This window comes from Spinacia oleracea, chromosome 2 (genome assembly GCF_020520425.1).
Source record: "Spinacia oleracea cultivar Varoflay chromosome 2, BTI_SOV_V1, whole genome shotgun sequence".
Classification (NCBI taxonomy): Eukaryota; Viridiplantae; Streptophyta; class Magnoliopsida; order Caryophyllales; family Amaranthaceae; genus Spinacia; species Spinacia oleracea.
The window spans coordinates 110,010,011-110,081,261 of record NC_079488.1 but is presented as its reverse complement, the minus strand read 5'-3'; the positions used below and the strand labels follow the sequence as shown (position 1 = coordinate 110,081,261).

Below are 71,251 nucleotides of genomic sequence, written 5' to 3'. Positions count from 1 at the left end.
GTAGTTTGATTCATTGATTTGTAATTTTTTTTTGGTACTTGATTATGATCCAATTGGGCTCTGGACTTCTGGATTTACTGTTCAATTCGAAGATTTGAAGATGATGTTCAACTGCCCAGTTGAATTGTGAAATTGCTTGTTCTTCAAATTGGCCGCAAAAGCTATTCAGTACATTAAATTTCAGCTCTAATTTGATTGATGTATGAAGTTTAAATGTATAAGATTAAGATTTTAAGGAAACTGTTGATCATTTTGACCATTTGTTGGCACTTCCAGCATTTTGACCTGCTAATGACTCGACCTTAAAGTCTTAAACGACGGGATGGGCATGGGTCTTGGACCCGACCCAAACATGTTTGGATCCGGCACAATTTTTAAGGGTCAATATTCTTTGCCTAGTCACCATCCAAATCAGGCCCATAAAGTCATTCAATTATTAAAATAAAAATATATTAATTTAACTCGTTTGTAGGCAGATTTCTGACTTCGAATGATCAAATTATTGACCTCAGTTGTTTTGTTGTACAGTTTTTGGGAATTTTTGGTAGGCATGTTTGATATGCGCATAAGTCAAGTCGCAAGTTTTTGGGTCAGCCCGACATTATTGTAAGACCTACTTATTAATATAATCTCTTCGTTTATGCGTTAAAAAAAAAAGAACAATTTATGGACAAAAAAAGGTTGAAATAAATGAAATCTCAAAAACCATATAGGACCTATTTTGGATTAAGACTAGTCAGATTAATAATGGATCTGAATTTCTCAGACCCAATGTATTTAGGGTGAATCTGGGTCCACATAAAAAAATGGATTTGGGTCTATGCCGCCCCAAACCCGCCCGATATCCATCCATATCGAGTATCGACCCGACCAAATTTGAAGAGATCTTAACCAAAATTTGATATGTATTTAAATTAATAAGACCCAATACGGAGGTCAACTGACCCAACTAGATGGTCTCAAGCTTTTATTACTTTGAAGTCAAACTCTTGGCTTCAATTGTTCTATTAATAAACAACTACTACGTTTAAATTAATGCTTATAAGTTTTGTAGTGTATCGTTAAGTCAAACTGTCAAGGTCAATTACGGTAATTCAGTTTTGAGGTAAATTATCAAGCAAGAAAAGTAGAAAGTTGTGTTGGAACATTTTAAAAGGATTGTGTATTCAATAGATAATGCCACATTTGGATATAAAGGTAAAAGATTAGAGATAGTGCAATCAACATTTGCTACTCAGAGTAGTTTAGGTGTGTCACTTGTTGAGTTATTGATAGATGATACGATAAGATAAGGTGATTATGATTATTTAGTATTTACGGACTATAAGATTAAAAATATTATTTTGTTGTAATTTATAACTTTGAAAATGTGCGGTAAATTCAAACTGGAAATGGATTGACATTATATAGTATGACCAACAGACCAATGAGATACTTCATCCGCTTCAAAATAGTTGCAACACTTTGTTTTTTGAACTATTCATATAATCTATTTTATTTATTTTTTATGATCTATACTTTAGGAAAAAACATATTTATGTGAGAATTTGAGATTTTGTTAGATTCGTTTTAATGTATATTTTGAGTAAGTCAATTTTTTTTATTATAATTTTTACTTATCGGTAATTAGATATATTAATTATTAAAGATATGCATTTGCAAGCGTGAAAAACAAAGTGTTGCAACTAAAAAGAATCGGATGAAATATAAGATTGTCTCACTCATACACACAAACACTAATACACTAAAATTATACATACGCACACAAGTAGGTTGGACCCATTGCAAAACTATTGTATATCCCACCTGAAAATTAGTCCATCTAATCACCAATTTGACCAGTTAAACTTAAACCCTTGAAAATAAGCACCCTTCATCTAACACATGTCAAATTATTTACTTGGCCTCCACTCCAAGCTATTGAATTTTCTTTTCCTCCCTCATTTTTTTCCCTTGTTGTTGGCCCCACACCACTTCCCTCCTATATGGCTATATATACTAACCTGACACCACTCCAAGTCTCAAACTAGAATTCAAGTCACAACCTCAAACTTCATAACCTTCCTCAATTACTCAATTAGTAACCCTTCCAAAATTCCAAAAATCTCACCTTTCCAAATAAATCTTTGTCAAAAAAAAACAGAGACCTAGAAAGAGATGGAACAGAGGACAGAGAAAATGATGAAAGAGAAACAAACGGAGGAAAATGAATCAACCTCAACTTGCAACTACTTCAAACCCAAAATCAAAAGTGTGATTCCAACCAAAAAGAAACTTGTTAAGCGTATGATTTTTGAAGAATTTCTTCATTTCTTCACTTCTTGATTCTCTCCATATGTAAACTATAAGAACACCAATCAGATCTTTCCTGCTGAATTTAGTCTTGTTTCATACCAACTTCCCCCCCTCCTTTTTTTTTATGGGGGTTTGAATTGTAATGTTTTGTTGTGGATTTTATTTTCAGGAGACCCAATTTTTTTTATGGCTGGTAAAGTATTGATTGTAATTTGTAGATATTAGACTCATGAATTGACTGTTTGATTTGTCAATTTTATTTGGTTATTGCTGAAAAAAATTGATGATCGAATTGGGTTTCGATTGTGGAATTTTACTAGTGTTGGAGATTGCCCTCTTATATATGAAGATGCAAGTCTCTATACTTTCCTTAGTACAAGGAAAGTTTGTTATATTTGTTAGTAGCTTGTATATATACAACACTCTATTTTGTATTCATTAGTTAGTTGAGAAATAATAAAAACAACACATTTTATTTAGCTCTCTATCTTCCTCACGTAGTCAAGCCTTCTTCAATGGCTTCCCTACCCTTTCTCCATGATTCTCTTCCACCTTAGATCATGAAATCTAACATGGTATCAGAGCGGGAATCGATCCCTAGCTTTTTTAGTTCCGCACAAAATTCTTGATTTTCCCCTATTTCTAGGGTTCATATCTTTGACTCGCAAAATAGAGCGATTTGCCCCAATTCAATTTTTCTGGGTTTCTCAATTGCTTTGCTAATTTCCTTTGCAATTTCATGTTTGCAAGAATATGAATATACGTGATAGATTCTTGATGTTCCAAAATCTGGGTACTACTGGAATTAACCGCAAGTTTTGTTTCCTACTTCCTCGTGATCTTCCTTGTCGGCGTTTTCTGTGGTGGTATAGCTCATCTTGCTGCCCTTCAATTCGAAGCTCAAATTAATTGGGTTTCTTGAAGATTGTTCTGCATTTTTTTTTCGGTGTTTGATCGAAGTATTGATCGGGTTTTGATCGAAGGATCTCCTTTTCCTTTCTGTTGTTGACGACGAACGAATCAGGTTTCTTCGTCGATCTCGAAGCTCGTCAGTTTCTCAACTTCTTGTGTCAGTCGGCGTTGGTTATACCGGCATTGTTCTTGTCAAGAAAACGGCAAAGATTTGGTAATGATAATGTTCCTCTGTCTCATTCTGCAAAATTCGCAAGTTCAATTTCATATGATTTGTTAGTGTGGGTAATGTATGCTTCAGTTGAGGTTTACCCAAATTTCTCTGGTTATGAGTTTCGATTTATGGGTCTGCTAAATGGGTTGATAAATGTTGGTGAATTGTGATTCTTGAGTTCGTTTCCATGATTTCTTGGCTTCCTCTGTTTCAAATTTACAAACTATTTCTTCTCTGGGAAAAACCCAAAACCATTTCTTCAAAGAATATGTGTGTTTTTAGAGATGAGGCGCATTCGAATTCTGGGGATTACACTGATTTTGTGAGGAACTTTGGGATGTTTCTTGTTAAGAAAGTTGAACTGATGGTGTTCGACGAATTGTGGCTGAGAAGGAAAGTCAGTTCTTCTGATGATATGAGGAGATAGGATGGAGAGATTGCAGAGGTGTCTTCAAAGGGTTCTTAATATTTGTTCGAGGTGCGTTAATGGCAAGCACCGAGAGCTATTGTTTCTTGCTCTAACTCCTGTGGTTGAGGACATTTTTGGGATGTATTGCTTCGCCCTAATTCAATCAATTAGATTGGTTTCTTGTGGTATTGGTGATTCATGTGGGTTTGATAACTTTCCCACTCTCGGCTTAACACTATTCAAGAATATTTTTTACTTTGATTTTAGTCCAATTTATGTGGGATGTGGGCTTATCTGTCCGCACATAGTGAATTGCTTTGTCCTATTTGGTGTGATTAATTCATGGGGTTTCCTCTGGCTCTTTATCTCACAACATGGGGCAGGGTATGTGAACCTTGCTGCCATATCCACTACAACAATGCTGATGATATTTCCACCACTTAAGTGGTATCTTGATCCCTTCTCATATATAATGGCACCTGCATTTGCTTTCTACACCTACATTTCCTGGATTTTGCTGTCATTAGTTAGCCTTAGCACCTGTTACTTGGTGTTGGGCTCCCATCATTCCACTTGAAGTCATTTCCACTTCATAAACAAGAATGGGGTGTGATGATTTTATTGGCGTATCTCTCAAGTCTGCAGACTGCAGTGAACTGTGCAGCTACAACAAATAGGGGTAGTCATCCCATATGCAGTAAGTTGTTGGGTTTGTGTGAGCAGCAAGAGGAATTGCTGTCAGAATTATTTGGCATGATTTGTTGCCAGTATTCAGTATTGGTTTGAAGTTTTCTTTTGAATGTTGGCATGATTCAATTTTTTTTTTTGTTCTGTGGCCCAACAGAGGTTGAGGTTTGTTCTGTGGCCCAACAGAGGTTGAGGTCTTTTTTGTTCTGAATTGTTTCTCTAAACCCCTATTTTTTTGTTCTAAGCCTAGATCAGTTAGATTGATTCTCTTTCTGATTGTTTCTCTGAACCTGAATTGTTTCTCTGAATTGTTTCTCTGAACCTGAATTGTTTCTCTGAAGTTGATTTGACTGTTTCTCAATTCAACTATATTGTTCTGAACTATTTCTCTGAACCCTTTGTTTTTCTCTGAACCTTTACTAATATTCTCTCACTTGATAACCAAACCTATGGTCCTTCGTGTGATCATATCTTTTCCCTACACCATTCTAAACACAAATTCCTAATACACATACTTTCCAGAATCCTTTTCACCTCAATTTCTTGGCTCATTTCATTAGAGTAGTTGGTTCCATATTCTGGCAGTCTTGATGGGACATTTCAGCAAGTTGTTGGTTAACCTGGTGAACTTTTTGGTGCTAGAAGGAGGGGAGTTGGTGTTTCTGCCTTAGCTTGCGTTACACTCCTAGTGTTCTACAATTCACCAATCATTGTTATCTACATTCTGCTTGGCAATGGAGTCATATGGAGTGCATATTCCTTGATCAGATTTGATATCTACATTCTGCTTGGCAATGGCATTGGAGCCCTAACTCACTGTAATGCTACCTTGTATGCTAGCTATGTTACTATAGCACTACACCACAGAAGAGCAGGATCATACTCCAATTAGGGTAGCTTATCTCTCTGGTCACTACGATCTGTTGTGGTTCGGCAGCTTGTTATCGTTTTCAGCTTGCAATGGTTCCACTTCTTTACTTCAGTTCAACATTTTAGTTCAAACTGGAAATGTTTTTCCAACCATTTCCAGTTTGAGGGGGGATGTTGGAGATTGCCCTCTTATATATGAAGATGCAAGTCTCTATACTTTCCTTAGTACAAGGAAAGTTTGTTATATTTGTTAGTAGCTTGTATATATACAACACTCTATTTTGTATTCATTAGTTAGTTGAGAAATAATAAAAACAACACATTTTATTTAGCTCTCTATCTTCCTCACGTAGTCAAGCCTTCTTCAATGGCTTCCCTACCCTTTCTCCATGATTCTCTTCCACCTTAGATCATGAAATCTAACAACTAGTCCGTTTTTAATTTGAATGATGGAAGATTGATGTTGAATTAATCAGTTAGCCAGTTGAATTCTGAAACAGGGGAAGTTTTCAGTGATTATGCTAAGAATGTAAAAATGGGTTTGTTAGAGTGATGTGACCATTACAATTACAGGACTTAGCCCACTGATAAGCCCAACACCACAAACAGTCCACTCACAATGTCAAAAAATAATACTCCGTAGCATAATCCGACCGTCCAATCCAAAATTTAGGATCTGAAATGGTTCAAAATTCGGGTATGGTTTGTATTTTAGGATATCCGACTATCTATTACATTATATTAAAACAGACGCTGTGAATGTCACGTGTCACTTCGTTGTGCAATTTTTTTCCGTCAAAACATTCTTTTAGTAAACTAAGTAGGGCTGCAAATGAGCCGATACGTTCGCGAACAACTCGCGAACAAGCTCGGTCAAAACTCGGTCAAAGCTCGTTTATTAAGTAATGAACGAGCTTGAACAAAATTCCTAGGCTCGATAAGTAAACGAGCTAAGCTCGAACAACATCACGTTCAACTCGTTAATGTTCACGAGCACTCGTTTATAGCTCATTAATTACTTGTTTATAAGCTCGTTTATGAGCCCGTTTATGACTCGTTCAAGCTCGAAAAGATGATTTTATTATGAAATAAAATATAAGTTTTCTTAATAATTATTACCCTTAAATATCAACAAATATATTATTTGAAGAAAGTGAACAAATCATATAGTATAATATCCCCTAATCCCGTACAATATTTCATTCAAAATCATATATTTTGTCAATTTTCTCCATGATTATATAATTTACCCCAATTTGAGGATTTGATTGATCGATCAATTCCCAACTTTCAGATGAAGAATTTCTTGCCTCTCCTTGTTTCCAATTTCATTCCATTATTATTGCTTCCCTTCAAATTTCAATGCGTAGTATAAATGCACCTTCAAATTCATTACCCTCCCTCAAGCAAAACCAGAGATTTGTTTTAAGGGCAAGACAATTGGTTGCTTGGTTGTTTATTTTACTTCAGTTTGAACTCTTAGTGTATTGTTTTGAGTCTTGACCCTTATAACGAGTAGCTAATTATAAATATTCCTTTAATTTGGTAATTGTTTGCATGCTCTATAAAAATAAAAATTGCAAGTTAATTTTTTCAAAGCTCGTTTATTAAGCTCGAGCTCAAACTTGAGCTCGAGCTCGAGCTAAACGAGCGAGCTCGAGCCGAGCTCGAGAAAGTAAGAAGCTTAACGAACAAAGCTCGAACAACAAATTGCATAGCTCGGTAAAGCTCGAGTCAAGCTCGAACATTTAAAATCCTTATCAAGCTTGGCTCGAACAAGGTAAAACTCGGCTCGATTTGGCTCATTTGCAGCCCTAAAACTAAGATAAAAATGAAATAAAAATATAATTCAATTACCATAAATGTTATTACATAATATTTGGAGGAAAGCCGAATCAATATTATGTTTTCCTTTATAATATGATTTTATTTATGTATTATTATAATTTTTAATCTGATAATAAATTTAAATAATATCGATGAATTAACTTTTAACGTTAGTCCATTTCTGATGTTAATATAATACCACGTACATGGTAAGTACGAATGTTAATTAAAATAAGGCTGCGTTCTATTCACCTGATTTCCACTTATTTTTCCTGAACTTATCTTATCTGAACTTATCTGAACTTAACTGAACTTATCTGAACTTATTTGAACTTATTAGAACTTATCAAAACTTATTTTAGTTATAAATTGTACTTGGTCAACCCTTATTTTCCTGAACTTATCTTATCTGAACTTAACTGAACTTATCTGAACTTATCTGAACTTATTTTTCCTGAAATAAATGGAAATAAGGTGAACAAAACAAGGCCTAATAATACATGGTCAATTACTAATATTAGAAGTAATTGTACTCAATTCAAACTATGTTGCATTTGACTAACTCAATTATGCTCAGGTATTTTCGAAAATGTCTCGGGTAAATCATTCGGATTTGGTTAACTTTGTTATATCGTTCTACAAGTATACGACTATATCATTTTTATTTTCACTTTTCTTAATATCGCAAGTCTTTAATTTGATTACTATTAAAATAATAAATTATTATAATAGTAACCGTGTATTGCACGGGGCCTGATCCAGTAATAAGTGGAGTAATTTGAAAGTGATGCATGATCGAGTCAGCTGAATTTGAAAGTCAAGAAAAGCAGCGCAGCCAGACTTGTTATATTATTTGAAAAAGATAATGGAGTTCCCTAATATAATTTAATTAATTTGAGATTCGAGGGATCATAATTATGTATTTCTAATAGAGATCGATCGAGAGGAGGCAGCAAAGAAGAAGAAGAAGAAGAAGAAGAAGATGAGTATGAGTACTGCAGCGGGAAAAGAGAAAGATAAAGAGAAGGTGGTGGTATGTGTAACAGGTGCATCTGGTTATATTGGTTCATGGCTTGTTAAAACCTTACTTCATCATGGTTACACCGTTCATGCCACGGTTCGTCACCTAAGTATGTACCCCTCCCTTCCATCTCTTTGCCACACACATACCACTTCTTTTGTATTATATCGTATACCTCTTGTACTGTCGTGTAACTTAGGGGTGTTAATGAGCTGGGCCGAGATCGAGTTTGTGGGCTCGAGCTCTAGTTCGAAACACGAGAATCGAGCTCGGTTTGGCTCCAAGCTAGGTAGACTCGTTCAATCGTTCAAGGTTGATCGTCAAATGTTTGATTAAGAAACATATTTATCAAAATTTTCATGTTTTATATGGTTAAAATAAATATCTATTAAAAATTAATTTATGCAATATAAATAAAATACATGTATTAAAAAGGTGATGATAAAAGTCCAAAGTTGCGATAATATTTAGTTGTCGTAATCCTAATTTTTGGATTCTAAATGGTGTATATGAGCGCCACATAGGGCATGCCTGCTTCATCAAAATATTTTTACTATGAAAATTTGTAAATGAGATAGTCGACACAAAGAAATAAACAAATATTTTAAGTACAAATTATAAATATTTTTTTTGAAATAAAAAATTACATTATTCAATTTGTAAATTAGAATATTATTAGGAATTTCCTACCCTTTTTTCTTGTAAGATGTATAGTTGTATAATACTACATCCGTTTTAGAAAGTTCTTTACACTTTGGAAAATGTGTCCAAATTATAAAAACTTTGACCGTAAATTCTCACCATTATATACATCAAAACGTTACATGTAAGATCATGTTAGATTGGTCTCGAGATGTATTTTCAGAATATCAAACTTTTATAATTTTTTCACATACGAAATTGGATATATTAGTAGTTAAATATTGCAGTGGAGTTCGTGCAAATAGTAACGGTAAAGATCTTTTTGAAACGAAAGTAGTAGTTTTGATAAGTTCAAATAAGTTCAGATAAAATAAGTTCAGGAAAAATAAGTGGAAATCAGGTGAATAGAACGCAGCCTAAGTCACAAGTTCAAAACCCTTTTCAGTCTCCCGCATTTATGATGTCTTTGTGCTCATTCGAAAAAATAAAGTAAAATATGGGTAAATAATAATATTTGGATGTGAGTTGGTTTAAGACAAATGCATTGAATTTGTATGTAGATGATCCAGAAAAGGTAGAGCATCTGATGAGATTAGAGGGAGCAAAAGAGAGGCTTAAATTATTCAAAGCGGATCTAATTGAAGAAGGTTCCTTTGATTCAGCAATTTCTGGATGTCATGGTGTTTTCCATACTGCTTCTCCTGTTAATTTCAACGTCAAAGATCCACAGGTTCCACATTCATTATTAATTTATTACCTACCTAAGCTAATTCGATCACCAATTTATTTATTTTTATTAACTGAAAATGTTATCCGTCAAACCAAAATGAATCCTAACGAGGCATTCTACAAATACGCATGCTTAATGATTAATATGGATATACAGTGGTAGAGACACGAGGTTTAAGTAGGGTCATGTGACTCTACTTACCCAAAAAAAAAAAAAACTACTTTTAGTTAAGTTTTTTTTTTTTTTTTTAAAAAAACACTTAATTTCAGTTAATTTGTCATTATTTTTAAGTAATGACTTCACTATCTATATTTTCTGAATCGCCACTGTGCATATAGGCTGAACTACTTGATCCAGCAATAAAGGGAACACTGAATGTTCTGAATTCATGTAAAAGGGTTGCTTCTGTAACAAGAGTTGTATTAACATCCTCCACCGCGGCAGTTCTATTCACTGGTGTACCTCTAGCGGCCGACGTGGTGGTTGATGAAACTTGGTTTTCTAAACCACAATTCTGGAACCTATACCCTCACATGGTATGTACGTACGAAGCTAGTACTGTGTATTATGTTCCTCTATTACTCTTTACGCTTTCCGTTTTAATTCGTTGCTGAAATTTCTTTACGCTCTACTTTATTTCATTTTTGGCATATAATTTTACATTTATCCCCTCATTTGGCCCACCACAAGATCCACAATAAACTTGACCATCATGAGCCGGCCTGAAAAGACGAGTTTGGGAAGAATGTTAAGCCCATTTTGGGCCCAACCCGACCCAACGAGTATGAATTTTGGTCATGGCTCGGCTGGAACCTGTTTTGTACTTCCTTTTGATCAGGCCGGTCTAGTCCACACTATACAGGTTGTAAATGAAGCATTTTATTATGAAAATCCACCAAAATTTACGCATTCATATATAATACTATAATACATACGGAGTAGTATGAAGTATCAATTTTTCAGCCACTTATATAGTTGGACAATTTATAACCCTCACCATCACATGCTAAACAAAATTTCTCTAGGGTCTGATTTCAGTTTTTTGTTTTTATATAAAACTAAAAACCAAGATATGAAAATCACAAAAAGTAGTTTTCAATTTTTTGTTGTCAGTTTTTAAAATCAACATGATAATTATAGGTATGATAATGATTTGTTAGTTCATTAATCAATTTAAATCATCTAACTTTTAAAAATTAAAATCAAAAACTGAAAATTAGCAGTAATACCGAACGGGCCATAATTAACGTGCAAATAGTAAGCGTAAAGATCATTCAGTAACAGAGGTATTATACATACTCTCGAGATTTATTAAATTATTTTGTTTTAATTTTTGAAGATGTGGTATGTGATGTCAAAAACTTTGGCTGAAGAAGCGGCGTGGAAGTTTGCTAAAGAGCATGACCTTGACTTGATCTCAGTGAACCCAAGCATGGTCATAGGTCCTATGTTGCCTGCCAAGCTTAATGAAACCGTAGCTCTAATTCTCAATTTGATAAATGGTTAGTAACACTAATTACCTAAATGTTACGTACTGTAGTACTCCTATATATTTAACCCTTGAAAAAAGACTTGCATGATAAAGGTCGCAAGTTGCGACAATATTTAGTTGTCGCAATCTTACGTGTCGCAGTTTAATTGGTACATATAGGCGACACGTAGGCTATGAGTCATAATAATATTTTTACCATCAATGCAATATTTTTACTATGAAAATATGTAAATAAGGTAGTCGATATATATAAATAAGGAAACAAATTAGAATATTAAGATTTTCCTAGCTTTTTTTTGAAACGTTTAAAGTAGGATATATAAATTAAATATTTTAGTTTCCAATTTAATCATGACACATAAGCATGCCATGTCATCATTGTGACACGGCTTAAAGGTCGCATGTTGCGACCTTTATCATTTTCGTTAATTGTTATTAATTGTTAATTGTTAGGTGCACAAACATATCCAAACTTGTCATTACCATGGGTGCACATCCAAGATGTCGCGGAAGCTCACATCCGTGCATTTGAGGCCCCTTCGGCTAATGGAAGGTATTGCTTAGTCGAAAGTGTGGTGCATTATTCAGAGATTGTCAAGTTGTTACACGAGCTCTATCCTACTCTTCAACTTCCTAATAAGTGAGTTATATTAATTACGTTGTTGGATTTTAATTAATCAATACATTTTTCAATCATAATATATGCATGTCGTCTCACTCTCTTGTAATTAACGTACGTTTTTTGTTTTTGATTAGGTGTGTAGATGAAGGACCATCCATGGAAACATACCAATTCTCCAAAGCTAAAGCTGAAAGCCTTCGCATTCACTTTATTCCTCTAAAAGACAGTATTAAGGATACGGTTGAAAACCTAAAAGAGAAGAAATTAATTAGTATTCCTAATTAAATAATGCTACTTTTTTTTTTTTTTTTTTTTTTTTGAGGGAAATTAAATAATGCTACTTAATTTGAACATTTTGAATATTTTCATTTATATTGTAACATGTCTTTAATATTCAGTCAAATATCGTGCAAGTAATTATTTTAATCAATTAAATTTATATGCGCAGTAAATGTTTTACATTTTTTCATTGAAACATTAAATCTCTCACTCTGTTTCGATGTCATGTTTTAGACAAAAGTGAAAATATTATCAATTAATATAATTTACATTGTTTAAATAAATAAATAAATAAAATATTTTTCAACACTAATTAATTGTTTAAATCGCATACCTCCGAACATACTCCGTATAGAATAAAAATGGACGATTTGAATTTCTGGAAGGCCTTTCATCCTAAGTATATTCGGATACTCGATACTCCCTCCTTACTTATCGAGATTGTAAATAAATATTATAATCCAATTACTAACTTAACCATCAAAGGAGATACTCGAATCACTCTCAAGAATAATTAACATGCTTATTTCCGGTTTTTTACCGGCCTAAAGATAAGAGATCAGATAATTTCCTACACTGTTCCCACTCCATACCCGAAACATCAATATTGTTACTCCAATTTGGACAATACCAAGTCAAGAAATAGTAGTGTGACAAGAATCCGCATATAAAACAGTTGACAAAATACCATAAACCAAAAGAAACAAAAAGATTTTGTTAATGGAACAATTAGACCCCACTTTCAACTAATATCACCATTAATGTCTCAAAAGGTACATAATCAAAATCATTACAAAATCCACCGCGGTAAACCCCGCAATCTTCATAACCGTTACTCAACGGATTTCTACCCGGCAATTCCATTTCAAATAATTCTCATGAAAAAAAAAATTAACATAATTTTCTTTTTTAAAAAGGTGTTACTTTTCTTCTTTTTACCTTTTTATATATATAGTTGTAATATCACTCAACATTTGATAATAAACCCTCTCAAATTCAAATCCCAAAGTTTTAAAAATGGGTGCTTGCATTAGCAAATGCAAAACCAAGAAAAACTCCAAGAAAAAACAATCAAAACAAGAAGAATGCAACAAATGCCAATGCAATGAGAAAAATAACAATGTTTGTACAAAAACTCCTTTAGTAGTACAAGATAAGCTAATTATTTCACAAAAAAACATTTCTTCTTCTTGTTCTCCTCCTAAAACATCCTTAATTTCTCCATTATCTCCTATAAACTCTTCATCATCCACAAAGTCGTCTTGTGCCATGAATTCTTATTATCCTACTACTACAACCACGAGCACGAGCTCGACTATGAGCTCGTGTTCTTTACTCTCCTCGGCATCCTCTTTTACGTCAGCCTCCTCCTCGGCCCCGAGCTCGAAGCTAGACCCATCTTTCACAAATGACTTCCTTTGGTCTTGTGTTAAGGAAAATCCTCAATTACTTAATGGTAATGGTGATTATCTTCCAATAATTAAGGTTGCAAATCCTAGAAGGAACTCTCTACCTATAAGGTGTCAAACTAATGGTAAAAAGCCCAATAGGCCCATTAAGGATTTCTCCGGGCCGATGCAAAGTCTACAAAGGGTTGTTGTAAGATCGGCCCCACAAAAGAGGCCTCGTTGTAACTCACCAAGTAATTTGACCCGACAAAAGAGCTTTCGTCGAGAGCCCGAGGTTGAACCCGCCCGGCCCGTTTCGAGAAGTGGTAGGGACTTAAGGCCTATGTCACCTTCCTCTAGTAAAAGGTTTATTGGAGAAGGACATAATAATCTAGGGAGAAATTTGACATCATCTATGAGAAGAGAGAATTGTTATGTTAGGCCTCCTAGTCCAAGTAATAAAGGGTATAATGGTAATTCGAGGCGTAACGGCCGATGCAACAATTTGTTGGTAAAAAAAGAAGATGAAGATATGATTAATGGGGTTAATTCAAAAATTAAGGAAATGAAAATGGGAGGTTTAGTTTCTAGCCAAGATATGGATATGATGCCCATTGAAGATGCTGAAAATCCACATATTGCTTTGGATTGTTTTATTTTCCTGTAAATATAAATAATTTGTACTTAAAATAAATAAATTAATGTATTGTTAGGTTTGGGTGTGTAATTAGGGATTGATTGTTGTATTTTTTTGTATTTGTGTGACATGATTTTCTCCCTGTTTTTTTTGTAGGACCAATCAAGTTACTGGTCTTTGTAAAATTATTACTTAACTTTCATGAAAGTTTTCAGAGTGCATTTTTTTTACGGGAGTGTGAAGTGTTTATTGTCAAGTTTTAGTCAAGCTCTATAATTATTTGAGTCTAGTTTAGTACGTATTGGTGCATTGTAGTGCCATAAAATGAGTTCGTTGATAAAGCATTATGCAGAGTCATCACAATGGAAATTAATCGATCATTCCCAGCTCATGTCTCAAAAAGATGTATATTCTAGTGATATGCGTGAGAAATATCCTTCAATATTCTACATAGTTATTGTATATTAGATGGATCAAAGATGCATTATATAATTCAATTTTTTATGTACTTCCTATTTGATATACGGAGTATTTAGATTACTTTGATTTGAGATGGCTTTTTATTAATAATTGTAGTATAGAAAAATGAGACTTAAAGGTTAATTCATTGTAAATTTGTAATCAATTAATAAGTTTGTGAAAAATAAATCGATCTAGATAAGGTCATATAAGTTAAGTGGGAAAAATAACGGATATCTAAGTAAAATTTATAACTACGATAAGTTATGATAAGTGCAGTTCGGTCAAATAAGTGAAAATTAGGTGAATAAATCGCATCATATATAATTGCATAATGAACTCCTACAAAAAGTCGTTCAATCATGTATCAATGTATGTGTAGTATGTACACTTTGTATAAACTAAATTTAGTACGGAGTATAGGAGATAACCTCTAGGCTCATTTTGTTTCATACATAGTACATCAAAATGGGATTGTTTTATTCAATCTGTCCTCCATTAAGTCCAAGGTGTTATTTGATTAATGGATCGAAATCAATATTGAGTAGAACTAAATAAAAAGGAAAGGAGTATTTACTAAAATGGATATTAAATTAATTGATCCTTTTCACATGCTTGAATAGAAAAAACTATTTACTAAAATGGAAGAAAATCAGAGCAATTCCCACAAGATTGTTGTTTCTAGTTAATTATTATGCATTTTGTGTGATTTTATACCTAATGTGTGAAATATATTATACCTAAAATGTATAAAATCCTATAAGACCGTACTTACTTTTTTTTTATTTAAATGATTTATTTCCTTTATGCGAGGAGAAAACGATTTATTTCCTAATAAGACAAAATTATTTTATTTTGATTTTTTTGGGGGTAAAAAAAATCCAAAAAACAATGATATAAACATGACTCCGTATTCAAGTGTTTAGTCGATATTAAACACATAAAATTTACCAATTAAGCTAGCTGACATTAATTACGATAAAGATATAACTGTAACCGGCTTGCTTTTAGTTAGACATTAAAATTCAAACCAAACCACTTTGTTTAGGTAAACAAAGCATCATTTTAGCTAGGCTTATATATATACTTGGATATCATCTTGTCCTACATAGACTTGCGTGTAAACCCTTTTAAGATCTTTTTCATCATTATATATATCCTCCAATTATGTTATATTTTCCCAATCCAAATCACCCCTAGTTTGTCCCTATAAATACCTCCAATTATTCAACACTTTTCACTCACTTAATTCCCTTGTGTTATTATTATTGTTTTATTTATTATTATTTCACTCATTTTAATAAAGCAAGCAAAAAATGGATTTAGGTGTGTCCATCCTTGCAAACACTTTTACCACACCATGGGATCTCCAAACCAAAAAGAAAAACACAAACCTTTCTAACAACAATGTCCCAAAAAGCTTCATTTGGTCACTTAATGACGACATTGGCGAACCTAAAGAAAAACTCGACGCCCCGATAATAGACCTTCAAGGGTTCATTATCGGGGACGAAACGGCCACCAAAAACGCGGCCCAGGTGATAAAAAACGCGTGCTCGAATCACGGGTTTTTCCAAGTAATCAACCATGGTATTGACCCGAAACTCTTAAACGAAGCATATAGCAATATGGATCAATTTTTTAAGCTACCAAATACACAAAAGGCTAAGGCCGCGAAAGTGTCTGGTACGTTATGGGGATTGTCTGTGGCTCATGCTGATCGTTTGTCGACGAATTTGCCATGGAAAGAGACGTTGTCTTTCCCTTACCGTGCAAAGAACGACGACGACGACGACGACGACGAGGAGTCAGTTGTAGATTACTTCACATCGGTGATGGGCAACGAGTTTGAGCCTATGGGGTAAGCTAGTTATATATACATACAATTAACATTACCTCATTGATAATACGGTGATCTAATCTTGGTTTGAAGTACATTATGATGAAAATCATGTTGATTTTGTGTTAGGGATTCAGTTAGCCTGAAACAATGTCTAAGTGAAATGGTAAAAGCACTCTATTGTCCTTTTATAAAGTGATATTAATTCATCGGTAAATAGTCATACAACATTTACAAGCTAAGAGAAATATAGATCTAACAGCTGATACATACTACATTCGTTTTAAAATGATATTTACACTTTCTGTTTTGATCCATTTCATAATGTTTTCTTTACGCTTTGCTTTATTTTATTTTTTGACTTAAAAATTTACTACCTTATTTCTTACCCCATAATGTTTATAATTTATTTTTTTTTATAATTACATCCACCTATTTTTTACACATTTCTCTTATTTTATTACGAATTATATTCAACTAACTTTTCTAATTTTGTCTTAATATTTGTGCAAATAACCGTAAAGATTTTTTTGAAACGGAGTTAGTAACAAGTTAAATAGAATATATAAAGGTTTATTTGTACCAAAACTACAATTAATGTATCTTGCACTGTAGAAAATCTTCCGTGTATAACGTTTAAATATGCGGCCTTTTTGTATAGTACAAACTTTTATATAGAGGGTCTAACGATTTGTTGTGGCCGTGTCTAAGTGTCTCCTATTTTAACTCATGCATATCTTGAAAACAAGATCTGTTATGAATTTATGATATTTTGCGAATGAGAGATAATCGGTAAAGATATATCCTTTGGGAGTAATTCGATCCAATTCTTATAAAAAAAAAATGTATGATGATATATTAATTGTCGGACTACATGTTAATATGTTATGTCACCTACCTCTTACTCAACTAAGTACTCCATAAGTGTCAGACAATTGGATATGAGACTAAATAGTTTAATTAATTGCTTCGACTTTTTTTTAATCATTAATTTCAAAGCGATCCACCCATCACGACACAAGACTATGCATTAAATTTTTACCTTTTAATCGTGTTATTCTTATTCCGAAGGTGCGGCCCAAACTTGTACATTATTTAACAGTGACATTATTAAGTTCTTATTTTTAACCTAACATTTATTTGATTTAATATTTTATGTATTTGTTAAAGTAGATTTTTTTCATAGGTGTCGTATGTCTTTTTATTAATAATTGACTTTACTATAAATAACTAACAACAATTATTCTGAAACCCACATTTGCAACATTTTACAGGATGGTTTACCAGAAATACTGTGAAGAAATGCACAAGCTATCACTTCTAATAACAGAACTATTAGCTACAAGTTTAGGAGTAAAACGGTCGTACTACCGCGATTTCTACGAAGATGCACACTCGATCATGCGACTGAACTACTACCCGCCTTGCGACGAGCCAAATCTAGTCCTAGGAACCGGGCCGCATTGCGACCCGACATCCTTAACAGTGTTGTATCAAGATGAAGTTGAAGGACTTGAAGTTTTTGTCAATAACAAATGGCATGCAATTGAGCCTAGACGTGATGCACTCGTTATTAACATTGGAGATACCTTGATGGTACGGTTCCTTATCACTTCTCGTAGACTCCTAGGTTACATGATTTTATGTTGTTGTGTTTTTACTAGGACATGTCACATTGAAATAGACATTTATTTGTCCACGATATGACATGTTTTTGTCCCTAAACTAAGGGAAGATCGCAAAGACCACGATACTGTCCCAAACAATCATATAAAGACATGGAAAATGATCTAGGAAATATATTCTACTAATGCCGTATCATATAATTAACCGAGTTCACAAAAATGTACGGTTGTGGTTTAATTGGTATATACTCCGGCCGTATGTAATTAGTTTTTGGTGTCACCTTCTATGACTTTAACATACTTTTGGTTGCGTTCTATTCACCTGATTTTCACTTATTTTTCATGAACTTATCTTATCTGAACTTAACCGAACTTATCTGAACTTATTAGAACTTAACAAAACTTATTTTAGTTATAAATTGTACTTGGCCAACCCTTATTTTTCCTGAACTTATCTTATCTGAACTTAACTGAACTTATCTAAATTTAGATGCGTTCTATTCACCTGATTTCCACTTATTTTTCCTGAACTTATCTTATCTGAACTTATCTGAACTTATCTCAACTTATCTGAACTTATTAGAACTTATCAAAACTTATTTTAGTTATGAATTGTACTTGGTCAACCCTTATTTTTCCTTATCTGAACTTATTTTTCCTGAAATAATTAAAAATAAGGTAAACAAAATTTCTGAAATAAGTGGAAATAAGGTGGATAGAACATGACAGCTAGTTGACACCCAATTTACTACGAGTATATATTATTATGTGCATCAATGCATCATATATATTGGCACATAACACGAATTTGAAATCTCATGAGGCGCACCACATAAATACGTATTATATTCACACAATGTATGCATACATTTTATCTGACTTTGTGAAGTACGGATTGTATTTATTGCAAAAATAATGCAAAAATAACAAATTACAAAAAGTTAAATGGAAGTAGTTTGAGGGATATACTTCGTATACAACATTTTATGCATATCATGATATCATTTGTCAAGAACAAAATATATGCATTTCTCTTGCTAAATACATTGGGATTTAGCTAGACCCGGGCGATTATTGAACTGGGTAGCCTAATGGGTATAATGTTTGGATCAAGTTAATACACTACAAGAATTCATATTTTTAGTAACAACCTAATAACGACGGGTCAAAATCCGGTCGCAAAAGCCTTTTGCGACGGGGCTAATAACCAAACAAAAACGGAAACAATTATCGCACATGTCTATAACGACGGGTTAACGACAAATTTTTTCATTAATGACGCCCCCCTTTTATGACAGGTTCGCGACTGAAAATACCGTCGTTAAACAATGATTATTGACCTTTAGCGACGAGATTTCTCATCGTTAATGGTATAATTTCTTGTAGTGACAAGGTCGTTATTGCCTTAATGGGAAGGCCAAACTTTTATTGGACAGAACCTTTATCGACAGAGTCAAAATAAGTCCAAACTTATAACATAATAATTTTGAAAACTAAAATAATTATGATATAAACTATTATAATGATAACTTTGCATTCGCATACGACTTTTTTCTTTTTCCTTTTTTCCCCTTGTTCGTTTATTGACCCGCTCACTATTGACCCGATATTGAACCGCAACCCAATTTAACCCGCCCAGTATTGACCAACTAAATTGACTATTTTGCTACCCGACCTGCTTTTGATCCACACCGATCCTGACCCGACCCGCTCCGTACAATAACCAGGTCTAGCATACGTACCATATAACTTTTCCGTTTCAAATCAAATATAAATGTAAGACTACTTCTTAATATGTGCACGCACGTAACCTTTAATTTCCATGTAACAAATGACAGGCAATGACCAACGGAGAATACAAGAGTTGTTTACACAGAGCAGTGGTGAACGAGAAGATAGAGAGGAAAACTATGGCATTCTTCCTTTGCCCTAAAGAACACAAAGTGGTTACACCGCCATCGGAAATTCTAGTTAATAATAAGCAAAGGAAGTACCCAGATTTTACATGGTCACAACTTGTTGAGTTCACTCAAAAACACTATCGAGCTGATGCAAATACTCTTCAAGCCTTCACCAATTGGATCTGGTCCAAATCACCTTCTAATGATGCTAACTAATAAGTTAATTACCAACTTAGAAATTTGAGTATTCAGTTAGTAAAATGGATTTTATTTTGATATGAAATAATGTTATATTGAAAAGTATTAGTGTTTAATTATGCACGCAATATGTGTGTTACAATTATATTTGGTATTACATTTATAAATAGCGAAGGTTGGCATAGCTGCTAATCGTGATGGAAACTAATTTCCATAACATGGGGTGGATACCACAACGCAAAATAAAAGTGGACACATGCGATAGAAGAAAAGGGAAGAAAATGATAGAATCAGAAGAGAGAGGGAGGAAAAAGTAGAGAGAGAAGGCCGGAGAACGCGATGAATGTGCGGCTAACGGTGATTTATGAGCAAATACATAACTGAGCTAGCCGACAAAAGAGGTAAACGATAAGTAATAGATCAATGACAATTTTTTTTAAAGAAATGATAGTACTTTTTTTTTAACGAAATGATACTCTTTTTAACCTGGTATTGAAATGGTACTCTTTTTGACGAAATAATACTGAAATGATACTTTTATCTTTTTTGTCTTTTCCTTCTACCACATTTCCTTGTTTTGTCATTTAGTAAGTGTTATGTATTTGTTATACATAACCGGTAGCCGCTTCGCCAACCCCGAACACGACGTGAGGAAGAGAAAGAAAATAACAATCGTCCAAAAATTAAACAACAATTGAAGATAAAGTGATACAATTGTTTAATTTTTTGGTACCATTGTTTCCATATTAATACATTGACTCGTTTTCATACCATTAAATGTATCACAATACCATCAATCTATACAATAATATGATTTCATTACTCAATAAATAAAAAACATAAACGTATTATTTAAAAAAACAGGACATAAAAGTTAAATGTATTTACATAATTACCTAGTTATATAATTCATTTTCTACAACTGCGATTGATATTTACTTCCTCATAAAAGCGCGACAATTTACTCGCCTTTAGCCAAAAGTGAAAGCAATGGTTAATTCAAAGTGATTTCTTTGTACGAAAATGATAAAGGTCGCAACATGCGACCTTTAAGCCGTGTCACAATGATGACATGGCATGCTTATGTGTCATAATTAAAATTGGAATCTAAAATATTTAACTTATATATCCTATTATACATGTTTAAAATAAAGGTAGGAAAATCTTAATATTCTAATTTGTTTCTTTCTTTATATCGATTACCTTGTTTACATATTTTCATAGTAAAATTTTTGCATTGATAGTAAAAATATTATGATGACTAATATCCTACGTGACGCCTATATGTACCAATGAAACTCCGACACGTAAGATTGCGACAACTAAATGTTATCGCAACTTGCGACCTTTATCATCACCCTTCTTTGTAATGTAATTGCATTTTTTTTTTGACAGTAATTGCATTTTCCAGAACATAGAAAACATGACAAAAAAAAGGTCAAATTAGAAGTGACACAAGTGAGAACGATGAGTAACATATTACGAACCCACTATTGAAGAATGATTGGCCTTATTTTCAAATCAACATCAGCTGACTCTATCAAGCTGATTAAGCTCACATTGTTATCTTTCAAATCACTAACCTGTCATTTTCTCTAAATGAAATTTAAAATCAACGGCCAATCATGTTTTGTTCGTATACTCCATGTCTCATAGGATGATAGGAGTGATAGTTCATACTCTGTCCCGACCCATTAATTTTGAGAAGTTTGATCGTAAATTCTCTACTTATTATAAATACAGAGTAATGGTTATGTGAAATATTGTTAGACTCGGTTTAATAAATTTTCTTAAATATCAACATTTTATAATTTATACGCGTGTATAATTGAAGATAGTGACTTCGTACATTTTAAGTCGCATCTCGTAGATCGTGAAAAGTCAAATGAAGTAAACAATAAGTGACGGGGGAGAGTTAACCAACATAAGTTGGTGGAGTTGGTGGGGAACTCACCTTGTGACTTTGAGGTCACAGGGTCGAGCCCCATCAGCTGCAAAAATGCTTGGGAGTGACTCAAGCGAAAACCTGCTTAGAGTCCCTTCTTCTTATATCGTATTGATCTCTCATATGCTTGTAGGACTGTTGTCTAGAGTGGATTAAATTCAATGAGGCCTATTTGAGGGATTTCCTTATCTTCCCCAAATGTGGGTCTCTTTTTCTTCTTGTGTTACAAAAAACAACACCTTCTTTACACCATAAAAATTAATACTCGTACAATACTTTGTGTTTGTTTGATTGACAAAAGAAAATTGAGAATTAAAATCTTATGTGAAGTAGAAGAATGTGGTATAGTTTCATGATTGGTTATATTAGTAAGGGGACTCTAGTGAAACTGGGATTGAATTTGTGACCTTAAGTCACAAGGTGACTTCTCCATTAATTCTAACAAACAAATTTGGTAAATATTTATATTTTTTTCAGATTTTTTTTTTTTCCAAGAGTTGTAAATAGGACAAAGGTGAAAATTGATAACAAAAACCGATAAAAAATTACCAAAGTAGAAAGTGATGCACATAAATAAATAAATAAATAAATAAATAAATAAATAAAATGCGGAATAATAGAAGTAACGCACCTAAAAAGCTGGAGAATATCACGCAAAAGCATTATCATTGGCGAGCCTTTACTTAGGGATCAAATAACTTTCACAATTATTCGTATTTTCTTCAATGGTGAGACATTATCTTTTATACTTCTTTTGAAACCCAAACATTAAAGGGTGGGGCTCTTAAAAAGTCATTTTCGTTTATTAATGAAGGATTTTTTTTTCCCACAAAGTTTACCTTGTAGGGAAACAAAAGCCCTTCTGGGAGAGTTATAAGAAATGAGAATTGTTGTCATTTTTTATAATTTGTCAATTAGAGGATTTTCTTTAGTAACACTTTTTTCCTTTTGAGCCCCTATTTAAACCCTCGTTACAGATAATCTAAACAATCAAAATTTGAATCTTTAGCTGGTCCATTTCTTATCTCTACTACTCATCCCACAAACCACAGTCGTATTTGGCTATATTACCTCATTATAATGCATCCCAGGCAATCTGGCCACAAAAATGGGGATTAGTGATTTAGTGGACACAGTAAACTTAATCACAAAAATGGGATATAGCAGAAGCAAATGTAGTAAACTGAATAACAAATCACGTATCATAGGATAAATTATTCTAAATTTGTACGCTTTAGTGCGTTACTAATGTAACTTCTTACAGAAGCCAGAAATTTGTATATATCCAATGTCATAGGGACCCAGAAAATTAAAGGTTTTGGGCAGAAATTTTAGGGCCGGTTTCGAGCCCGATCCGACCTGAATTTTACTTTTTTTTTCAGACGGTTTTTGAGTAACATAAAACTACACTTTTAGTCATAAATTTGACCCGACTCAGACGTAGCCTGAAAAGGCCGCTATTTTTGGCTGGACACACGCAAAGATGTTTGTGGTCCGGGTCGGCACGAAACCCGTCCTGTCCCGAGCAAGAAAAAGCCCAGCCCGACACGGGCACGAAGTCGTGGGCCGTGGGCCTTACTTTTTTGGAAAAAGCACGACAAGGTATGACTCAACCCGCCACGACAAAGCACGCTAAATTTAGTAAAATTAGCCTTAGGCACGACAAGCCGGCCCGACTGAGCACGAAAGCGCGTGGGTTTGGGTCGGGCCGGGCCTGTGCCTGTTTTGATCTTTTCGGCCCGACACAACCATCTTTAGACACACGCAATCGGCTCGGAGATTGGCCCGACCCGACCCAACATAATAGACTGATATTTAGGTCCCGGCCTGGCCCGCCTTTTTATAAGGTCTACTAATGACCAGTAGTTCCTTAAGAAACCTATGCAGCACAATCTCAAAATTTATGTAATACTTCCTCCATTTTTTTATTATTGCACCATCTACATTGGGCACAAGAATTAAGAAATGAGGTAAAAGGTGAGAGATTGACAAAAATGCCCATGTGATTTAGTACAAGTTTTGATGTAAAGAACAAGTGGGGTTTGGTCCCCACCACACATATAAGGATAGAAATGTCATTTTATGGGGTAAACTTACTAAAAAAGGAAATGGTGCAATTAATATGCAACTTCCGAAAAAGGAAAATGGTGCAATAATAAAAAAATGGAGGAAGTATTAAGTATTTGACAAAATTCAATAGTTCATCATCGATGGGCCAATCAGGCAATCAGCCTTGAAAGAATATACTGTAACTAGTCTTATATGCACGCGATGCGTGCGAAATCATTAAAAAACTTAAAATTGTATTGTTACAACAAATATATCACAACGAAAAATCAAAATATAAATCCGGGACATGAACTCAGTATTTCAAAAGCTTATTGATTTTATCTTGCATCAAAACAGGCCAAATATTCTATTTCCATCTTTACATTTTCCTGTACCGCAGTTGAATTTTTGCTCGTCTGTAAGTTGAAATTGTGTATAGCTTCCTTGTTGATAAAAATGGAGATGTTTAGTGTAAATTTGTGATGCTTAAAGCTTTTACTTGACTGATCCTTGATTCTCCAGCAACATAAATTAATCATTGAGATGATAAGAAACCCCTAATACACTAACTACATTCCTATAAAATCTATTAAACATTCGACAACAGTACGTGAGTTTTCGGGTTCTATTGAGATCCACATTTTCATTTGATCACTAAATGAAATCTTCAGTAATCTTCAGTAGGCTTGTTGCCACCAGCCTTCTTTGAGAGAAGAAGGTTGTGGAAGTTGGGCATCACACCTCTATTAGCAATGGTCACATCACCAAGAAGTTTGCTTAGCGCCTCGTCGTTTCTTACTGCCAATTGAAGAAGTGCCCCCACAATTCGAGTTTTCTTGTTGTCTCTTGCAGCATTTCCTTCCAATTCCAAAACCTACACCAAAAAATAGAACATGCAGATCAGCAATTATCCGTAGATTTTGTACATATTTCAATTAATTCATGCAATTTCAAGCTAATTAACATTTGCAAACCAAAACCCATTGCTTAATCATGGCTAAACAATAACAACTGAACAACATTAAATCAATGCCTGGTTATACGATCATCTCAAAAATGCTGGAGACCCTAGATTCAACGTGGTCAATAACAAACAATAGGCATCTGAAATCAAAATACTCAATCAAAAGTTTAAACAATCGCAAAACAAAGTTGAATTCACAAACTAATTACACCCTAGATTCATCAAAATCGACATCAAAAGGCACAAAACAAATTAAATCAAAAAGGTATGAGAGAGAAAATACATCAGCAGCAAAAATTTGATCAATAAAACTTGCAGTGTATTGATTTTTGCTCAATAACACGTGATATACAAAAATTTGTTCAATATCACAGAACACAATTCCTCTCATTCTCATCCAAAATTGCAGACAATTCCACAATTTACTCAATATCACACAAACCGACATCGTATGTTAACTTCTAAACACTGAAATTCCACATTCAATTAAAAAATTACAACAAAATAAAGAACCGGAATTGAACCTGATCAACTGACGAAGCAAACTGAAAACATGAAGTATTAAAGAACGACGACCAGAGCAAACAATATTTTGTAGATCAACCCTATTACTTCATGTTTTCAATAAGTAAACTTCTTGTTTTCAGTTTGCTTGAAATCACTGAAAGATTGAAAATAATATGAAGAAAAAGAACAAACCTGGAAAATGTCAGCAGGGAACAATCATTTCTGGAGGGTATCCATATCATTATGGTTAACTGTAAAGAATTTGCAAACCTGACATGAGAAACAAATTATTAGTCACACATGCAACATAATTGAATAGGGTTGATCAACATAGAACACCAATTTTATCACTCAAAGGTTTCAGGAGAGAAACTTAAAAGCAAACTGATAAAGGAAGTAATCAAAGAACGACGACCAGAGCAAACAATATTTTCTAGACCAACCCTATTACTGGTACATTTGCGGATTGACATAAAGCTGCTGCCCAAAACACTTGAATATGGACTTAGCGTTCAGCTCTCCTATGGCTATCCTTAAGCATTGTAATTCCTTTGTTAATGCTTCATTTAGAGCTGCCAAAGATATAGAAAACTCAATGAGATTTGCTACTATATATCTATACTACCAAGAAGAGGTAACTTCTAAATGATTTAACTATCAATGAATTAATCGTTTATCATGACAACATAACCAGAATGTGAGTATGTTGCACGAACACCACGCTGTGATTCAATCTCTTACCGTTCTTATCTTTCTTTTTCTTTTTGAACAGGGGGGGTTGGGAAGGTTGGTTGATTTGGTTCATATTGATAGAGCTATGATAATTGAAACAGTGTTCTAGACTTCTAGACCAAAGACGACAAACCTTTAGCAAACTCAGAGAACAAATTGATACCAGCCACATTCATAACAATTCTTACTGCTTATTTGTTTATAGAATAGAAATCATACCACCACGAAGCTTTTGATGTTGCTCCATCGCTTGTAGACGGAACCTCGGCTCATTGTTTTGGCTGGAAAGTCCAGCAAAATCTCTCTGTTCACAAAAGAAAATTTCAGTTAAGGTCACACGAATGATATTCAACAAAGTGCGCACTTCTAAACCAATGATCATGGTACCCGCAATAATGTAAGTTGTGCAGACAAAGTTGTAGCTTCATTTTGTAAAGTCTGAACTTTGTGTTCCAATTCTGATATATATCTCATCCATTGCTCCTATGACCGAGCAACTGACTGGCGATTTGCCAAAATCCTGATAAGGCACCACCATCAGTCGTCAAATCACCACCATCAACGCAGAAAGATCTCTCCAGTTCATCGATTTTGCGTGACACCTTCCACAAACGCATTCGCCTAACAAAACCACCAATCAAATTGAATCACCAAAAAATCAATATTCAATCATACATTGTACAAAAAAATCGATTCCGAAATCCAAATCAGATTTAAATAGAGACTTGTAGGCAGAACTTATTAGGAATCCAAATTAGATTTCTAATACCTAATCAAAAGCAAAACATCATTACACATATGCTTTCAATTAGTAATTAAAATTGCAAAAACGAAAACAAAATAGCAATTAAAATCCCTAGATTGTAAAATTGGTGTTGCAACAACAGAAACAAATCCGAAGAAACAACAACAAATGATTAGCTACTAAACAGAACGTGTCAAATTATTGATAACGGTTCAACACCGCCTTTCAAAAGATTGGTTCAATGTAACCCAAACTATTGCATACCTAAAGGTTTAACAACACCTCCAAAAACTTAAACAAATGAAATCCAAATTAACAAACACAATGACTGAATTGTTAGACAATTACCTGTCGTTGCTGTCTATCTTCGGCTTTCGACTGAACCATTTTCGATTTATATCATCATAAACACCATCGTAATCAAATACGGACGGGTCTTCTTCTAACGCTTTCTTGTACTGATCCTCAACCTACAAACAAATGAGACACTTTTCACCATTAAATTCCCACTCCTAAATTCTAATGGCAGAAGTAATCAACAACTTGACAGATTTTAATTCTTTTCCTTAATTATAATCAAAACCTGTCATACTAATTTCAATCCTGAACAAATCTCTATTATATTCAAATGCCTTTTCAGCACCCAGTTTAAGCTGTACAGTTTCAACAAACCCAAAAACCTTCATTCCATTTTCAGCACCAATCATCAAGTACATTACACGATTCAGAAGTACACTAATTAAGAAAATTCAACTATAATTGCAACTAATAATTTGAATTTCAAAGTCCAAACTTCCCATGTATGAAACCAATTACCGTTTTTAGAATAAAAATTAATCAAATATTACCTCAATCTCCTTCCTAAGATTGTGAAGATCTTAATCACCCTTCCAATGCTTCATTATAAAATTCATAGCAACAGTCTGCAGTTTTACAAACCCAAATCACTAATTAATCAGCCGGAAAATTATGTAAACCCTAAAATCAAACAATAAAAAAAACTAATTAATTAACATGGCGGACAACCCTAAAATCAAATTAACCTGGCGGAAAACCCTAAAATCAAATTAAATCCCTAAATTTCACACTTAAAATTTCAAATGGAAAACCAGGTCTTAAATTTCGATATAGAATTAGTACCTGAGACCACAATCTCCGACGACGCCATTGAAATCGACGAAAACGACCTCCCAGAAACCCCATTTCCTCTATTCTTCGCCATTGAAGGCGAATTGGTAGAGCTTGAAACCTACGACGATATGGAGTTTGAGTATGAGGAAGCAGCACCCGAGTCAATCGCAGTTGCGGGAGAGATGGAGGGGAGAAATCGCAGGAGACGGCGAGAATGTCTAACCCTAGGAATGGGTCAGTGAGGGAAAAGGGAGGAGAGAGAAAAGTGAGAGGGGAAGACTGAAGAGAGTGCATAAACAACGAAACAGAAGGAGAGATATGTGAGGGTATAACGGACTTTTCAAAAGGGGACACGAAAAGTTATTTTACCAAAAAGAACTCAGCTGTTCCTTTATATATATACTGTAATATTGATCGACAGGGATCTCCCATGATCAGAAATCCCAAAATTGAAGCTCATTCTTTAAACCATTACTGTCTTCTTCCTAATATAATATCGACAAGAAATCAGACCTCCCATGATCAAGGATCTCAAGATTGAAGCTCAATTCTTTAATTACCTCAACCATTATTGTCTTCTTCATCTAACCATTTTCAATTCATATTCACACAACAGTCATTTATACCATCTGTTCTTAAATTATTACTCAATATTTTATTCGCATGAAAAACCCATGATTTAAACACCCAATATGTTAGTTGTACTGTACATCATACTCCATAGATATGTATGTAAAACTTGTAAACCATCCTTGTATTTCATTGAAATTTTGAGATGCTAAACATTATGATCATTGATTTATGATTACTTATTTACTACTCTACCATTAATAATCAGTCCAAAACAACAAGCTTATTATACTCTTCCCCAGAAATAGCAGCTTCCATAACAGTTTCAGGACTAAGCTGATCCTCTTTCCCATCCAAGAACAACTTCAACATATTCTTCGAAAACCCACTCACAAGCGCCACCCCTTCCTGGTTCTTCGCCACCGGTATCGACCTCGAATCTCGAAGATTCCAAAACACAATCTCCGGCACAGCATTCCCATACCCATTCTCCTCATACTTTCTCTTAATCACCATGTAATCAGTCTCCCATGGATGACTCGACGCTTCATCAAACTCCATGTCACTAAACACAAACACCCTTTTCACCATCTTCTCCACAGGAAGCTTGCCCTTGACTGCAACACTGAGAATCAGATCAAACACTTTCTGGAAATTCGTGTTCATCCCCCAATCCATAGCTTGAACAAACTCCATCTTTGACTTTAGAGTATCTCCTTGAATAACGTGAAGTTGTGGGTTTGCACTGAATGTGATCACCTTCCCTTTCCATGGCTCCTCTGCGAGCTCAGATAACAGCATTCCTAGAGCAACACAGACCTCCATTGGAGTCCCTGACATAGAACCAGAAACGTCACAGACGGAAATACAGTTGTTTAGCTTCCCTTCTTTGGATAAATCCTCAACCATCCGCTTCCATTGCAGCTCCGCCACCTCGCCGCCATCGCCGTCTTTTAATGATGAAATAATCTCGTGTGGGAGTAACGCTCCGGCGGCAATCTTCGCCTTACCGGACTTCACCTGTTCAAGATACTCCTTAAAACGCTCTTCATCATGCTTGAGGAAATGCTCCTTGTAAGACTTCATCGCCACCGAAGCAACCCTGTTGTAAGGCAACTCATTCCAGTTGTTGGCCGCCATAAACACCTCGGGAAGCTCCAATGCGCGGCGTAGCGGCACCAGTACATCTTTCCGAAGTCGGTCTCGAACCCGGTAAGCGTAATGAGCCTCTTCCAAACCCGAGTACTCGACTAATTTCTCCCGGGGAAACACCTTCCTAGCGATGGCTTCACAGAGTAAGGTGGCTTTATCGAAAGACGAGTCCAATGACGGGCACCATTTCGCGGCGAGGCTGATTTTGTTGAGGTTTCCGTCGTTGTAGGACTCCAAATCGGTTCTCAGGTGATCGGAAAAAAGATCAGACACACGGTCGTGGAGAAACCGGTAGTCTGGGTCGCGGTTGTAACGTTCCAACGCGGTGTTTGCTAGCTCAGCCTTCTTTTGGTGGCGGAGTTCACCGGCAACCTGTTGTTCTTTCTGTTGCCGTACAGCCGCATCAGCGCGATTCCTCTCCGCAGCAGCCGCCTTCTTCTTCCTCTTCGCAGCCGAGTTCTTAAACTTTTGCCGCCTTGGACCACGGTGCCCACCATCTAACGGGTCGGATTTGATCTTTTTAATCTTACGAATATGGGTTAAACCCAGAATCCGGAATAAAATTTCAGGGAAATCCTTGAAATACCCGAAATCGGCGAACCCAGGGAGATTACAAGCGAGGGTTTTAGGGTGGTGTTTGTGGAGCCAGAACGCGGTGGTGTAAAACCCGTTTTTATCGGATTTACCGGTGCCACGAACGCCACGGAGGTTGCAGATGAGTTTGAGGGTGGTCAACGGGTTGTGGGCCCAAGCCAGATCGAGGAGTTCGGTGAGAGACTCAGCGGGGGTGCCGGGGACGACTTGGAAGAAGAGGTCTAGACAGGGGTTTCCGGTGGTGAGAAAGGTGGCGGAGCCGTTTTCAGTGAAGCCCATTAATGGTTGTGGTGGAGAAGGGGTGTTGAAGTTCGCCACCATAAGATCGACAAATGGGTCGCCAGATGGGGTTGTAGTGGCGGCGGAGGGGGTGGAAGATGGTGGTGGGGTTGAGAGTTGTGGTGGGCCAGAGAGGAATGGTGCCATTGTTTTTGGTGGGGAGTTTGTTATGGCAGTCAACAGAGGAGACGGTTATATATTGTGGAAATGTTGAAATTGGAGAGTCAGTGTATGAATTGAACTTGGGTGCCACGTTTTCAGATGAAATGAAGTCGGTTTGTTTTATGATTTATTTTTCTAACTAAAAATTAAAGATAGTTGGAAGGTTCCTGTCATGAAAATGAAATAAAAGTTGTTAATATGGATTATGTTTGGGGAGTAAGGAATGAAGGTTTTGATCCGATTAGTAAAAGAGTGTTGGGTCATATGGCCTTTGGGCCTTATGTTTTTATTTTTACAAGCCTTTACCTTTACAGCCCATTTGTTAGTAGGTAAAAAATTGTGAAAATGAAAATTAATTTGTATGTAAATTTATAAATCAATATTTATTTTCTTGGTAATGCTACTAGCTCACTCAATATTATCTCTTTTCTTTTATAAATTTCCATTATCATTCATTATCGTTAGGGTAGTAGTATTAGGTTGCAAGTGACAAAATTGCATTACCAGACGTCATGATGTTATTTTCTTGCCAAATCACTTTTATTTATTCTCATTCCCACCACTTATTATCGGTTACCAAACGGGCCGATAGCCCTTTTGTGATACGGAGCTACTGACCATTCTTACTGTAGGACAAGAACGACTAAAGTTACCACTAATTTGACATGATGTGCACCTGAGGCAGATTTCAGCCCAACCTTGAGTAATTCTATGTCAAAAGTTGCTTGTGTTTAAAATCGAGGCAAGTGATTCGCATTTGGTACTGATTAATTTGGTATAGGTGCTATGTGTTATTTGTATACAATATGCCACTAATTAGTAATTAGTACCAATAGAAGTCACTTGACTCACTTGCGTTATCGGTACTAATATACTATTTGTTGGTACTAAAAGAGGCCATACCGGATGACTTGTGTCCGCTTTGATCCCAATACACTTGATGTTTAGAAACCTTCGTCCATCCCTAACAACTTCCAAACATTCTTCTGGATTATTCACCCAAAAAAAAAATTATATACTATGTTTTTCTGGACGGCGCCACTACACCCCAAAGAAGAATAAAAATCCTTAAAAAATTCCTGTTTTCAGCATTGAATTATAATGTCAACACCCCAATTAAAAAATTTATGGCTCCATAAGTAACTTTTATGCAATTACCTCTAGTCTACAAAAGAACATTACTAACTGAAGCAATGATGATTTACGACCAAAAACTGAAAAGCAGCAAAAAGAAGTAGAATTGATCATTTCAAAACAAATATATTAAGGGAAAAGTAGTTTTAAAAGAGAGATTAGGAAGACTAAAGACATCCCAAGTACTCCATGGAAATAATTAACAGCATTAGAGAACTCAGAATAGAATGAGCAAACATTTTATTTGCCAAGTAAGGAGTATATGAAAAATTACAACAATATACATTTTTATGGGATTTTAGTGGATAATGTTAATGAAAAATCTAACCTTGTAGTATATGATTTCTTCTAAATTAGTTCATCCACCCAGAAAAAAGCAAACAACCTAAAATGTAATCATTGACTAACTACTCTATCCAGTAATTAAAGAGAATCTATACAATTGATGACAGACTTCAATCTTCTGCTAAACCCGTCTCAGAAACGTGTTAGTTTCTTCTTTTCCACCATGACTAAACCTTTCCATCTACAGAAGGCAGAGTTTTCTGTGTTTGTACCATTGAAGAAGACAAACTATTTACAGAGTTTGCATTTACAGAATTTGTTCCTTTCGAAGGAGCTGAAGAATGAGGAGGAAACCTTTTAGGAAGCATTTGTTGAAAGATTGCCTTTGGCAATCTGGTTGACTCTGATAAAACAGAGAAAGAAAGAAGTAAACTGATGATGAAGCAACTCTGCAACAAAGAACCTGACATTTTCAGAAAATATTATGCAGAATCTTCAGAAAAAATTTATGCAGAAATCTTCAGAAAATAAATTATCAGTTCCCTTGAAAAAACTTCACAGTAGATGAGTGCAGTTTTATTGTGGGTTCAGAAAGTTTGTGATAGGAGACAGAAAGTGAGGATTGTATGGAAGCTGCCAACTTGTTTGTTGAAGAAAGGATATGACAGTGGCAGACAATACACCATTTGATTAATCCAACCCCAGCTCATGGTCTGTGCATGAAAAAGTGAAGGATATACTGATATAGCGCGATTTTAATAATTGAACTGGACCCTTGAAAGAGTTTTACATTAATCTTTTTGCTGTCAGATTAGTAAAATCAATGTAATCACCACTTGCTACAATGAGGATACTTGAAACACAACATTACTAACCTAATTTAGCAACATCAGTAGCTGAAAATATTAATTTTAAGGAAATGATTGGTGCATTTGCAAGTATTTTTCTCTAATCTCTAGTTATGATGTGCCCAATAATTTAGATAAAATGATAAATTATCCAGAATGAAATATAATGATTTGCTAAAACTTGCAAACAACTAGCTAGAGGTGGCAAATGGCCGGTATAGGTTTTAGTTTAGGCTTTATTTGGATTGGGAGTTATTCAGTACGGTTGCAGACTTAGGCCCTTCTTTTTGGTTGAAGTTTAGTTTAGTTTAGTTCAGTTCAGCTTAATAAAACCGGACCTAATTTATCAGTTGATTAATCCAAAACTTTCATACAACTAGAGGTGGCAAATGGTCGGTATAGGTTTTAGTTAGAACTTTATTCGGATTGTGAGTTATTCAGTTCTATTTCAGACATAGACCTTGTTCTTTTTGGTTGAATTTCTAGGAAATTCAGTTCAGTTAAGTTCAATTCAATTAAAAAAAAAAAACAGGGCCTCATTTATCAGTTCTACACTTCTACATATAACGAGTTTATTGGTAAACGTCACTCCAAATTCACAAATGTTATCCCAATTCAAATAAAAATACCCTTCAGGAGAGAGTGCAAGACCTGCAGGCCGCTTATAATGATTACCATAGGTGTTAATTTTAGCTTATTCAAATCAAAGTATGACAATGAGAATGATATATAGCATGAAGCAATATAAATGGCAGAAATTAGGGAAATCATGTTTAAAGCAAAGGCTACTAATAAAATCCTAATTAGCCTCGCAGTTAGAAGTAGCCACACCTAAACTCGTGCAACATTTAATAGTTTAATCAACAATCAATCATGCTAACACGAGCAGACTTATTGTTTCATTATTTACAGATTCATCAAGTATAAAAGGCTAGACAGGCTTCACTTTAAGGTTCACTTTTGTTTTCAGTTTCTTCAACATCATTACATAGTTTATTCATACTTACAGCTAAAGATGAATGAACTACTATATATGGCTATCAGTAGGCTTATAGAGGCGGTATAGCACGAGTATTATTATACGTAAAAGGATGTGTTGTGTTTACCAGAAAACCCTAGTCTACATTTGGTAGAATAGGGATTAGGGAACACCTAATTAAGAACTACTAGTAAAAACACAAATTCCTACTTCCTAATTACTGAACTTTTACGCAAAGGTAGACTTGCACAGAAGATCAAATAATAGCATTTTTTCTAGGGGGTTTGAACCTGAAACCTATCATATATAGACCCTCAGTTAACCACTAGGTCAAAACATCATTGGTATCAAATAATAGCAGTTAACCGTGAAGTTAAGCATGCTATAGTATAACAATGTGAACTTTTGTGCGACTAGCCACACCCTAGGGTTCTCTGTGCGACCAACTGGTCTTGGGGTGACTTGATATATTAGTGACGGAGTTATTTGGTATGATAATTAGGTGTGAGACGTGTGACAGGTTAGACGGATAAAACTTTTGATATGTCAAAGGCCATATTCAGAAGCTACTCCCCCTGTCCTTATTTGTTTGCCCCATATTCTATTTTAGTTCGTCCCTTAAAAATTGTCTCATTTCCTTATATAGTAATAGGTCCCCACCATTTCCCCAGTTGCATACACTCATAAAGCTTAAAAAGACAATTTACCCCTATTTCTTTGCAAAATTTTGTCCCAATTAACTCTTAATAGAGCACATTTTGTCTATGGCGAACAAATAGGGACGGAGGGAACGTGCATTAACATCTGTCCCCTATCAATGAGGTCTTTGTCTAGTCGTTAAGAACTTAACACTGAGGGTTTGTGCACGATAGGTCTCAGGTTCGAATCTCTTCGCCTCCGTTTATAATTTGTATTGCCCTTATTACCCATTCGCATCCAAAGAAAAAAAAATGGTCCCCTCCCCCCAAAATGTTACTGGATATAAAACTATTACAAAAGCTGAAAGAATGTCGGGGAAAAGACGTTCGAAGTATAGGAAAGACACACATTACAACCCTTATCTTGGTGGGAGTTCCATTCTTTTCTTTCTGAAAGTGGTCACACCTTCACAGCAGAAAGGGAATTCATAAGGCAACATGATGAACATACCTTATTAATATGTAAACTAAAAGGTTTATTTTATCAAACTATACAGCCTTTTGTTCGTATAATGAGGTACTATTTTGCCATTTCAGAAGCTAGATGAGGTACTGTAAGTCAACTTTTCAGTTTGCATAAACATAAGATTATCTTTTTGGTCAGTTTTGACTATCATATCATCTAAAGCAGTCATAATTTTCTTGAACAGAATATTCCTGCAGGAATCTTACATACAGTTGAATAAAGAGTAATCCAACTTTACCTCTTATAACAGATGCAAGAAAAATAAAATTTAACGTGGTTCACTAACAACGTGTTACAAAATGCATAAAAGCAAGAGATTTACTTGAAAGAGATTTACATTACTCCCAGAATGCTGCCATGTAGGGTTGTTTGTAGCACCAGATTCCAAGTTCTGTTCTTGATGAAAGGAAAATTATCTTCAATAAGTTGTACTTCGTACTTGTTTGGAAAATACGTTCATATCATGACTATCTCACAAAAAAGAACAGAATCCAATCAAAAATTAACCATGTTTTGCAAATATAATTAAGAAATGAAAAGGGAAAGAAGGGTTGAACAATATATACATGAAATCCTACATAGTTAAATTAAATTTGGGGGGGGGGGGGGTGGGGGTAGCAAAAGAAGAAACAGGAAAAGCATGAGTTTGATTCATCTTTGGAGACATTCCTGTGAAAATTCTGACACTTCCATCTATGCATGTACCTATGTTTTAGAAACACTAAGCAGCAAAGTTTCATGATACTTTATTAATCATCACCTAATTACATTTTATATATCAAAGTTTCATGATGCATAAATGAGCCCCCCCCCCGAAATTAAAGATCATTCAACCCCTTTAAATATTCATCTTCTTAGCATTCAAGATTGAGTTTATAAGAGTTTCCAGGAGCACAACCACAACAGCTGATTCAGGTAACCGAAGTCAAGCTCAACTACAACTGTCAGATAGTAAATTCCCAGGTGTAAAACTTGGTCATCCTTATGAAAACCATGCATGTTTTTGGTCAGGGTATAATGTTTCTTAAGGATACGAGTAACATGGTATGATCTTACCAAAACTAACAAAGTTTTACATTAGATACACTTTAGAGGTTTTATTGTTTTTCTCTGCTTATCTGTTCCTGCAGTTTCTAATTCGGCAACCAACAAGTATCACATGCAGATGCAAGGAGCTGATGAGAAGTTTGATAGCGCGAATTTGAGCACAATATGACCACATTAAGATTCAGTTCCTAAAATATTGTTATCAGCATTGCAACGAAAGCAAGACAGTAACCCATACTAAAGAAAAATCATAAGATGATAAGATTTTGTTGCTTAATTAAACTTCTGTTTAAATTCCCTTTTCTTTCTTTCTCAAGGTTCCCTCAGTTCAAATCTGGCTGCCTTTTTTTTTCTTTGCATTTCATAGTTAGTACAAGGATCATAACCCAAAACTGTGAGATTCCTAGCTTAGGTATGAATCAGTAAAGTATGCCATCCATTCCAAAAATAAATGCAGAGTTTTTTTTCCAGACATTTGCTCAGACTAGCTATAATCTTACTCTTAGGTATGAATCAGTAAAGTACGCCCTCCATTCCAAACAGAGTTTTTTTTTCCCTTTTTGGTAGTAGAATATTTACGTTTAATAGTTCTCAAAATATCTTAAGGAAATTTTTTGAAGAATATATGGCAGAAGCATTTCTCAATGCAGAGTATAACATTATATGATTCTAGCATCATTGTAATTTTTTAAAGATGATAGAGAAATGTTATGCATATTTGGGACTTGGGAGGGTTAGCGAAAAAGCTAGATTTATAACACCAAGTATATGGTATTTCCCTACGTGAATTTAAATCTTCATATTATCTGAAAAATCCTGGTTTCATGATTATCAAAGGTGTCAAACTCTCACTACTTGTATTACAATGGACTGAATAAGTAAAAAAATTGCATATTAGATCAAGGATCAATACAAAACAACTTCTCTGTGACTGTAGTAACAAGGTTGCGTTTTGCGTGTACACCCCCCTTCCCCTCTCCCTACCCTGCTGAGTGAAGAAGTTTCTTTATGGGGAATGGCTAATTTTGATTTATGTAAAAACCAGTGCTTCTAGAACATATTACATGCACCGTGCAACCTCTCACATTTTCTCCTTACATGTGAGGAGAAAATGTGATGGGGACCACTAATTGACATAAAAATACCCGCGGGTGCACAGTGCACCCGGGTGTACCTCATAATTTTCACAGTGCTTCTATCGGAAAAAAGATGAATACCTATTGTAGACCAGCACATATTCCCAGGCTATAAGAACCGGAGCATCCAAAGCTAAGCTATGGCTGATGTAATAGTTTCTACATCAGAGGGACGCCATCTTGTCTTCTGAACACAAAGCAATCCCTCGTTATCTTTTGAAAAGGTGAATCTGACCTTCCATTGTAGGGAGAATGACATGTTCTCTACCTCAGCTATTGTTTCAGCATCGTCTCTCACTATCAGACTTCCTTCTGGTCTCAGGATTCTGTCTACTTCTGCCATTACTGACACAAAGTTACACCTGAACAGAAATATTCATTGTCACAGATCATATCAGAGGAAGTTATCACCTGTTTTAGTAGTAAAATGTAAAAGGAGACAGGCTGACAAACCTTTTCTTGAGATCAGAGAAAAGATGATCAGCATGAAGAATATCATAAGATCTTGGATAAGTACTGAATGACTCGCACCAGTCATGATATATTCCAAATAAGCCTCGTTCAAATATAATTGGTAGGGTGTTTGATGATGTAATTGGAACTACATTCATTACCCATAATTTGAGGTCCTTCAAAGCTGCAGCAAATCTGTGACGAAAAGTGCAATTCTTGTGACAATCATGAAATTTATATCTTTTTGCAAATCATCACTACAACATTATAGACTTATACTCCATCCGTCCCATATTTATAGTCCTATTTTCCAATTCAGGCGTCCCAAAATAATAGTCCTGTTTCTATTTTCGGCCATTAAGTTCCCCACTTTCTCATGTACTATATTACACTAATTAAAAATGCATTAAAACCTCCCCCGTATACTATATTTCATTTCCCCATGTACTATATTCTACTTTCTCATACATATCAATCATCAATATACTATATTTCAATTTCCCATATACTATATTCCACATTTCTTAAAACCCGTGTTTTTAGTCAAACGGGACTACAAAAATGAAACAGAGGGAGTAGGTCATAAGGCTACCATTTGTGGCCCAGAGGTACACTACATACTCGAGATGGGTAAAAAGATACAGAAATTCAGAGACAAACACCCTTACATAGAATTTCCTCATAACAAATTACAATGCTCACTAATTTAGTATATGGCATTTAAAGGTAAATTGTCAACCTGGACGGACAGCATTTCAATCTATGGTTTAGTAATTACTTTTTCCTCCTGTTCATTAAATCAGTTCTCAAACTTACTGATCTTTCTATGTTTAAGGCAAGTTTAAGCATCAGACAGTAATCAAAGCCACATTTAAAATCCATCATATTAGTTGGCCAGCAGGAGGTGGTCTTTTAAGTACGCAAATGAGAGACTCTATCCCATGAGTCATACAACCGCACGCTCTACATATTTCATTAATTTAATGGAGAGTTTCAAAGAAGTAATAAAAGCTTACCCTCCATAAACAGCTCGCATGTCCATCACATTCCTCACAGAAGACCAGTCAATGCCAATACCATTATAATATGATTTGGCAAAAACATGTTTTCAGTGATTGTAGTCATCAATGAAATCCTTTGAAGCTGCTTTACCATAAACACCAGCCTCAGACCCCTTTAACCAGTAAGGAGGTTTCTCCAACCTTGATGGCCACTTAATTGGCATCCCATGCCCCCGTTCTGATGGATTTGTTGGCACTTTGTGTATGCATGCCTTCAATGGTATATTCCTGAAAAATCGACAAATATATTTCAAAGGATTATGAAGAAAAAAAGAAGGAAAAACTTTAAAATAAAACTAGAGCATCTGCTACCCTGTTTCCTTATACGGTTATACCTTTTGCAGCTTTCTCTTTACTACTCTCCAGTTTAAAAGTGTTTTCTTCACAGGATTTGTTTCTAAAAATGTCTTCCTAGAGCTCTTAATTTGTTAAGGAAGCCTATGACTGGATCAGTTTTGGGTTGGTTTATGCTGCGTTGCTAATACGCAAAAACTCTGATTTCTTCTTTTAGTTTTCCCTTTCTTTTCAGGGGAGAGGCTTTGAGTTTGGATGTTGTTTTAGAAGTGACATATTATCATCACATTCTGATAATGAGAGTTAATATGTTATTTCACCAGATGTTATGTATGAACTACGCTTAAAGGAACTAACTATGATTTTAGTTAATTGTCTTCATGTTCATGGTGATTAATCAGCTGCTAAAACTATCAAGTGGATAATCGCAAAGCACTAAATGGGATACAATTTAATTAGGCTTTTTATTGAATGGAAGTATTCTAGGTTGAACAAAAGAGTATTCACCGTCACATTACTGCACATCAGAATGCATTCCTATACTACAAATAGCTTTAGTTACCTTAAGTATACCATTGGGGGTGGTTCCTTCAATCATAATGTTGAAATCAGGGATTCAACTATCCTAATCCGAACTTTAGAAGTAATACATTTTATGAAACTAAATGTAGATATTTTAGCATGCACTATCTCATACTTTCTCCACAATATGTAAGAAATTATATCACTAGACAAGTATAACAAAAGATGATAAGGCATTATCAAAGGCTAGGCAGAGTTTACCATACTGCATTCGGGTCATCAGATTCTTGACATAGTGGAGGATAATTTTTTGTTCTGCTATAATAGCAATCATTAGAAGTAGGTTTTCTATATACTGCTGCAGATACTCCATTCACTTTATCCTTTCCAATCCTCAGAAGCTCCCAACACAATGACTTTATCAGCTTGGACATCGCTGCAAGCATAGTACACAACGTTTAGGTTAATTTTTTAAATGATCAATACCAAAATCCTGAAACAATAGACTAAATTATGTTGGAACATGAAATAATGCACCTTTCCAGATGATCACATCCTCTGGATCGTTACGGTAAACTGGAGTGGCAGACCATATAAAATAACCTCCAGGTCGCAAGACACGATTCAGTTCCAAGAGTAGTTTACCACCTAAAATTATATCAACTTTAGATAAGGACTTAATTATAAAAAAGAAAAGAAAAAACGTAGTTCACGATAATGCAGAGACTACATACCATCAACATGCCAAGGGACTCGACAGCGTGCACAATGGACAACATCAAAGGCCATGGCGGGGAAGGGTAATCTTTTTGTACCCATGACAGCTGAAATAGCAGGTATACCTCTTTCAAGTGCAAACTGCACCTGTGCTTCATGCTTATCCTTGGGGGCTAGTGACATAGTGAGTAATTCTCTGTCAAAAAGATAACCTCCAAAACTAGCTACACCACATCCAACATCCAAGATAACACGACTTCGCTTCCCCCAAGCAATAGCAGGAACAGTCTGTGAATTAGAAATTTTGAATATTTAAGCAATGGCATTCCAGATATTAAGCGAGACAAATTCCCACTAAGTTGCAGTAATTGAAGACAAACTACCAGGACAAAATTCACAGAACTAGTAGTAACTAGTAGTATCAGTGTATCAACCATCAAGTTTGTGTGTGTGTGTGTGTAGGAACGGAGTAGATATTTGAACAACAAAATCATGGTATCCAAGTATAAACCATGTAAACATAGGCTGCAAGCTGTAGTAGCACATGCAGAATATAAAACATACATTCTTTATATTGATGCGTACCAAGATAAAATTTGAAAGCAATACATGAGAAAGGAGATCAATTGTTCAGCCATGTAAGACTAAAGTACCTAAGAGGCTCAGACAATTGAATATAATGTGACAAAACACTAGACACAATACCAAACACGTAAGGAACTCCTTCGCAATAGCAATGTTTCAGGATCCAAGAGTTGCAAAATCCTGGTCCAAATTTATGCGGCATAATAATGAGACAGCAACCTAAAGCAAGAAAACAAGTAGGGAAAGTTTCAGGATTTCAGCGCTTATCTACTCTTAACCCACATAATTACTCCTCAACACAGCTTACCAAGGGAGAAATATTCAGATTACATGAACGGGTCACACAAACAACTGCTTGGGGTTTCAAGAAGCATATAATTACTCTTAATCTTTCATAATAAGAATATGTAGAGAGTACAAACAAGGAGGAAAATATATCTTCAAATTAGAAGCCACACTTTTGGAATTTATCCAAATCCTCTGTATCTCCCCAATTGAGTTGTTTTTGAAAGCTTCACCCGCCTTAGGCTATGTTCACTTCACCTTATATCAGGAACTAGTTACTTAGTCTTTTTAGAACCAGTCCAGAAAAATTCAGACCATACAGGTATACCAAACTAGATTTTATTTCCATTTACTAACTGAACTGCCAAATATCTTTTTATTGCACATTAACAAACTATTAAAATTAAACATTCAAATGAATCTAACAAAACTCGACAGGATAGTGTTTTTTCTAATATAGTTACTGCTCCTACCCATTTTGCATTCAAAACAAAGATCTTCATAGCCACCAACTCAAACCCTAAGAGAAATCAGGTCGAAAAGAAGCAAGGAACTGGAGCAACTTTTTTGTTCCTGTCGTTTGTTCCACACTTCAGAAGCATCAAAGAAAATAAGCAAACAGTGCGAAAAACAAGAAAATAATCTTTAATTTTTAAAGTAATCAGGAAGTTTACCAAAAAGACACAAAGTGATCAAACAACATACAAGTAAAAAAAGGCTCAGTCAAAGAATCATCCATGATCTTATCTACAAAGCCAAGAAATGATGAATGATGCTTCATTGGGATTCAGCAATGATGCTAGCCTATCACGAATAAAAGAATTGATGACCAGGTGGTGGAAAGTAATGCAGTAAAGAATGACCTTTTGGATGAAATCAATGTAATGCATAGCACCATGCTTGAATTGAGTCCCACCACCAGGAAATGTAATGTAACTTCCCGAAACCTGCACCCAGTTCTGATGTCCCTTGAATTCAATGAGCTCGGTATGTGGTACATTGCCAAACCAAATCTGCACAAAGCATCATCAACCTGTTAAAGCCAGCACAACAACTAAGAATGATCAATTAATTGCAGTTCATGCTTTCATATTTTCTACAAAGCACTTTCATACCTTCTCCCTGCTTTTAGGCCACTTTACTGAGGTTCTATACCCCTCAGGCAGAGGAACGAGGCAGGTGGGAGCTTCATCAGGACAGTACCTCTCTCTGTGTTCGTAATGACTTGTACTTGGGAGCTTTCTGATAGCTTGAATGTTGTCAAGGCAAGGAATATAATCTGGCCCCGCAGTGACATTACAGAGTTTCCATCTGTAGGCCTTTTGGTCCTTGGACGAGGACTTAACAGAAAGTTTCTGTACATCTGACTCTGCTGCTTGAGTTGACCAAGCCCCAGTCTGAGTGGAAGTTTCATCAAGTAACTCTTCTTGGTCCATGGACAAACGTTCTGCTACATTTTTCCTGGCTGCTTTATCTTCATCTGGCCTAACAATTACTTGTTCCAGGCTTTGACTGTTTCCTTCATCCTTCATTTGATCTATCTTCTTCTTTGTGCCATTAGAACCCTTCACTCTAGGTTTCTCTTCTTCATCTGTTTTGATTTTACTAGCATCCATGTTTTCTTCAGATTCTTGTTGATTCATCAAAGGTGTGTCGTCCCCTTCAGTGCTTGACACTGAGTTATCTTCTGTATGTTTGGCGGCTTCATCCATTCTGGAGTCAACTGTTCTCTTAGTGGAAACAATCCTCTCGTCATCATCAGAACTAGCTTTTTCTAGCTTCTCTTTGTCCAGTTCACCGAATTTATCAAACTCCTGAAATGCCTTTTCATTTCTCTGTTGTTTCAAGTCACTCTCATCTTTCTCACTAACCTGGTTGACATTTCCCTTCAGGCCATCCTGAGGCAAGTCACCTAAATTATATTGAAATGCCTTAGAATCAATTTTACCGACTTTGTGCGGCTTGACATCCTTTGCAAATCCTACAAATGTACTGAAACTCCTTGTAGAGTCTGCTAATGATGACACTGTGATACAGGTCCATATTATGCACGCTGAAACAACCACAACAATTATGATGGTTGAAGTTGAACAGTAGTTCGACGACTTCCTCCCATCAATCCGTTTATATCTTCCCATTTCCAGGTCCTTAGCCAGACCGAAACCACCCTTCAAATGCTTGCATGTGTAATCCTGAGTAGATAAACCATATACAGCTCAATTAATCCAAGAAAGTCAAAATATAATCCTTGATTCAATGCTTTTCCTATTCCTTAAGAAACATTTAGGAAACTCAAGCCTGTCTGCTGCAGAAATATCTGTTATGAAACATTGTGAACCAATCAAGACTCGCGAACAAAAGGCAATATCTAGGTCAACATTTGAGATGATCACCCATATTAGAAAACCAATCAAGGCTTATGCACACTTTGTAAAGACTAAAAGATAAGAAAAAAACGCAACATCTCGAACCACGTTAATATTACCCACGATAGTTTTCATTTATTATTGAACAATCCAGAAAAGATCTAAACAAGATACATTATCCTAAAAGCACATAAAATCATGAAAAGGTCACTAGTAGCATTTAGAATTCTACAAATCCTACATAAGAGTTTCTTTCTTATGAAACCTGCCAACCCTACAAATTTCAGTGACTAATTATAAGCTTACCCTCCATATAGCTCTGATCTGTCATGTCCGCAACATTTCTCACTGAAGACTAGTCAATGTGAATACCATCCAAATATTATCAAGCAACGTGTTTCCAGTGCACATCGCCATCAATGAAATCATTTGGAACAACTTTACCATAAATCCCAGCCTCACCGGTAAGAAGGTTTTTCCAACCCTGCACCAACTAACTGGTAATTGATACCAACATTCTAAAAATTCTGCTGCCACTTTGTGTATCCCTGAATGCAATGATAGATTCCAGAAAAGTTCCGTAAAAGCATTCAACAATATCAACTTTCAAAGAACAATGGAATAATGAAGGGGGCGGGATAATCAAGGGGGAACCGAACATACACATTTGAAAACAAAGCATCTACACTTATCTCTCCCCCCCCCCCCCCCCCTCCTCTGAAGCAGGAAAAAAGCACAAAGGTGACATACCCTACCTAGAGAATGGTGAAAATGGAAGATTTTCCAAGTTTCAATTCATTATGCTGCAAACAGTACTCCAATTGAAAATAATGGCACAGCACAATAACCGCGAGTAAATCTTTGCTGCTTTTGCAATGAAGAAACTGCAATCTCAGGTAGTCAAATTAATTCAGGAAAATTGCTATTTTTTGTTTGTCTTGTGCCTGAGTTATCAACTCTCTATATCATTCAGTCTTTCATGTCTTCTTTGTCAAATCAAATGAACTTCTGTGAGGAGATGATCCAAAACAGGGTGAAGAAGTGTTGGAACTCTTCTGCACTTCTAGGAGGAGAAAATGCTGGAGAAAAATGCTATCAAACCACACAGGTTTCGGTGGAAAGACACAGAAGTATCAACCTAAACAATTTGAGACCTCCCAGTCATGACAATATGACTGACTTCCTTCTAACTCATTGTTTCTTTCTGTCCAGCTATAGCCTGCATCCTTACCCACCTTGTTATCATGCATGATCTCTCTAACTTTCCTTACTTCTTCCCACTTTCCCATTGAAGAATAGACATTTGCTAGAAGAACATAAGGAGTAGAACTTCTAGGGTTTAGGGACAAAAGTTCTTCAGCGGCTCTTTTTGCTACAAGAATGTTAGAGTAGATTCTACACGAGCTAAGCAGAACCTCCCATATAACAGGATCATCTTTACATGGCATCCTTCTTATCAGCATTTCTGCTTCATTCAATCTCCCAGCTCTACCCAACGTATCAATAATACAGGTGTAATGATCCAAAAGTGGTTCGACTTTATAATCTATTTGCATTGACTCAAATATTCTGATCCCTTCACTAACCAATCCAGAATGGCTGCAAGCTGTTAAAACGGCTATAAAGGTTATATTATCAGGTTTTCTGCCTTCTCTTATCATGCAGTCATAGAGATGTACAGCTTTACCTCCAAAACCACTTTGTGCATACCCATGTATCATCTCATTCCAAATAACAGTATTTTTCATAGGCATTGCATCAAAAATTTCCTGGCCCCCCTCTACATTACCGCACTTACAATACATATCTATAAGAGCACTTCCTACAAATATGTCATTTATGAATCCATCCTTCAATATCTGAGCATGGACTTGTCTACCTTGAAATGCAAAGGATTGTTTGGCACAGCAACTCAAGATAGTAGCATAGGAGAACTGGGTAGGGCACATATTTCTTCTTCTCATGATATTAAAGAAATTAAAAGCCTCCTTTTCACGAGAATTATGAGAAAATCCAGCTATAACTGAATTCCAGCATACAATATCCACTTCAGGCAGACCATGAAAAATAGACTTGGCAATGTCCACTTCACCACTCCTAGAATACAAGGTAATAAGACAACTGCCAACATACACATCACTGTTTAAATTTGCCTTTAGTGTGACAGCATGGACTTGTTTTCCACATTCCAGAAGTGCCATCTCTGCACAAGAGGCAAGAACAATAGCCAGAGTTGTGCTGTCAGGTTTTACATTCCTAAACTGAATCTCCCTAAAAAGCATTATTGCCTCATCATGCTTCTCAACCTGTGAATACCCAGAAAGCATAGCATTCCATGAGATCAAGCTTGGGCTCACCAGTTTGTCAAATACTTGACGCCCAACTTTGACATTCCCTGATTTTACACTTGCTGCAATCATATTTATAAAAGTAACCTCATCTGGTTGGCATCCAGAAAACACCATTCTCCCCATTAACTCCATAGCTTTTTCACACTTGTAAATTTCACCATATCCGGCAATCATGATATTCCACGAAACAACACTTGGTTTGGACATATTTTGAAAAATAATTTCAGCACTGTCCATATCTCCATTCTTAGCATACATGTCAAGTAGTGAATTGACCAAATGAAAATCATTGTGAAATCCGAGCTTGATAGAAACACTGTGTACAGATTTCCCATGCATCTTACGCTGCAAGCCATCATCACCCTCTCGTCTAGTACAGACACCAAGAATGCTGGACAATGACACAGCATCTATGCAAGCTTTGGTCTTGTGCATTAACTTAAACACTTCTAATGCCTCTTCAACTCTCCGAGTCTCTTTTAGGCCACCCATTAATGCCGTAAAAGACACTTCATTAGGTGCTGCCATTTCTTCAAAAGCGTGAATTGCATCACCTATACATTTACACTTAGCATACATAGAGAGTAAGGCATTACCCACGAAAATATTTTGGTCAGCACCAACTTTGATAGCGAGACAATGACACAACCTACCAAAATCAATCTCTAACAAGACACCACATGCACTAAAAATGCTTGCCAAAGTGAAATGGGTAGGCACTAGACCTTCAGAAATCATTGATCCATACATTTCCAAGGCTTTACCATGATCCCCATTTTTAGCAAAGGCGCTAATCAAATTGTTCCAAGAGACAACATTTCTCTGAGGCATTTCATCGAACACCAGACATGCATCTTGCAATCGGTTAACTGCACACAACGTACTTAACACAGAATTCCATGAAAAAACATCTCTTTCAGGCATTACGTCGAACACATGGAGACCATACTTGGGATTATCACATTTGGAGTAGAAATCAATTAGACGGTTCGATAGGAAGGTCTGAGAACAGAGTCCGGTGCGAATAATTCGAGCATGTAGAAGCTTCCCATCTTTGTGGGATTTACTCTTTATACAAAATTCCAACAAATTTGCAATGTATTCCCTGTTTTGCTTCCACATGGTTTGAACTTTGAACCCTAAATCACAAATTTGAAAGCCTGCAACAACTGGTTTCCCACCCTTTTATACACACTGTTTGATTATCCACAGGTGGAGTTTCAGCTTTTCGACTGAATCAGAAATGTCCCAAAAATGTCACAATCAACATTACTAGTTTTTAGCCTAGTTCTAGTTCTAGTTCTAGATGCATCCGAGTGTATAATTGATTTTTCAATTATACCCATATATAACAAGAAATAGGAGTTCAAATCGTATTGAATAGAAGTACAAATTTAAAAGACATGCATGACTATTAGATTATAGAGCCCAGAAAAAATATGAACAAGAATGAAATGAAAATAAGGAAGACAAAGAAACAGAGAACGAACCTTGCTAATGAGCTAAAGTGCTAAAGTTACTCCGTATCTGTGTAAATTCAATGGGTTAATCCGTTAATGCCAATGTATGACTGTATGAGTGATGACTGAAATGGAGCGGAAGCTACCCAATTATCCAAACCAAAGTATTTGGACGTCAACTTGATTGGATTGGATTGGATTGGATCGGATCGAAATTACATTCAAATTTCGAAATTAATATGCCTATAATAATACTACTAATAAAATCGATGGGAGAAGATGCAATACCCTGTGCATACTCCGACTAATATAATACTACTAATAAAATCGAAATCAATGATACACATACCCGGGGTAAATTGGCAACAATAATAAAAATAGGATCGTATAAGAGTTTATGACTTTATGTGTTAAGGTTGAAAAATCAGCCATAACAAGTCTGAATAAAGTCGGTAACAGCGACATTGATTGCATTCCTAAGGTGTACGTACCATGATATATTCATTCCGCATCTCTAACTCTAACGTAGAACACTGTAATATATCATGGTACGTATACCTTAGGAATGCTATAAATGTTAAACGCCATCCGTATAAGAGCTTTTATTTTTAGGTGCAAATGAGCCACAAGGGCAGGGATGAGAATCGATCTCAGCATCACCTGGAACCGGGATGAAAGTTCTAACCAACTGAGCTATCCATCACTCTCATATAAGAGCTTTTGTGACTTTATGTGTTTAGGTTGAAAAATTGGCCCTAAAAAGTCTGAATAAAGTCGTAATAGCTCTAATTCTTAAACCTAGACCTACGACGTTTAACATTGATTGCATTCTTGGTACGTAGACCTTAGGAATGCAATCAATGTCACTGTTACATTTATTCAAACTTGTTGGGGCTGATTTTTCAACCTAAACACATAAAGTCGCAAAGGCTCTTACACCTTCCCTCTTACATGGCCCTACTTTTACTACTTTTGCCAATTTGTGTCAAGTGTCATCATCATTTGATCATGTCTACCCATATTTTTGTTTTTTTAGTTTTATATTTCATTTAACGAAACAAAAAAAAAATTAACTTTAATATTTTAAAACATTAGCAAAACAAATATTGTAATAAAAAATATTTCGTAACACATAATATATTTTTAATAATTTAAACAACAAACAAACCAACAAAACATTGTTAAATCCGCCCTCAACTTCTTTGTCTTCCTTCGTCTTTTTTTAAATCCAAGAAACTTTGCTTTCAACGACAAAACCAACAATCAATTAAATTGCGTCAAATCAAATAATTAAAAAGCATAAATATTTTTCTGTACAATCTTAAACTTGACCAAAGCAAACAATAACAAATACGATAAATTGAAGCTCGGTGCGGATTTATTATGGATTCATTTAAATCACGATTCACGAATGAAGATTTTCAACAACAATGGCTACCAATTAAATCACGAGTGAAGAACTTGAAAAAATTCAGAACATTGGTATCATCGATTAATAAAAGGAAAAAAGTAAATAACTTTTGAATTTCAAATTTAAATTAGGGATGAAATTTTGGGAGGAAAATTTGGTTTATGAGGTGGCACTAATGAGGTATCTTTGACCAACAAACGTACAGGGTACACAGGCCCACATACCCCAGGGTATATGTAGCCTTTGCGAAAATCGATTAGTTTATATTTGCAAATTAAGAATAAGCTATACTACCTCCATTTCTTGATAGAAGCATCCTATTAACTTTTTAGGCTATTCAATATGTGTTAGTATTTTTTATAATTTTTTATTAACATCTAATTAGATACTTCATTAATAGTCAAATTCAGTATAAAAACAGTTAGCAAGTCAACATGACTTACCATTGGGTACTAGTGTATTGCCCAAGTACGGGCCGAAATGACTAATAAAATACGGTCCAAATGACCTTTACATGCCAAAACTTGAGGAACAAAAGAGAAGACACCTTTACTAATTTAATCATTATTCATCTTAGAGCAAAACATAACAATTACTAAACCCACTTTCCCTCAATTTACAAGGGTTAAGTGGATTAGTGGAATATAAATTGTTAAGTACATCATCAACAATGAAAAAAAAACACATTCTAGAACAATTTAGCTATCTTTGACAAACTATGATATTGCTACATCAATTAAAGAATATTGAATAACTCTTCCAGAACAGTGTATATTCCTCAAGCTATGATAATAACCAGAAAGCATTAGAAGCTAATTAAGCTATGGCTGATCTAATAGTTTCTACGTCAGAGGGACGCCATCTTGTCTTTCGAACACAAAGCAATCCTTCTTCATCTTTTGTAAAAGTGAATTTGATCTTCCATTGTAGGGATTTGGCCATGCTTTCTATCTCAGCTATGGTTTCAGCATTGTCTCTCACTATCAGACTTCCTTCTGGTCTTAAAATCCTGTCTACTTCTGCCATTACCCCCATAAGCTTACACCTGAGAATAAAAGTTTATTGTTAAGAGCATGTTTGGCATAGCAACTTTTCAAAGTGTTGAAAATGGAATCAATTAACTAATTCCATTATCTATTGTTTGGTATGAGAAATGGTAACACACTCCATTTCCAAAGGGTAACCATTACCACCACTTTGTTACCTCTCATAACCTTGTGGTAACAAAGTTTACCCTCCTCAATCCCTAATTTGATACACGGGATTGCTTTCCGTAGGTATACCAAACAACAAATAATGATAACACTTAACATTGCCATTTCTCATTGCTTTCCTTTCCTAGTTCATACCAAACATGCACTAAAATACAAAGCAGATGAAGGGCATGACTTTAATGGATGTTAAGCAAGGTAATTAAGAGGGTTGACAAATGACAAACCTTTTCTTGAGATCAGAGAATATATGATCAGCATGAACAACATCATAAGTTCTTGGGTAAGTGTTAAATGACTCGCACCAATTATGATATATTCCAAATAAACCTCGTTCAAATATAATCGGCAGGGTGTCTGGTGAGGTGACAGGAACTACATTCATCACCCACAGTTTCAGGTCCTTCAAGGCTGCAGCAAATCTGGAACAGAAATATGATTCAGAAAACAATGTCGAACAGCATATCATCATTTCAATGCTATTTGGGTACCAGTTTACTATAGTGGTATAGTACTATCAAACAGAATGTGTAAAATATTTGGGTACCAGTTTACTATAGTGGTATAGTACTATGAAACAGAATGTGTAAAATAACTTCTTCTTTTTTGTACCAAAACATGGTTTTGTAAAACTAGTTTAACACTTCTCAAACTTCAACTGACTTCTGGTATCTCCTCTGCAGTACCAATATTTGATTTTATTTCAAGTTTCAACTGATACTTATGAGTTATGACTCCATATTGCATTGTTCGTTCAAACTATTGAATACGGAATAATAACGGGATACAGTTTCTAGCATGAGACCTGTCAACTTTACAAATTTCACTGACCTAATGGATTTTAAAGCAAGTAATAAGAGCTTACCCTCCGTATATAGCTCTCATGTCCATCACATTTCTCACCGAAGACCAATCAATGCCAATACCGTCCATATATGAATCAGCAACAACACGTTTCCAGTGCTTATAGTCAGAATTGAAATCCTTGGGAGCTGCTTTGCCATAAACTCCAGCCTCAGAGTCTTTTAACCAGTAAGGAGTTTTATCCAACCTTGATGGCCACTTAGCTGGCAATTGAGACCCGCGTTCTAATGGATCTGTTGGTACTTTGTGTAAGCATGCCTCCAATGGTACATCCCTGTGGGAAAAAAAAATGTTCATAAAAGAAAATTAACAAGTATTAACTTCTAAAAGCCGCAGAAAAAAAGAAGGAAACAAACAAAAACACATAAAAGAATGAAACCAATTCATCTGCCCCCACATCTTCATCGCTCTGCAAATAGTGCTCCCAGTAAAAGTGTGACAACAACTACTAATCTAAACTAACCTACCTCGGACTTTGCAGTGAAAAAATGCAATCGAGTTGATGGTTTGAACTTTGAAGGTGATTTTGAGAAAACTTAGTTTCTGTAAGCATGTGCTTAACTTCATCGTAACTGTCTTCAAAAATAAATAAAATAAATCCATTTACTTTTATGTCTTGCACCTTTCCCTTCTCCACTTTCCTGATCAATAGAATTCTATCCATGGGCTTACCCAAAAAAACAGGTTATCTGTGGGTTCCTCTACCAGTCTCAAGTCCCATATGGTTAAAGGAAGCTAACGACTATATTCATTCAGGTCTATTCTACACATGTTGCTTTGACATAAGTGGGCATACTTATCATGTCCTTTTGACATAAGTGGGCATACTTATCATGTCCTTTTGACATTTAGATTTTAAAGATCCAAATAAAAGTGCATCTATGGTGATAATTAGCCACTTAAACATTTTCAAGTGGCTAATTGCAAGCATTTGATTGGCTATTGATCTTTTTTCCTGTAAAAACAAGGTCCAAATTGAACAGAATGCATTTCACAATCAGCAAGTAGGAAAGGGATTATTCTACTGAATCGTAAAACATGTATGTTTACAGTCATCCAGCTCTACGTCAAGTTTCAATATATGTTCTGATCCATCAACACTATTATTACTCGGTAGGATACATCCCCATATTACTAATTAGCATTGTGTTGACTTAAGATAATGAGGGAGTGGCTCCTTCAGTCATAACTTTGAAACAAAGGATAAGAACTCCCTAATCCAGGGGTATATATTCTCTCTGCAACAAAAAAAAAACTAGAAACTTGGCATCCGGTCATTTCTTACTATAATGCAGATGGATAACACATAATCAAAGACTAAGCAGAGATTACCAGGCTGCATTTGCGTTATCAGATTCTTCACAAAGTGGAGGTTCATTCTTCGTTCTACTCTCATAGCAATCGTTGGACATAGGTTTTCGATACACTGCTGCAGATACTCCATTCACGGTATCCTTTCCAATTTTCAGAAGCTCCCAGCACATTGACTTTGTTAGCTTGGACATAGCTATGATCATAGTACAGACAGAGTTAAGGTCAGTTCCACGCCAATCATTACAAGACTACTAGAATGATGAAATAAAAAACTATTATATAATGCACCTTTCCAAATTTCCACGTTCTCCTCATCTTTACGGTAAACTGGAGTTGCAGACCATACAAAATAGCCTCCTGGCCGCAAGAGACGATTCAGTTCCAATAGTAGCTTGCCACCTATCATGTATTTCAACGTTAGATAAGAGACTAACTTTCAAAGTCAACTTTCAAAGTTTGTAGTTCAAGATGATGTGGAAAGCACCTTCAATATGCCACGGGACCCTGCAGCGTGCACAATGAACAATATCAAAGGCGTTGCTGGGGAAGGGTAATCTTTTTGTACCCATGACTGCAGATACAGCTGGTATTCCTCTTTCAAGTGCGAATTGCACTTGAGCTTCGTGCTCATCTTTGGGAGCCAGTGACAAAGTGAGTACATCCTTGTCGAAAAGAAATCCTCCAAAGCTAGCAACACCACATCCTACATCCAAAACAACACGACTTCGCTTCCCCCAAGCAATATCAGGAAGAGTCTGAAAATAAAAGGAAAAAAAAATCCCCGTTTAGTTGCAATGTAATAACTAATAAGCTAAAGACCAAGTACAAAATTAGCAATATCACTTCAGAGTCTTTAGATATAGGGTTGATTATTAAACAACAAAAGCAAGACAGCTAATAATCCCAGGCAAAAGTAGTAGTGTTAAAGATTATAATAATAATCTATATTGCCATCTCTGATTATATAATTACTCAGAGACACACAAGATCACATAAACATGGGACTGATGGGAGACCTATATTGCCAAAATTAGGCAGATCAAGAATAAGATATAGGGGAAAGGTTGAAGACTTGATCAGATGTGAGAAGGAGAACCAATTCAATCAGGCCAGCACTTCAGCATAAGCCCCAATCCAATCGTTACTTTCCTAGCAGTGTTGAAGACCCAAGGATAAAACTAAACTCATGTAGAAATTGGGAATGAAACAAGAACATAATCAGATTCTTTTTGGTAGGGACAAGCAGCACAGTAATGTAACAGCAAGATACTGATGGTGTATTACTTAGTTTCAAAAGAAGGGCTAGAGACACAATAAATAAGCCTTCAACGGTTCAACCTCAATGGAGTGCCAATCATGCAGAGCAATCAGACATGAAATAAATAGGCCGTCAAACTAAAGAATCACTCGTGATCTTATCCGAAAAGCCAACATTTAATAAATATGAAGTGATGCTACAACTGATGGACTTTGGCTCCAGCTACAAAAATGGTTAGTTCTTTAATTTATCCAACCTTTTTTTAAAAAGTTGATCATTTAATTTATACACTTGTGAATCTAGAAGTTAACAAAATAACTGTTTCACTTATTTCTACATTACAAGCATAGAAATGAAGAATATGCATCAGTAGTAATGCTATTTCACTAATAAAGATGAAGGATGATCAGGATTTATTTTTTTAAAAAAAAACAGTGAAGGCTAACCTTTTCGATGAAATCAATGTAACGTGTAGCACCATGCACGAATTGAGTCCCACCACCAGGAAATGTGATATACTCCCCAGAAGCTTGTACCCAATTCTGATGTCCCTTGACTTCTGCAAGCTTGATATGGGGAACATTTGCAAACCATATCTGCACAAAGAAACACAACAACCTGTTATGATCAGGAAAAAAACCAAGAATAGTCATAATATATGTCTTTTCACATTATCTTCAAAGCACTTTATATACCTTCTCCCTGCTTTTAGGCCACTTCACTGAAGTTTTATACCCTTCAGGCAGAGGAACGAGACAGGTGGGAGCTTCATCAGGGCAGTGCCTCTCACGGTGTTCATAATGACCTGTTCTATGAAGTTTTTTAATAGCTTGAATGTTGTCAAGGCAAGGAATATAATCCGGTCCAGCAGTGACGTTACAAACTTTCCATCTGTATGCCTGTTGATCCTTGGACAACGAAGACTTCTCAGAAACTTTCTGTTGATCTGACTCTGCTGCTTGAGTTGACCAAGCTCCGGTCTGAGTGGAAGTTTCATCAAGTAACTCTGCTTTGTCCTTGGAACCGCTTTCCGAACCAACTTGCCCCTGGCTTTGACCATCGGATTCATCCTTCACTTCATCTGTCTTCTCCTTAGTGGTGTCAGAACTCTCCTCTGACCCAGATTTCTCTTCACTTTCCTCAGTTTTAAGTTTACTATCATCAACATTTTCCTCAGATTCTGGTTGATTTTTTGTCTCATCTCCTCCAGTTTTTGAGTCTTCTTCCACATTTTTGGCATCATCATTCTTTCCAGACTCAACTTCTTCCTTTTCCTTATTGACATCAGTCCTCTCATCATCATCAGAACCCGATTTCTCGGGCTTTTCCTCCTGACCCGATTCACCCGAACTCTCAGATTCCTGAACTACATTTTCATTTCCCTGTGATTTCGAGTCACTATCGTCCCTCTCACTGGACTGGTCAACATTCCCCTTAAGTCCATCTTCAGGCAAGTCACCTGAATTATCCTCAAACTCCTTAGAACTTTTTTCACTCACTTTCTGCTTGACATCCTTTGTCAAACCTACAGATTCCCTAACATTTCCAGTAGAATCTACTGATGAGGACATCGTGATCCAGGCCCCTACTAAGCATGCTGCAACAAGCGCAACGATAACAATGGTCGAACAATAGCTTGATGATTTCCCCCTCCCATCAATCCGCGAATACCTCCCCATCGCCATCCCCTTACCAAAACCGCAACTACCCTCTCAAATATATCCCCACGTGATACTGAGAAAAGAAATCACAAAAAACTCAATCAACGACAACCCAGTAAATCCAAAATATAAACCCTATTTCTTAACTAAGATTTAGGAAAACCAACCAAAACCCAACCAAGAAAAGCAACATCTAGGTTCATATTTGAAATAATTACAAAACAAAAACAAAACCCATGAAAGCAATGACCAGAAATTGAATCATAAAAAGTTCAAACAGTAAGATAAGGTACTACCCAGAAAAAAATTCAATCATTTCTGAAGAATCCAGCAAAGATCCACATAATAAAAATACACTAAAATCACAATAAAATCAAAAAATTCAAACCCCTAGTTATATTTAGCAATTTAGCATCGATCTTTCTTCATAAGGCAAGATCAATTCCACAATTCCTCAAAAGAAAATGCAAACAATCAAATTTAGTACTACAATTTAGTATAATAAAGAACCCAAAAACATCGGGAAAAAAAAAAGGAAAAACTATCAAGATCCAAAAATGGAAAATGGGTTAAAGAGAAAGAGAGGGAGAGAGTGTACCTTGTTGAAGAAGTTCCAGATTTGGAGCTGAAACTTAGAAGAATTAAATGGGGTTTTAATGGAGATGATGAGAGGAGAGAGAAATAAAGAGAGTGATGGGTGCCAGTGTCGAGTGTCGACTGCCGACTACTACCGACTGCCTTTACAGCGGGTGTTGGAATGACTTATTCTTAATCACTTCTTTAAGCAAGTTTAATTTCAGATTATCTCTCTTAACCTTAAATTAAGGTTTGATTAATTTGAAGTACAATTTCCTAGATTTAATACACATGTTGTGGTATCTTGTTTCCAAAGATAGTTGCATAAAGGGAGGGAGATCCAATGACAATTTTATTTATTTATTGTTTTTTTGTTTGAAGTTTGAAGAGTGTGTACACTGAGCTTCGGGCTTGTACGACCACATAGGCCCACGTATTTGGCCTGTCAGCCTGTGTGTGTTCAGGCCCGGCCCTGTTCCGGCCCTGTATCGATCTAAGGTGGGACACAGAACATGGCCTCGAATTAAAAAGGGCCCCCAAACTCCCAAAGTGCAAATGTATTGAAAATTTTACTGGGAGTAAAAAAAAAAAAAAAAATATACTACAACACATGTGAAGTATACGGTTTACTTTCACTCTTTTTATTTTGTCTTTCTTAATACAGGAGAAGTGAGTTCAGAACTGTAGCTCATAACGGATTACTGTAGTTCTTCTTTTTACAAAATTTTCTCTCCTTTCTTATTTTTCAACCTAACTTTTAGCATAGGAGTACTATGTAATACTTCCTCCATTTTTTTTTATTATTGCACCATCTACATTGGGCACAAGAATTAAGAAAGGTGGTAAAATGTGAGAGATTGACAAAAATACCCACGTGATTAAGTATAAGTTGTAGGTAAAGAACAAGTGGGGTTTGGTCCCCACCACCCATACAAGGATAAAAATGTCATTTCATGTAGGTAAACTTACTAAAAAATTACTAAAAAAGGAAATGGTGCAATTAATATATGCAACTTCCGAAAAAGGAAAATGGTGCAATAAAAAAAATGGAGGAAGTACGGAGTAGGGACAGTCTTCTCTAAAGAAGGTGTCCTAACTTATTTTCTAAAGGCATAAAAGTTAAGACAGTCTTCTCTCGAAAAGGTGTCCTAATTTATCTCTTTCCTGAAAGTTTATAACTCCTCTAGTATTATCACCTTGGACTAAGAGATAAAGATTTATAAGCTCGATTTTGATTTGGTGGTGGAAAGGCTCAAAGATTTTAGCCAAATGTGGTACTTGTACATGTACTAAAGGCAAGCTTCTATATGTTCTATGTGGTTTAGCTTTAGCATGGAACGGTAGACATCAGTGGCGTATCTAGGATTTTGAAATAAGCTAGACATTTTCTAATAAGTATTACATAAAGTATGTAGTAAAATAAAATAGTTTTTCTTTAAAAAAAAAATAGCATGCAAACTGAAATTTCTTTTTGACTTTGGCTCAATTTGCATAAATAAAAAAGAGTTTGTAGAAATTAATGTCCATAAAGCATATAATATCTAATCATATTAATAATTATATTTGAAAAAAGTATTTCCCTTATATAAGAACAATTTCCTAGATGTTGCTTTAATAAAAATTTATAATGCTTAGAAAAATAAATAGTTAAAATGTGACTTACAATCCTTGAACTCGTGACCACAAAAAATAATGGTTAAAATGTGACTTATAAATCCTTGAACTCATAACCTCCCATTAAATCATTGGAACATAAATCAATGGGATACAAATTCACATGTGGCATTATTTGTTCCTGATTTTTTTATTTATTCCATGTTACTTACTGCTTCACTTTTCTTTATGTACTTTTTTATTAATTTTTTGGGCGGGTAGACTATTGTACGTCTACCCTCCGTACAACGTGCATCCGCCCCTGGTAGGCATTAAAGAGTTCAGTTGACGGTGGATTATGCAGTGGTTGTGAGATTGCTGGTTGATGATACTTGGGAGACCTCTCCATACATTCATATTACCCGACAATGTAAGACTCTTTTAGTGTAGCGAGTGGAAAGTTGCGATAACTAGCTTACTGTTTCAAAGAAGTGAATCAAGCGGAACAAGGATGGGTCAAGGTTAACGTGGATGCGGGTGAGTCAGGGGAAGTGCGTTATGGACTGGGAGTGGTAATAAGGGATTGCACAGGGGGACTGTTGGCTTGTGCAACACAGCAGGGCCGCGAGAAGTGGGAAGCAAAAATCGCGGAGGCAAAGGCGATGGTGCTTGGAATGCAAGTGAGCAAGGAGCTGGGGATGCATAACGTAGTGGTTGAGAGTGACTGCCTGGGACTGGTGGAAGCGCTGCGAGCTGGCAACACTTGAGCGAATAGCTTCTCTTTAATAGTTGGTGATATTTTGCATTTGTGTCCTTTCTTTTCTAATGTTCGTTGGTCTTTTGTAAAGCGTAGTGGTAACAATATTGCGCTTAAATTAGCTCACTTAATTCCAACCTTGGGAGTATGGGCGACGTTCATGGGTTAATGAGTTTCCGGAATGTATCTTGAACGGTGTTAGTGCCGAATCTTCAATTTAGTCTCCCTCTTAAGGGTTCCCTAAAAAAAAAAAAGCGAATCAAGCCAACTTTACCATACATGGTTGACTAACTTTGGGGTCAACTTTGACCATAAATGGTGACCTTCGAGGCGGTCTCGAAAGATCTTCATCCCGTTTTTATTGGAGGATCCGGGTGGAATGACACGAGCTCGCTTGGTACCTATGATAAATGAAAGTTCCTTTAAACGTAATGCTCCACAATTAGCGTTGTGTGTTCAGTTTTATTATTGTATGTTTGTTTTTGACATTCAGCTTTATCTATACTAATGTATTAAAAGACGTTTGTAAGAAAGTTTACCATATTCATATGACGCTCTCCTCTTTTAATTCGACACATGTCATTTCATGTCATCCACATATATTCCAAAATCCCAAAATTAGAAACACATGTATAATTTATGTAAGATAAGAACCTAAGACTACTTGATTCAAATGTTGAGGACATATCCACTTGACTATAAATCTATAATAAGTGATTATACAATCAATAACTTAATGAGAGTAGGAGTTAATTATGCATGTTTATTCTTTTCTACAAAAAGGCATAATTAAAATTATTATTTCACAAATGTTTACCATCACTATCAGCTCCTTGCAAGTTGCAACAAGACCACCATCATAAACCTCCCACCTCATTTCCCTTAAACCCTCAACAACCACCACCATGATATATCTCCGGCAACCCCTCGCCGCCCGCAACACCACCATCTCCCACCTCCATCGCCTCTTCCTCCGGTCTATCTCCTCCATTCCATCTTCTCCCTCTCCCTCTCCCTCTCCGTCACCTCCCGCCACTCACGACCTCCTCTCCTCCCTTCCCAAATCCTACAAAATCACCCCTCCGATCAAACCATGGCCCAAACACCTCCCCCACAAACGCCTCATCTCCATGATCACCCGTCAACAGAACCTCGACCTCGCCCTCCAAATCTTCCACTTCGCCGGAAAATTCCACCCCAGATTCTCCCACAACTACGATACCTACCTATCCATCATCACCCGCCTCGCCCGCGCCCGCCAGTTCAGCCACTGCGAAACTCTATTAACCGAACTCCAGAACTCCCATCTCAAATGCGGCGAAATCGTCTTCGTTACCGTCATACGGAACTACGGCCTCGCCGGCCGACCCAAGGACGCCGTCCGCACTTTTCTACGGATTCCCGATTTCGGGGTCAATCGGTCAGTTCGTAGTTTGAATTGTTTGTTGAATTTGCTAGTTCAGAATAAGAAATTTGATTGGGTTTATTTGATGTTCAAGAAATGTGCTAAATTTGATGTTATTCCCAATATTTTTACTTGCAATATACTTGTTAAGGCACTTTGTAAGAAGGGTGATATTGAGGGTGCGATTAAATTGTTAGATGATATGCCTGGTATGGGGATGATGCCTAATGTGGTTACTTACACTACCATTTTGGGTGGTTATGTTTGGAAAAAGGATTTAGTGGGTGCTAAGACCATTTTTCAGACGATTTTGGATAGAGGTTGGGTGCCGGATGTGACGACTTATACCGTTTTGATGGATGGGTATTGTAGGGAAGGGAGATTGATTGACGCGGTTAAAGTTATGGATGATATGGAGGATAATGGTATTGCCCCGAATGAGATCACATACGGGGTTATGATTGAGGCGTATTGTAAAGACAAGAAATGTGGTGAGGCATTGAATTTGCTTGGTGATATGTTGGAGAAGAGGTATGTGCCAAGTTCATCATTGTGTTGTAAGGTGATTGATGTTTTGTGTGTGGAAAGTAAGGTGGATGATGCTTGTTCATTATGGAGGAAGCTTTTGAAGAAGAATGTAACTCCTGATAATGTTGTAACAAGTACACTTATTCATTGGTTGTGTAAAGAGGGGAAGATACAAGAAGCAAGGAAGTTGTTTGATGAGTTTGAAAGGAGTTCAGTTCCTGGTGTTTTGACATATAATATGCTGATTGCGGGACTTTGTGAGGCAGGGGAGTTGTGCGATGCTGGAAGGTTGTGGGATGATATGCTGGAAAAAGGATGTACTCCGAATGCATTTACTTACAATATGTTGATAAAAGGGTTTTGTAAAATTGGAAATCCTACGGCGGGGATTAGAGTTTTGGATGAGATGTTTGAGAAAGGATGTTTGCCTAATGATTCAACTTATAGGATATTGATTGAGGAGCTCTCTGGTTCTAAATTGGATGCTGAAATTATGAAGTTACTATCTATTGTTTCTGACAGGGGAGGGAAAATTGATGCAAGTTCGTGGGAAGTCATTCTCTCGAATGCTTTTGCTAATGTGGATACTGGGAAGGTTCTTGAGAGTATTTTGCCGCAGGATGTTTTACCATGACTCGTCAAGCAGAATCCCAACTTCAAATACATTTCTGTTATTAGGTATTACATTTGTCTCTCAATTACATTGAGTTTTCTGCTGACTTTTTTTTGTTGGTGTACAAATTTTGTTATTTGCCGTTCATTTTTCCAGTTTTTGATTATCGTATGCAAACTTCCTATAGTATAGAGAGACATGAATTCTGTATTTTTCTTTTGTTGCCTAACACACTGTTCTACTGTAACATTGCCTCAACGCCTGTAGCAAGGCTCTTTCCTTGGGAGGGGCTCTTTTTACCCTTGAAGGGAGAGCTTAGATGTGTACAATTGCAAAGAGGATCTTTTTAGCATTTTCCTTGGGATTGTTAGACTTTGATTCTGAGGCAATTGACAGGGCAACTACTTCATAGCAAGAAAGTAAAAGACAATCCAGTAAGAGATTTAGGTTTCTTTTGTTTTAATGGAAAAAGTGTCCATTTAGAGATTGGTGTAGCATTGTTGTAGAAGAACATTTTAGTTGTCAGAAGCTCAAAAATAGGGAAAGAAAAGAGAAGGGGAAAAACTCAAGGAAAGATCCTAATGACTGCATTTTCTGGTATCTCATTGGATTATTATTTCTTTTTGAAGTTCATTTCGTTTTCCATTATGGCTGAAATGAAAATAAAAAAGGCGGCTGTTGCTATGGAATGGACTAATGGAGAACTATTTTTTTTTATGGTTTGAAGATAGCGATGGTGACATCATGTTCTTTCTTTCATGTCGAAACTAGTCCCCTTCTTTTACTGAGTAGATTAACTTGCTCATGTGCTGACATGTTAGATGCATACTTTTGATTTCTACAATTAACCTAGTTTGATGGTACTAATGATTAATATATGCGAGTCAAGTTCACAATGGATCTTGTTTAGTACTGAGTAATCATATTAGCTACTCTGTATTTGCCTATCTCAGTTCAACATGTTTTTTGTGTTTGTTTGTTTTACAGATTGTTGTGTTTATATGGTTGTGTGTATGTTTCCTTTTGTTGTTCAAACATCATCTTACTGTTGTTATTTCTGTTCTTCAGACCTGTCTTAACTTTGTATGGTGGTATGAATATTGTTGGGTTTATTGGCAACCCTTTAAATTATTAAGCAGCTCCAAAACGGAAAGAAAGGAAGAGAACTGAAATTGGACTTAAAGATGTTTGAAAATTTGCAGAACCTAAGCGAACAACTGAAAATGCTGAAGCCACAACTGCCTCAGCTTCACGACTTCACGTGGATACGTAAAATTCCTGAAGGGTATGAAGGTAATATGCTTCGTAGTGAGAATATAGCCTCTGAGCCCCCTGCACCCTTTGAATATATAGCTGAAGGTGATACGGCTGTAGTTAGTTAAGCTGAACCTCCTTAGGGCATGTTTGGTATAAACTTAGGAAAGGAAATAAATAAGAAGGAGAAAGGGTAGTGTTAGCTATTACCAATACTAGTTGTTTGGTAATACCTTATGAAAGGAATCACTTGTAACAAATTGGGGATTGAGGAGAGTAACAATGTTGTTATCATAGGGTTGGGAAAGGTAACAAATGGTGGTAATGGTTACCCTTAGGAAATGGATTGTGTTACTCATACCAAACATTAGGTAATGGAAATAGTTCATTGATTCCATTTCCATCACTTAAAAGCTCTATACCAAACATGCTCTTAGACTATTAGACGCTGCTGGTTTGAATCTCTCTGTTAGGGAGGATCATTTCTGTGGTGGAGATGGTTTCAGACGAGGGAAGAATAAGAGGGAGCTTACGAGTTATGACAGGTCTAGATAACCACTCTTGAATTTCCAAAGCCTAGACAACTGGCTTTTAATTTGTTACTTGATGATTAAGTGTGAGTCTCTGGTTGTTTCTGAAAGCCATCTAGCAGGGAAGAAGCTTATTCGGAATGTATTTATCCAGACTTTATATGGTTAAGCCTCTATGACTCCATTGATTTTGATTGAGCTCAAGCCAATCAGATCCTCGAGTTGCTTAGGCATGAGGAAGCGTCTGTTTCAAAGTTCAGTCAAGAATAATGCTGTTCAGGTGATGGTTGAGGTTTGGAAATGACAGTCGAGATTCTGTAATAATCTGTATCTGTTGTACTTATTAGCAGAAAGTTTTGGCATTCGATTCTCGAGTTTGTCATAGTGTATAATTTATCAGTACTATAGCTTCTCATATTTGTACCAAGCTATTAAAATAACTTATAGTTATATTTCTGTTATTGTCAAGTTATGTATGAACTTGAGTAATTGAGTTACATAAAGGAGGTTATGTCAAAAATGTTTCTTATTGTACAAAAACTTAAATATTTCATGACAGTCTTTATGCAAGGCCAACTTTTTACCAAATAGTTATACTTTAATATTATTAATTATATTATCTAATCAATTAGTTTTCTAAACAAGCACTTATGGTTTCTACTTTCTAGTCAAACAATTGTCTTTTTTAATGATCTAATCAATTAGTTATACTTCGAAGCAAATAGTCATGATTTCTAGTCAAATAGTTATCTTTTATCATTTTTAATGCTGACATCAACAATCTTATACTATGTAATACTTCCTCCATTTTTTTATTATTGCACCATTTTCCTTTTTCGGAAGTTGCATATTAATTGCACCATTTCCTTTTTTTTTAGTAAGTTTACCCCATGAAATGACATTTCTATCCTTATATGTGTGGTGGGGACCAAACCCAACTTGTTCTTTTCATCAAAACTTGTACTAAATCACATGGGTATTTTTGTCAATCTCTCAACTTTTACCTCATTTCTTAATTCTTGTGCCCAATAGAGATGGTGCAATAATAAAAAAATGGAGGAAGTAAGATTTAACATATGACCTCACTGCTAGACAAATTTTATGTAGTACTCACTGGTTAACAGCCAACAGATTATATATGCAGATTATGGTAAATAGCACAAGAGGTAGAAGAAACATCAACAAGATAAAAATAACCCGAACTAATGATATTTCATAAAAAACTAAATGTATTTATCATACATAATGATTGTACAATCAAAATTATGCACCCACTTCCTCTTAAACCAGGAAAAAGAATAAGAATACAGCAAATGACAATTGTGGGTTCTTCAAAAAACAGCAACTGCATCACTAAAAGTTGATGCAGCTGAATAAATAAAGGTATACCTATATCATATTATCATCAGTGCAAAATTGATTTGAGTTTAAGGACTAATGACCCGAACTAATCAAGCTGCGGCACCATCAGTAGATTCTACTTCCGAGGGACGCCACAGTGTCTTCATAATACAGACTAATCCATCGTTATCATTATAATGAGTGATTTTCCAGTGAAGTGATTTAGCAATGCTCCTTACCTCGGACCTGGTTTCAGCATCATCCCTAACTATTAACCTACCTCCCGGCCTCAAGATTCTGTCTACTTCTGCCATTACCAAGACAATGTTGCATCTGTTACAGGGAAAGAAAAAGTATATATCAATAACATGGGTATTTTCGTAACTAAATCGGTAGGAAAACTAAAATAAAAAGGTGGAAATAAAAAAAGAGACGAAAAAAGTGAATTAAAGGAATAAAATTTGAGGTTAACAGAATATAATTTGAAGTTAACTGAATAAAATTTGAGGTTAACAGAATATAATTTGAAGTTAACTGAATAAAATCTTGAAAGTCTATTTGTTTACGATTTTGCCATATGATTTGTACTATTTAACAATAACAGTTATTGATTTGGAATCACCCTGGAAGCACTATCGTAAATTCATCAAAGATATTTATAATAATATGTAAAGTAAAAAAATCACTAGCATCTGATTTCCAAACCTTTTTGTAAGATCAGAGAAGAGGTGATCTGCATGAAGGATATCATAAGATCTTGGGTATGTACTAAACGATTCACACCAGTCGTGGTATATTCCGAATAATCCACGCTCGTATATTATAGGAAGAGTATCTGATGAATTGACAGGAACTACATTCATCACCCACAGTTTCAAATCCTTCAAAGATGCAGCAAACCTGTTGAAGATAGATATTTAAGGTCGAGTTTGGCAATAAAACAGTGGAGAATAGGACTGAATCAAACTAGCTTAATACTTGGCACACGTATTAAGGAGAGGTAAAAGAGAAAGTTAAAGGACAAAAGTGTCCCTTACCAACAACCAACCAACCAACAATCACTTTCACCAAATCACCAAAAAAGTGAGGGTAAATATGACAAATTCACCATACAAAACTTTCACATAAAAGAATTGTGTCAACTAAAAAGGAATTTCCCTAAAAGGAATTGTGTCATGTAAATAAGAACGGAGGAAGTAAAAAACAGCCTTTTCTTTAGTTTATTTTCCTTTCTCTTTTTTCCCTGGCCGGAGGAAACTAGCTTAATAAAAAATATATTTTCAAAATCTTACCCTCCATATGATGCTTTCATGTCCATGACATTTCTAACCAACGACCAGTCAATTCCGATCCCATTCAAATATGAATTGGCAATTACATGTTTCCAGCGGTTATGGTCATCAATGAAGTCCTTTGCAGAATCCTTCAACCAGTAAGGAGGATTCTCCAACCTTGACGGCCAAGTTGCCGGCCATTGAGACCCACGTTCGGATGAATCTTTGGCCACTTTGTGTATGCACTGCTGTAGTGGGGTATACCTGAGAAAGCACATGGGAAATGAATCAAGCAACAAAGACTAATCCTCAAAAATACCGCAGAAAGGAAAGGCAACGCCTTAAAACGTCTTAGTCTTTCCATTTTCTTCTCCACTTACGTAGTACACTTGGCATGCCAGCCTCAGTGAATGACTTAGGCTCCGTTTGCTTCAAAGGAAAATGATTTTCCATGGAAAACAATTTTCAAGGGGAAACATCAAGGGAAAATAGTTTTCTTCGGTTTGTTTCCATACAAGAAAAATTATAAAGCAAAAGAACATAGAAGTGGAAATGAGAGGAGAGAAAAGGACATGTAAGGGATTTGAGTGGAAAATGTGGCATTCCTTTTTTTCAAAAGGAAAGTTAGTTTTCCCTAGAGAAAGTTGTTTTCCACCTTTGAGAAAATCATTTTCCACTCTTAACAAAACAAACAAAGGAAAATGGGAAAATAATTTCCCATAAAGGCGTTTTCCATCAAAACAAACGGAGCTTTAGTTCGACTTGACTTTTGTGAGGGTAACTAACAATATGATGACATGAATGCAGTTTCTTTAAGGTAAAAGCATAACCAAAGGTTAGGAAGAAATTACCAGGCTTCATTAGGGTTATCAGAATCTTCACAAAGTGGAGGATCATTTTGTTGTCTTTCCTCATAGCAATTGTTAGAATTAGTTTTTCTGAATATAGCTGCAGATTTTCTGTTAACTCCGTCTTTCCCCACCTTTACAAGTTCCCAGCACATTGACTTAGTTAACTTGGACATCTCTGCATGCATTATGGTACACAGGCATTACAGGTTTGTCCAAAAAGAAGCATAACTGAACACTAATGAAATTCAAGTTCCAAAGAAATACACCTTTCCAGATGCTCGTATCCTCGCCACCTTTCCGGTAAACTGGAGTAGCTGACCATACAAAGTAGCCTCCAGGTCGCAATACACGATTCAGTTCCAAAAGGAGTTTACCACCTAAAGTCAATCCAAACAAATTTCAGGGTGCCATTCTTTTGAATAAAAGATATAATCTTATCCTGGTTGGGAGGAATTGGAAGGAAAAGAAAAGAAAGGAAAGGAAAAATAACGTTTATTGTGTTTGGTTTTAAATATTATACGGAAAGTGGAAGGATAAATCCCTCTATAAAAGTTTTACTTTCCTTTCCTTTCAAAATTGGAGGAATTTGGAAGAAAAAAAGGAAAACTAAAATCTGTCAAAAAACATTCCTTTTTTTAATTTTTATTTATTTAATTTAATTTTATCTTCACTCCCTTTACTAATATTGTACCAAACATGGGATTCTTATCATCTTCTTTCATCAAACCAAAGATGGGAAAGTATAGTTTATTTCCTTTCCTTTCTCTTCCGTTCCCTTCTTTTCCTTTCCGTTCTCTTCCCTTCCTTTACTAATATTGAACCAAACAGGGCCTACATGGAGAAACATTACCTTCAATATGCCAAGGGACCCTGCAACGAGCACAATGGATAATATCAAAGACCATGGAAGGGAAGGGTAACCTTTTTGTTCCCATAACAGCTGAAATAGCAGGTATTCCTCTTTCAAGTGCAAACTGAACTTGGGCTTCATGTTCATCCTTGGGAGCCAATGACATAGTGAGAACATCTCTGTCAAAAAGATAGCCTCCAAAACTGGCTACACCACATCCAACATCCAAAACAACACGGCTTCGCTTACCCCAAGCAATGTCAGGAAGAGTCTGAATTTCAAAAGAGAATTATAATCCGAGAAAGTTTGAAGTGAAAAACGGACAAATAAAATATATAGAACATGGTTGCCAAGATTCAAGCTCAAAATGAAAAAGAGCAACAGGAGCATCACACCCCACCAACTAAGAAAATTGCAAACTTGTGTCCAAGTCGAGGCAGGGAACAAATGTTTGATAGGCTACATTTGATTAGAGGTCAATTTTATGTAATTTGCTTAAAGAAAACCATAATCACCCTTGATAATTATATAGAACATGCATCAAACTATGATACTATGCATTGAATCCTACTAGTAATAAGAGTAATACGAGCAAAAGTCATAGTTTAGCTTACTAGATAGGAACAGTGGCCTATTATTTTGGGTCATTCCCAAATAAAAATGTGCCTACTAAGCGGGGCGGAGGGAGTAGTATAATAGATAAAGAAAACTAAAATCAATCAAATACTAAAGAAAACCAAGACATTGTTCACTACATCAATCCAGTGTGTTAAGGGTTAGATCAAGAAGAGCTTGTCATGGACTACCAAGATTTTGCTATAATTGCTCAAGTTGATGAGGAAATACAATCATTTACCTCAAATAGTCTTTTAACAATTAAAATAGCACAGCTACAAACTAGACGCCCGAATAAGTTAGAGAATTGGTTTATTTGTTGACTAACTGCTTCTTAAAAGAAGAAGGATACGATCTTTTATTTGTTGAATAGGAAATGGTTTTGCAGGGTCATATAATTCAAGCAGAACGGGTTTTTCTTTTGATATCATAAATCACGCCTTTATCCAGGAAAAAGAGAGCTACACTAAGGCATATTATACTAAGAACTCATGCCCTGGCTCCCGTGGTTTTAACATCGCTCATATATTTTCTGAGTAAGTTCATCCATGACTTCATATAAATTAAAACAGCTGGAGTTTGAACCTGGTCTAATAAGTCCATTAACTTCTATCTGACTCCCTTTATCCTTGAAGTAACAAAGAAATTTTTAAGACATCTAAAAATGTCATCTATGTACAAAGGGAGAGTTATGCACAAAATAGTGAACCTTCCACCTCAAAAGGGAACTACACATAGAGAGCATAGTGGGATAAAAAGCCTCCAAACCAAAGAATCCCTCTCTTGAGTTGTGTCATCATACAATCCACAGATGCCATGAATAGTAGTGTGTAAAGTCTATGTGTGTGTAGTAGAATCCTTAACCTAAAATCCTGTATAGTCAAAACACATCTCAAAGAAGCAAGTTTTCTTAGGAATATAAACACCGTAATAGTTTATATCCATTAATCTTAATTCTCAGAACTTTAAAAAATTGTTCTTCAGAAGATGGACTGCATGAAACCCTGAGTAACCTCAGTGATCCATTACAAACACCTTACTATTATCTTGTATCCTTTCCATCCTTCTCTCACTACTTGTATCCTTTCCGTCTTTCTTATATAATCCCTGACTTTTGTTATGTCAACTATTGAAACAATATTTTCGACTCAAAGAAAAAAACTAATCATCTCAAAATCACATAACAAGGGTTATTATTTGAACAGATATGACTATGGAAACAAGATAAAACCAGATGTAAAGATGGAATCACCTGTTGAATATAATCAACATAATGTAGAGCGCCATACTTAAATTGCGTTCCGCCACCAGGGAAGGTAAGGTACCGGTCATAAACTTTAATCCAGTTCTGTTTTCCTTTATAATCAACAAGCTTTGTATGGGGAACATTCACGAACCATATCTGGAATTATCAACCATAAAACATATCAGAACAAAAAAAAAGAACAATGTACCATTTCAAACGTCTATTTTAGCTTTCATCCAAAACATAAAGTATACCATGTCTCTGCTTTTAGGCCATTTTACCGGGGTCCTATACCCTTTCGGAAGAGGAACGAGACAAGTAGGACCTTCATCAGGACAGTGTCGTTCCCTGTGCTCGTAGTGTCCTGTTGTGTGCAGCATTTTGAGAGCTTTAGTATTGTCAAGACAAGGAATGTAATCTGGTCCTGCAGTAACATTACACACTTTCCATATATAATCTTTTTGGTGCTTCCGCACTGAAATTCCTTCCGGAAGTTTTTCTTTCTCTGACTCTGCCATAGCTTGAGGTTGAGGTGAAGTTTCATTTGGCAACTCTTTTCCAGCTGTATCACTTTTTAAAAGTTTATCAGTAGAATTCTCATTTATTTCTTGACCTGAATTCTCTCTCTGATTGATCACTTCATCCTGCATCTTCATTGCATCTATTTCTTCAACCTTGGTTTCTTTTCCATCCCCAGAAACCAACCCTTGATTTACCTTTTGAGAATTCAGCTCCTTCTCAGGTTCAACTACTTTTTGATCTTTAGGCTCAGTATTGTGATTGGCATCAGATTCTGTAATCTGAGACTCTTTCACTATCTTTGGCATGCCACCCATAAACTCCTCTACTGTTATTTCTGTGCGAACGGGGCTAATTGATGACGACAGTGTCATCCAAGCCGCTAACAAACATGTTGAAACGAACCCCACAATACAAAGTATCAAGCAATAGTTTGAAGAATTCTGCCCGTCAATTCGGGAATACCTTCCCAAAGCCATGACCTCTCAACAACAGAAAATGCTTTCCTTTAAGTATGATATTCACAACCCTGTAGAAGGAAAGGAATAAAAGGGTCTGACAACCGAACAAAAAACCACAGAAAAAAAGACCTAAATTCTTACCACTCAAACTCACACTAAAGAATCAACATGATAATCAGCTTTGGGGGTTAATTATTGATTCTAAATATCCATTTCCAAAGACAAAATTGAATAAAAATATTGTAATCTTTGAATAAGGAGACTCCAACTAGTCAAGACTATATGCATTATTAAAAATCAATCAACCAAATCACAATAAGGAGTGGTATGTCAGCTAACTAAGTTGGTGAAGTATTTGGGAGGTGTATCCAAAACCTGGAATCAAATCCTGTCCACATCATTGCCATTTGTGGCTTCATAACACCAAAAACATCACCATATACACAAAAAAATATACGTAATCAGATAATCAAGGAATATAAAATCAAATTCCTTCACATATCAACCAATAAATGTTCATCAGTTCATCCCATAAACAACATTATAATGTAGCTAAATCTTTCCTTACCAAAAGAAAAGCAGCTAGGCAGTTCATACCCTTAGATCAAATCTCGTCTACATCACAGTCATTCGTGGCTCTCATTACACCCAAAAAGAAAACAAAAACAAAAGCATAACAAGCTAGAGTCCTACTGTCCTAACAAAGCAATTTTATAAGCAAATGCAGAGAATTTGAACAAAATATGACAATTATCTCAAACAAAAAAAAGTACTATTACCCACTTTATAATAAATCCAACAAAATATCATAAAAGATCAAGATCACAAATTCGTTAGAAAGAAAGAAAATTGCCCAGAATGTGAAAAGGGAAGGAGAATAGACCTGTTGTTCTTGTTTGTCGGCAAAGTTCAATGCATAATTGGATCTTTGGAGTGAGAAAATTGAGGGGATAATTTGGAAGAACATCAATGATTAAAGGGTTGGGTTTTGAGTTAACAAAGAGTACAGTACTTGATTTTCTTCAAAATCATTAATCAACGCAGTGAATTACTGAAATCGTCAAAAAAAGCTACCTTGAGTTTCCCCAGTTTGAAGACATTCCATTCCTCCTTTGCCTTGAAAACTGCAAACAAACATTACCGGATTATTATATGATCTAATTATATCCCAGGTGTTAATTTGCCTTTAATTTTTCAAGGTTCCGTCGTTATGAATGATTTCAGGCATTGGTTAATGTTAACAATGTTTGATTTGTGTAATTGTGTCTAATATTTCCATTTTTAGCTCATATTACCTCCCTTCCTGAAACGTTTTTACCCTTTACGATATGTGTCCAAAGTATACATTAATTTTTAAATGGACTTGGTTCATATTAAATTTATTGTGGATCATGTCTTAAAAAAATGTTAACAATTTATTTCTAATTTATTTTGGCATATTTATTAAGATTATTATGAAAAAATATCAAATTGGTGCCGTTAATACATGTTGTGTTTGAATGATGTAATTTTAAGTCAAAATTCACTTCTAAAAACATAGGGTTACTATGATGC

General features: G+C 35.7%; 7 protein-coding genes and 1 pseudogene across 9 annotated transcripts; 3 read left to right on the top strand and 5 right to left on the bottom strand.

Moving 5' to 3' along the window:
* Nucleotides 1–8,090: 8,090 nt before the first annotated feature.
* LOC110782020 (phenylacetaldehyde reductase) lies at nt 8,091–12,153 on the top strand. The gene is made up of 6 exons (XM_021986070.2): nt 8,091–8,344; nt 9,438–9,607; nt 9,946–10,143; nt 10,947–11,109; nt 11,553–11,739; nt 11,856–12,153. Exons 1-6 carry the CDS (start codon nt 8,197–8,199, stop codon nt 12,004–12,006), a joined length of 1,017 nt encoding a protein of 338 aa, XP_021841762.1. The 5' UTR covers nt 8,091–8,196; the 3' UTR covers nt 12,007–12,153.
* Nucleotides 12,154–15,592: 3,439 nt separating this feature from the next.
* On the top strand, nt 15,593–20,532 carry LOC110781943 (gibberellin 20 oxidase 1-like). The gene is made up of 3 exons (XM_021985991.2): nt 15,593–16,345; nt 17,599–17,920; nt 19,788–20,532. The coding sequence occupies exons 1-3, from the start codon at nt 15,801–15,803 to the stop codon at nt 20,064–20,066; spliced, it is 1,146 nt and encodes a 381-aa protein (XP_021841683.2). The 5' UTR covers nt 15,593–15,800; the 3' UTR covers nt 20,067–20,532.
* An 8,322-nt stretch (nt 20,533–28,854) lies between these two features.
* Nucleotides 28,855–30,979, bottom strand: LOC110782021 (uncharacterized). Its single transcript, XM_021986071.2, has one exon. It carries the CDS (start codon nt 30,861–30,863, stop codon nt 28,956–28,958), a length of 1,908 nt encoding a protein of 635 aa, XP_021841763.2. The 5' UTR covers nt 30,864–30,979; the 3' UTR covers nt 28,855–28,955.
* Nucleotides 30,980–35,375: 4,396 nt separating this feature from the next.
* On the bottom strand, nt 35,376–44,201 carry LOC110782022 (probable methyltransferase PMT26; annotated as a pseudogene).
* On the bottom strand, nt 44,165–47,691 carry LOC110782023 (pentatricopeptide repeat-containing protein At4g20770). The gene is made up of 3 exons (XM_056837803.1): nt 47,596–47,691; nt 44,510–47,337; nt 44,165–44,302 (listed from the first exon to the last, which is right to left on the bottom strand). Exon 2 carries the CDS (start codon nt 47,225–47,227, stop codon nt 44,888–44,890), a length of 2,340 nt encoding a protein of 779 aa, XP_056693781.1. The 5' UTR covers nt 47,228–47,337; nt 47,596–47,691; the 3' UTR covers nt 44,165–44,302; nt 44,510–44,887.
* A 1,809-nt stretch (nt 47,692–49,500) lies between these two features.
* On the bottom strand, nt 49,501–56,156 carry LOC110782024 (probable methyltransferase PMT24). The gene is made up of 9 exons (XM_021986081.2): nt 55,883–56,156; nt 54,319–55,357; nt 54,070–54,219; nt 52,850–53,120; nt 52,654–52,764; nt 52,384–52,558; nt 51,053–51,325; nt 50,415–50,609; nt 49,501–50,021 (listed from the first exon to the last, which is right to left on the bottom strand). Exons 2-9 carry the CDS (start codon nt 55,306–55,308, stop codon nt 49,793–49,795), a joined length of 2,394 nt encoding a protein of 797 aa, XP_021841773.1. The 5' UTR covers nt 55,309–55,357; nt 55,883–56,156; the 3' UTR covers nt 49,501–49,792.
* A 2,851-nt stretch (nt 56,157–59,007) lies between these two features.
* LOC110782025 (pentatricopeptide repeat-containing protein At5g16420, mitochondrial-like) lies at nt 59,008–63,093 on the top strand. 2 transcript variants are annotated; one of them, XM_021986084.2, is made up of 2 exons: nt 59,008–60,821; nt 61,959–63,093. In XM_021986084.2, the coding sequence occupies exon 1, from the start codon at nt 59,116–59,118 to the stop codon at nt 60,775–60,777; it is 1,662 nt and encodes a 553-aa protein (XP_021841776.2). In that variant the 5' UTR covers nt 59,008–59,115; the 3' UTR covers nt 60,778–60,821; nt 61,959–63,093. The 2 variants fall into 2 exon arrangements, with proteins under 2 accessions (XP_021841776.2, XP_021841774.2); XM_021986082.2 differs by having other exon boundaries at nt 61,825–63,093.
* Nucleotides 63,094–63,733: 640 nt separating this feature from the next.
* Nucleotides 63,734–70,956, bottom strand: LOC110782027 (probable methyltransferase PMT24). Of its 2 annotated transcripts, none has more exons than XM_021986085.2 (9): nt 70,581–70,956; nt 68,972–69,765; nt 68,724–68,873; nt 66,857–67,127; nt 66,273–66,383; nt 66,007–66,181; nt 65,174–65,419; nt 64,587–64,781; nt 63,734–64,214 (listed from the first exon to the last, which is right to left on the bottom strand). In XM_021986085.2, exons 2-9 carry the CDS (start codon nt 69,713–69,715, stop codon nt 63,992–63,994), a joined length of 2,115 nt encoding a protein of 704 aa, XP_021841777.2. In that variant the 5' UTR covers nt 69,716–69,765; nt 70,581–70,956; the 3' UTR covers nt 63,734–63,991. The 2 variants fall into 2 exon arrangements, with proteins under 2 accessions (XP_021841777.2, XP_021841778.2); XM_021986086.2 differs by having other exon boundaries at nt 70,772–70,931.
* Nucleotides 70,957–71,251: the final 295 nt, after the last annotated feature.

What these genes read in the sequence shown, in the direction of transcription:
- LOC110782020 (XM_021986070.2), top strand. Translation starts at nt 8,197, where the DNA reads ATGAGTATGAGTACTGCAGCGGGAAAAGAGAAAGATAAAGAGAAGGTG. An exon ending in TGCCACGGTTCGTCACCTAA is followed by an intron (nt 8,345 to 9,437) that starts GTATGTACCCCT and finishes ATTTGTATGTAG; the next exon opens with ATGATCCAGAAAAGGTAGAG. An exon ending in AATTCTCAATTTGATAAATG is followed by an intron (nt 11,110 to 11,552) that starts GTTAGTAACACT and finishes GTTAATTGTTAG; the next exon opens with GTGCACAAACATATCCAAAC.
- LOC110781943 (XM_021985991.2), top strand. Translation starts at nt 15,801, where the DNA reads ATGGATTTAGGTGTGTCCATCCTTGCAAACACTTTTACCACACCATGG. An exon ending in AACGAGTTTGAGCCTATGGG is followed by an intron (nt 16,346 to 17,598) that starts GTAAGCTAGTTA and finishes AACATTTTACAG; the next exon opens with GATGGTTTACCAGAAATACT. An exon ending in ACATTGGAGATACCTTGATG is followed by an intron (nt 17,921 to 19,787) that starts GTACGGTTCCTT and finishes AACAAATGACAG; the next exon opens with GCAATGACCAACGGAGAATA.
- LOC110782021 (XM_021986071.2), bottom strand. Translation starts at nt 30,863, where the DNA reads ATGGCACCATTCCTCTCTGGCCCACCACAACTCTCAACCCCACCACCA.
- LOC110782023 (XM_056837803.1), bottom strand. Translation starts at nt 47,227, where the DNA reads ATGTGGAAGCAAAACAGGGAATACATTGCAAATTTGTTGGAATTTTGT.
- LOC110782024 (XM_021986081.2), bottom strand. Translation starts at nt 55,308, where the DNA reads ATGGCGATGGGGAGGTATTCGCGGATTGATGGGAGGGGGAAATCATCA. An exon ending in ACATTGATTTCATCGAAAAG is followed by an intron (nt 53,121 to 54,069) that starts GTTAGCCTTCAC and finishes TTTTATTTTCAG; the next exon opens with ACTCTTCCTGATATTGCTTG. An exon ending in ATGAGAGCTATATACGGAGG is followed by an intron (nt 50,610 to 51,052) that starts GTAAGCTCTTAT and finishes TTTCTGTTCCAG; the next exon opens with ATTTGCTGCAGCCTTGAAGG.
- LOC110782025 (XM_021986084.2), top strand. Translation starts at nt 59,116, where the DNA reads ATGATATATCTCCGGCAACCCCTCGCCGCCCGCAACACCACCATCTCC.
- LOC110782027 (XM_021986085.2), bottom strand. Translation starts at nt 69,715, where the DNA reads ATGGCTTTGGGAAGGTATTCCCGAATTGACGGGCAGAATTCTTCAAAC. An exon ending in GGTCCCTTGGCATATTGAAG is followed by an intron (nt 66,384 to 66,856) that starts GTAATGTTTCTC and finishes GATTGACTTTAG; the next exon opens with GTGGTAAACTCCTTTTGGAA. An exon ending in GGATACGAGCATCTGGAAAG is followed by an intron (nt 66,182 to 66,272) that starts GTGTATTTCTTT and finishes TAATGCATGCAG; the next exon opens with AGATGTCCAAGTTAACTAAG.